This window comes from Schistocerca nitens, chromosome 1 (genome assembly GCF_023898315.1).
Source record: "Schistocerca nitens isolate TAMUIC-IGC-003100 chromosome 1, iqSchNite1.1, whole genome shotgun sequence".
Classification (NCBI taxonomy): Eukaryota; Metazoa; Arthropoda; class Insecta; order Orthoptera; family Acrididae; genus Schistocerca; species Schistocerca nitens.
This window is the reverse complement of record NC_064614.1, coordinates 1,221,118,015-1,221,190,103: the sequence shown is the minus strand read 5'-3', so window position 1 is coordinate 1,221,190,103 and position 72,089 is coordinate 1,221,118,015.

Below are 72,089 nucleotides of genomic sequence, written 5' to 3'. Positions count from 1 at the left end.
CTTACACAGTATTTACACAACACAAAATTAAAAAATACCAAAAATGAAATTACATGAAGAATCAAGAAAGAAGATTTCCAAACATGAAGAGAGAATAAGAACTTCCACAAACAACTACTCTATACAACACAAACAAACTTCCTAATACATTTCAGTACACTTACATAAAACATGCAATGGAGGATATGTGACGGTCACTGAGACCTACAAAGCCATTAGCTGCATCTTGAAATTGATACATATTAGGTGATGACACCTACCACTGAGTGTTCTATAAATGAACGAACTTGAATTTATCTCGTGGGTAATTGACATATGCAATTGCGTACTGTGATGAATACAGAAAATAACTGAAACGGATGAAAGGATATTAACACAAAAACATGACTAATGTAGAGCACAATATGCTAAGCACATGGATGGATTAAAGTATCAGACACCTCAGCATTGAAATGGATTACCATTTATGATGTATACAATTCTGGCATGTATTAGTTGCAAATGAAAAAGGGAAAAAAACCTAATACACCTAACTATTTTAATTTCTATTACATCTGTATACAAGTGTGACAGAAAACTCTCTATGTGTAAAATATACATTGTTACCATGTTTCCAGAAACAAAAGTGCAAGCTGTTAATTATCGACAAAGTTCAATGACAGAATAAATGCAACTCTTAAATCTCCAGATACATATAAAACTATATGTACGATGTAAAAATGGCAGAACCATCTATATCACATATCCTCCATACATACTCGTATATTTCTCTACAGATAACTGTAATACAACACCATTTCAACACTCACACTCTACATATCAAACCATTTACATTAACACTACATGAAGAATGAAGAAAGAAGATTTTGTCTCATGGAGAAATATCTCTCTACAAAACACTATATATGCTACACAACAAACCCACTCACACAAACAGATCACAACACAACATTACATCACTCTACATATGAAACTATAAACCCAATTACACACATTTTACATACTTCTCAGACAAATGACATGAAGAATCAAGAGAGAAGAGAACCGCACATGAAGAAATATGTCTCCGAAATACAACATTAATACTATTCATGAAACACACTTCAATTATCTCAACTGGACACAGGAACAACAACACAATGCATTCATAGAACAGATCTCTCTTACACAGTATTTACACAACACAAAATTAAAAAATACCAAAAATGAAATTACATGAAGAATCAAGAAAGAAGAGTTCCAGACATGAAGAGAGAATAAGAACTTCCACAAACAACTACTCTATACAACACAAACAAACTTCCTAATACATTTCAGTACACTTACATAAAACATGCAATGGAGGATATGTGACGGTCACTGAGACCTACAAAGCCATTAGCTGCATATTGAAATTGATACATATTAGGTGATGACACCTACCACTGAGTGTTCTATAAATGAACAAACTTGAATTTATCTCGAGGGTAATTGACATATGCAATTGCGTACTGTGATGAATACAGAAAATAACTGAAACGGATGAAAGGATATTAACACAAAAACATGACTAATGTAGAGCACAATATGCTAAGCACATGGATGGATTAAAGTACCGGAAACCTCAGCATTGAAATGGATTACCATTTATGATGTATTCATTTCTGGCATGTATTCGTTGCAAATGAAAAAGGGAAAAAAACGTAATAAACCTAAACCTCTGAATTCCTATTACGTCAGCATACAAGTGTGACAGAAAACTCTCTATGTGTAAAAAATACATTGTTACCATGTTTCCAGAAACAAAAGTGCAAGCTGTTAATTATCAACAAAGTTCAATGACAGAATAAATCCAACTCTAAATCTCCAGATACATATAGAACTCTATGTACAATGTAAAAATGGCAGTACCATCTATACCACATATCCTCCATACATACTCGTATATTTCTCTACAGGTAACTGCAATACAACACCATTTCAACACTCACACTCCACATATCAAACCATTTACATTAACACTACATGAAGAATGAAGAAAGAAGATTTTGTCTCATGGAGAAAGATCTCTCTACAAAACACTATATATGCTACACAACAAACCCACTCACACAAACAGATCACAACACAACATTACATCACTCTACATATGAAACTATAAACCCAATTACACTCATTTTACATACTTCTCAGACAAATGACATGAAGAATCAAGAGAGAAGAGAACCGCACATGAAGAACTATGTCTCCGAAATACAACATTAATACTATTCATCAAACACACTTCAATTATCTCAACTGGACACAGGCACAACAACACAATGCATTCATAGAACAGATCTCTCTTACACAGTATTTACACAACACAAAATTAAAAAATACCAAAAATGAAATTACATGAAGAATCAAGAAAGAAGATTTCCAAACATGAAGAGAGAATAAGAACTTCCACAAACAACTACTCTATACAACACAAACAAACTTCCTAATACATTTCAGTACACTTACATAAAACATGCAATGGAGGATATGTGACGGTCACTGAGACCTACAAAGCCATTAGCTGCATCTTGAAATTGATACATAATAGGTGATGACACCTACCACTGAGTGTTCTATAAATGAACGAACTTGAATTTATCTTGAGGGTAATTGACATATGCAATTGCGTACTGTGATGAATACAGAAAATAACTGAAATGGATGAATGGATATTAACACAAAAACATGACTGATGTAGAGCACAATATGCTAAGCACATGGATGGATTAAAGTATCAGACACCTCAGCATTGAAATGGATTACCATTTATGATGTATACAATCCTGGCATGTATTAGTTACAAATGAAAAAGGGAAAAAAACCTAATACACCTAACTATTTTAATTTCTATTACATCTGTATACAAGTGTGACAGAAAACTCTCTATGTGTAAAATATACATTGTTACCATGTTTCCAGAAACAAAAGTGCAAGCTGTTAATTATCGACAAAGTTCAATGACAGAATAAATCCAACTCTTAAATCTCCAGATACATATAAAACTATATGTACGATGTAAAAATGGCAGAACCATCTATACCACATATCCTCCATACATACTCGTATATTTCTCTACAGATAACTGCAATACAACACCATTTCAACACTCACACTCCACATATCAAACCATTTACATTAACACTACATCAAGAATGAAGAAAGAAGATTTTGTCTCATGGAGAAATATCTCTCTACAAAACACTATATATGCTACACAACAAACCCACTCACACAAACAGATCACAACACAACATTACATCACTCTACATATGAAACTATAAACCCAATTACACACATTTTACATACTTCTCAGACAAATGACATGAAGAATCAAGAGAGAAGAGAACCGCACATGAAGAAATATGTCTCCGAAATACAACATTAATACTATTCATCAAACACACTTCAATTATCTCAACTGGACACAGGCACAACAACACAATGCATTCATAGAACAGATCTCTCTTACACAGTATTTACACAACACAAAATTAAAAAATACCAAAAATGAAATTACATGAAGAATCAAGAAAGAAGATTTCCAAACATGAAGAGAGAATAAGAACTTCCACAAACAACTACTCTATACAACACAAACAAACTTCCTAATACATTTCAGTACACTTACATAAAACATGCAATGGAGGATATGTGACGGTCACTGAGACCTACAAAGCCATTAGCTGCATCTTGAAATTGATACATATTAGGTGATGACACCTACCACTGAGTGTTCTATAAATGAACAAACTTGAATTTATCTCGTGGGTAATTGACATATGCAATTGCGTACTGTGATGAATACAGAAAATAACTGAAACGGATGAAAGGATATTAACACAAAAACATGACTAATGTAGAGCACAATATGCTAATCACATGGATGGATTAAAGTATCAGACACCTCAGCATTGAAATGGATTACCATTTATGATGTATACAATTCTGGCATGTATTAGTTGCAAATGAAAAAGGGAAAAAAACCTAATACACCTAACTATTTTAATTTCTATTACATCTGTATACAAGTGTGACAGAAAACTCTCTATGTGTAAAATATACATTGTTACCATGTTTCCAGAAACAAAAGTGCAAGCTGTTAATTATCGACAAAGTTCAATGACAGAATAAATGCAACTCTTAAATCTCCAGATACATATAAAACTATATGTACGATGTAAAAATGGCAGAACCATCTATATCACATATCCTCCATACATACTCGTATATTTCTCTACAGATAACTGTAATACAACACCATTTCAACACTCACACTCTACATATCAAACCATTTACATTAACACTACATGAAGAATGAAGAAAGAAGATTTTGTCTCATGGAGAAATATCTCTCTACAAAACACTATATATGCTACACAACAAACCCACTCACACAAACAGATCACAACACAACATTACATCACTCTACATATGAAACTATAAACCCAATTACACACATTTTACATACTTCTCAGACAAATGACATGAAGAATCAAGAGAGAAGAGAACCGCACATGAAGAAATATGTCTCCGAAATACAACATTAATACTATTCATGAAACACACTTCAATTATCTCAACTGGACACAGGAACAACAACACAATGCATTCATAGAACAGATCTCTCTTACACAGTATTTACACAACACAAAATTAAAAAATACCAAAAATGAAATTACATGAAGAATCAAGAAAGAAGAGTTCCAAACATGAAGAGAGAATAAGAACTTCCACAAACAACTACTCTATACAACACAAACAAACTTCCTAATACATTTCAGTACACTTACATAAAACATGCAATGGAGGATATGTGACGGTCACTGAGACCTACAAAGCCATTAGCTGCATCTTGAAATTGATACATATTAGGTGATGACACCTACCACTGAGTGTTCTATAAATGAACAAACTTGAATTTATCTCGAGGGTAATTGACATATGCAATTGCGTACTGTGATGAATACAGAAAATAACTGAAATGGATGAAAGGATATTAACACAAAAACATGACTAATGTAGAGCACAATATGCTAAGCACATGGATGGATTAAAGTACCGGAAACCTCAGCATTGAAATGGATTACCATTTATGATGTATTCATTTCTGGCATGTATTCGTTGCAAATGAAAAAGGGAAAAAAACGTAATAAACCTAAACCTCTGAATTCCTATTACGTCAGCATACAAGTGTGACAGAAAACTCTATATGTGTAAAAAATACATTGTTACCATGTTTCCAGAATCAAGAGTGCAAGCTGTTAATTATCAACAAAGTTCAATGACAGAATAAATCCAACTCTAAATCTCCAGATACATATAGAACTCTATGTACAATGTAAAAATGGCAGTACCATCTATACCACATATCCTCCATACATACTCGTATATTTCTCTACAGGTAACTGCAATACAACACCATTTCAACACTCACACTCCACATATCAAACCATTTACATTAACACTACATGAAGAATGAAGAAAGAAGATTTTGTCTCATGGAGAAAGATCTCTCTACAAAACACTATATATGCTACACAACAAACCCACTCACACAAACAGATCACAACACAACATTACATCACTCTACATATGAAACTATAAACCCAATTACACTAATTTTACATACTTCTCAGACAAATGACATGAAGAATCAAGAGAGAAGAGAACCGCACATGAAGAAATATGTCTCCGAAATACGACATTAATACTATTCATCAAACACACTTCAATTATCCCAACTGGACACAGGCACAACAACACAATGCATTCATAGAACAGATCTCTCTTACACAGTATTTACACAACACAAAATTAAAAAATACCAAAAATGAAATTACATGAAGAATCAAGAAAGAAGATTTCCAAACATGAAGAGAGAATAAGAACTTCCACAAACAACTACTCTATACAACACAAACAAACTTCCTAATACATTTCAGTACACTTCCATAAAACATGCAATGGAGGATATGTGACGGTCACTGAGACCTACAAAGCCATTAGCTGCATCTTGAAATTGATACATAATAGGTGATGACACCTACCACTGAGTGTTCTATAAATGAACGAACTTGAATTTATCTTGAGGGTAATTGACATATGCAATTGCGTACTGTGATGAATACAGAAAATAACTGAAATGCATGAATGGATATTAACACAAAAACATGACTGATGTAGAGCACAATATGCTAAGCACATGGATGGATTAAAGTATCAGACACCTCAGCATTGAAATGGATTACCATTTATGATGTATACAATTCTGGCATGTATTAGTTACAAATGAAAAAGGGAAAAAAACCTAATACACCTAACTATTTTAATTTCTATTACATCTGTATACAAGTGTGACAGAAAACTCTCTACGTGTAAAATATACATTGTTACCATGTTTCCAGAAACAAAAGTGCAAGCTGTTAATTATCGACAAAGTTCAATGACAGAATAAATCCAACTCTTAAATCTCCAGATACATATAAAACTATATGTACGATGTAAAAATGGCAGAACCATCTATACCACATATCCTCCATACATACTCGTATATTTCTCTACAGATAACTGCAATACAACACCATTTCAACACTCACACTCCACATATCAAACCATTTACATTAACACTACATCAAGAATGAAGAAAGAAGATTTTGTCTCATGGAGAAATATCTCTCTACAAAACACTATATATGCTACACAACAAACCCACTCACACAAACAGATCACAACACAACATTACATCACTCTACATATGAAACTATAAACCCAATTACACTCATTTTACATACTTCTCAGACAAATGACATGAAGAATCAAGAGAGAAGAGAACCGCACATGAAGAACTATGTCTCCGAAATACAACATTAATACTATTCATCAAACACACTTCAATTATCTCAACTGGACACAGGCACAACAACACAATGCATTCATAGAACAGATCTCTCTTACACAGTATTTACACAACACAAAATTAAAAAATACCAAAAATGAAATTACATGAAGAATCAAGAAAGAAGATTTCCAAACATGAAGAGAGAATAAGAACTTCCACAAACAACTACTCTATACAACACAAACAAACTTCCTAATACATTTCAGTACACTTACATAAAACATGCAATGGAGGATATGTGACGGTCACTGAGACCTACAAAGCCATTAGCTGCATCTTGAAATTGATACATATTAGGTGATGACACCTACCACTGAGTGTTCTATAAATGAACGAACTTGAATTTATCTCGTGGGTAATTGACATATGCAATTGCGTACTGTGATGAATACAGAAAAAACTGAAACGGATGAAAGGATATTAACACAAAAACATGACTAATGTAGAGCACAATATGCTAAGCACATGGATGGATTAAAGTATCAGACACCTCAGCATTGAAATGGATTACCATTTATGATGTATACAATTCTGGCATGTATTAGTTGCAAATGAAAAAGGGAAAAAAACCTAATACACCTAACTATTTTAATTTCTATTACATCTGTATACAAGTGTGACAGAAAACTCTCTATGTGTAAAATATACATTGTTACCATGTTTCCAGAAACAAAAGTGCAAGCTGTTAATTATCGACAAAGTTCAATGACAGAATAAATGCAACTCTTAAATCTCCAGATACATATAAAACTATATGTACGATGTAAAAATGGCAGAACCATCTATATCACATATCCTCCATACATACTCGTATATTTCTCTACAGATAACTGTAATACAACACCATTTCAACACTCACACTCTACATATCAAACCATTTACATTAACACTACATGAAGAATGAAGAAAGAAGATTTTGTCTCATGGAGAAATATCTCTCTACAAAACACTATATATGCTACACAACAAACCCACTCACACAAACAGATCACAACACAACATTACATCACTCTACATATGAAACTATAAACCCAATTACACTCATTTTACATACTTCTCAGACAAATGACATGAAGAATCAAGAGAGAAGAGAACCGCACATGAAGAAATATGTCTCCGAAATACAACATTAATACTATTCATCAAACACACTTCAATTATCTCAACTGGACACAGGAACAACAACACAATGCATTCATAGAACAGATCTCTCTTACACAGTATTTACACAACACAAAATTAAAAAATACCAAAAATGAAATTACATGAAGAATCAAGAAAGAAGAGTTCCAAACACGAAGAGAGAATAAGAACTTCCACAAACAACTACTCTATACAACACAAACAAACTTCCTAATACATTTCAGTACACTTACATAAAACATGCAATGGAGGATATGTGACGGTCACTGAGACCTACAAAGCCATTAGCTGCATCTTGAAATTGATACATATTAGGTGATGACACCTACCACTGAGTGTTCTATAAATGAACAAACTTGAATTTATCTCGAGGGTAATTGACATATGCAATTGCGTACTGTGATGAATACAGAAAATAACTGAAACGGATGAAAGGATATTAACACAAAAACATGACTAATGTAGAGCACAATATGCTAAGCACATGGATGGATTAAAGTATCAGACACCTCAGCATTGAAATGGATTACCATTTATGATGTATACAATTCTGGCATGTATTAGTTGCAAATGAAAAAGGGAAAAAAACCTAATACACCTAACTATTTTAATTTCTATTACATCTGTATACAAGTGTGACAGAAAACTCTCTATGTGTAAAATATACATTGTTACCATGTTTCCAGAAACAAAAGTGCAAGCTGTTAATTATCGACAAAGTTCAATGACAGAATAAATCCAACTCTAAATCTCCAGATACATATAGAACTCTATGTACAATGTAAAAATGGCAGTACCATCTATACCACATATCCTCCATACATACTCGTATATTTCTCTACAGGTAACTGCAATACAACACCATTTCAACACTCACACTCCACATATCAAACCATTTACATTAACACTACATGAAGAATGAAGAAAGAAGATTTTGTCTCATGGAGAAAGATCTCTCTACAAAACACTATATATGCTACACAACAAACCCACTCACACAAACAGATCACAACACAACATTACATCACTCTACATATGAAACTATAAACCCAATTACACTCATTTTACATACTTCTCAGACAAATGACATGAAGAATCAAGAGAGAAGAGAACCGCACATGAAGAACTATGTCTCCGAAATACAACATTAATACTATTCATCAAACACACTTCAATTATCTCAACTGGACACAGGCACAACAACACAATGCATTCATAGAACAGATCTCTCTTACACAGTATTTACACAACACAAAATTAAAAAATACCAAAAATGAAATTACATGAAGAATCAAGAAAGAAGATTTCCAAACATGAAGAGAGAATAAGAACTTCCACAAACAACTACTCTATACAACACAAACAAACTTCCTAATACATTTCAGTACACTTACATAAAACATGCAATGGAGGATATGTGACGGTCACTGAGACCTACAAAGCCATTAGCTGCATCTTGAAATTGATACATATTAGGTGATGACACCTACCACTGAGTGTTCTATAAATGAACAAACTTGAATTTATCTCGAGGGTAATTGACATATGCAATTGCGTACTGTGATGAATACAGAAAATAACTGAAACGGATGAAAGGATATTAACACAAAAACATAACTAATGTAGAGCACAATATGCTAAGCACATGGATGGATTAAAGTATCAGACACCTCAGCATTGAAATGGATTACCATTTATGATGTATACAATTCTGGCATGTATTAGTTACAAATGAAAAAGGGAAAAAAACCTAATACACCTAACTATTTTAATTTCTATTACATCTGTATACAAGTGTGACAGAAAACTCTCTATGTGTAAAATATACATTGTTACCATGTTTCCAGAAACAAAAGTGCAAGCTGTTAATTATCGACAAAGTTCAATGACAGAATAAATCCAACTCTTAAATCTCCAGATACATATAAAACTATATGTACGATGTAAAAATGGCAGAACCATCTATACCACATATCCTCCATACATACTCGTATATTTCTCTACAGATAACTGCAATACAACACCATTTCAACACTCACACTCCACATATCAAACCATTTACATTAACACTACATGAAGAATGAAGAAAGAAGATTTTGTCTCATGGAGAAATATCTCTCTACAAAACACTATATATGCTACACAACAAACCCACTCACACAAACAGATCACAACACAACATTACATCACTCTACATATGAAACTATAAACCCAATTACACTCATTTTACATACTTCTCAGACAAATGACATGAAGAATCAAGAGAGAAGAGAACCGCACATGAAGAACTATGTCTCCGAAATACAACATTAATACTATTCATCAAACACACTTCAATTATCTCAACTGGACACAGGCACAACAACACAATGCATTCATAGAACAGATCTCTCTTACACAGTATTTACACAACACAAAATTAAAAAATACCAAAAATGAAATTACATGAAGAATCAAGAAAGAAGATTTCCAAACATGAAGAGAGAATAAGAACTTCCACAAACAACTACTCTATACAACACAAACAAACTTCCTAATACATTTCAGTACACTTACATAAAACATGCAATGGAGGATATGTGACGGTCACTGAGACCTACAAAGCCATTAGCTGCATCTTGAAATTGATACATATTAGGTGATGACACCTACCACTGAGTGTTCTATAAATGAACGAACTTGAATTTATCTCGTGGGTAATTGACATATGCAATTGCGTACTGTGATGAATACAGAAAAAACTGAAACGGATGAAAGGATATTAACACAAAAACATGACTAATGTAGAGCACAATATGCTAAGCACATGGATGGATTAAAGTATCAGACACCTCAGCATTGAAATGGATTACCATTTATGATGTATACAATTCTGGCATGTATTAGTTGCAAATGAAAAAGGGAAAAAAACCTAATACACCTAACTATTTTAATTTCTATTACATCTGTATACAAGTGTGACAGAAAACTCTCTATGTGTAAAATATACATTGTTACCATGTTTCCAGAAACAAAAGTGCAAGCTGTTAATTATCGACAAAGTTCAATGACAGAATAAATACAACTCTTAAATCTCCAGATACATATAAAACTATATGTACGATGTAAAAATGGCAGAACCATCTATATCACATATCCTCCATACATACTCGTATATTTCTCTACAGATAACTGTAATACAACACCATTTCAACACTCACACTCTACATATCAAACCATTTACATTAATTTATTTTATTTTTTTTATTTTTATTTTGATCCAACATCAACTGATTACAAAAAAACTTTTTTTTGTTCCAGTCTTCTGGATAAGTCAGAGCCTTACTTACTAGGGTTACATATTATTGGCTGGCACTTTTATCTACACAACTTTTTCTAAATTTAGTTGAGAGAACAGAGTTACATACTTGGACTATACAGAAAAAAAAGTTGTTATTGCCATACTTAGATTAAGGAGTCTACAGTTTGTAACAGTATTCATATCTCACATTCAAATATTTACAGTTTGTGACACAGTGTAAGACCTGAGATTACATATATTTTTAGATAGATGGTCTTCCATCATACAAGTGTACTAAATCTAGGAATTCATCTATTGAGTATAGAGGATTGTTTAGGAGCCATAATTTTAATTTCATTTTTAGTTTTGTAATGGGCAATTTGGAGATATTAGGATGGAAGCAATTCAGTAGTTTTATGCCTGCATAGTGAGGGCTTTTCTCATAAAGTGTTGTTCTATGAGAGATGATGTGGGGTCTCTCTCTACCTCTAGTGTTGTGATCGTGTATTTCTTTATTGAGTGTTTTGTTACTGTTTACTGCCATAATGATTATCTTCAGCACATACAGGTTATGAACAGTTAGTATTTTAAATTCTTTAAACAAATTTCTGCAGGACTCCCTGGCACATTTCTTTCCCATAATTCTAAGTGCCTTCTTTTGTAAGGTAAGTACACTTTTCATATTACCTTTACTGCTGGATCCCCATACCTCTATCCCATAACTTAGATGGGATTCAAATAGTGCAAAATATATTTGCCTCAGAGTGGTGATGTTGCAAAAAGGTGTCAGTTTTCTTAGGACATATATGGTAGTACATAGCTTTTTACAAATATCATTCACATGATCAGACCAGTTTAACTCTGCATCTAGTGTCAGGCCAAGAAATTTGGTCGAGTATTGTTTTTTAATGTATTCGTCACCCATTAAGATTTGGTTTTCATGAGTTTTTTGCCTCCCAAGATCAAATTCAATATAGACAGATTTATTTGTGTTTAATTTTAGTTTGTTTTCATTAAAATACTGCAGAATTAAGCCTGCTGCAGTATTGGATTCCACTTCGAGTTGTGAATAGCTTGGATTGCTGCATATTAACGTGGTATCATCTGCATATAAGATAGCTGTTGCATGGTTTGTTATGGACTGAATATCATTTACATAGATAATAAAAAGAAGTGGTCCTAATATTGACCCCTGTGGGATACCAAAATTTATGTCAGTGGTGTTTGATTTGTATGTTCCCTCTGTAGTGCTAATAGACACAAACTGCTTCCTATTTGTCAAGTACGACCTCATCAGATTATGGGCTGTGCCTCGAATGCCATAGTTCCACAGTTTGTCCAGCAATATGGTCGTATCAACACAGTCAAATGCTTTTTGTAAGTCTAGAAAGATGCCACATACATGTTCTTTATTATCTATTGCTTGAGTGACACCTTCGATTAAGTTTGATGCTGCTGTAATGGTGGATGACCCCTTGACAAACCCATACTGCCCCTTAGAAATCACTTTTTTGCATACCAGGAAGTTCCAGATTCTTATGTATATTACTTTCTCAAAGATTTTGGATATTATTGGAAGAACAGAAATGGGTCGAAAGTTTTCTACTAAATTCCTGTTTCCTTTTTTGAAAATAGGCACAACTCGGGCATTAATTAACACTACATGAAGAATGAAGAAAGAAGATTTTGTCTCATGGAGAAATATCTCTCTACAAAACACTATATATGCTACACAACAAACCCACTCACACAAACAGATCACAACACAACATTACATCACTCTGCATATGAAACTATAAACCCAATTACACACATTTTACATACTTCTCAGACAAATGACATGAAGAATCAAGAGAGAAGAGAACCGCACATGAAGAAATATGTCTCCGAAATACAACATTAATACTATTCATCAAACACGCTTCAATTATCTCAACTGGACACAGGCACAACAACACAATGCATTCATAGAACAGATCACTCTTACACAGTATTTACACAACACAAAATTAAAAAATACCAAAAATGAAATTACATGAAGAATCAAGAAAGAAGACTTCCAAACATGAAGAGAGAAGATGAACTGCCACAAACAACTACTCTATACAACACAAACAAACTTCGTAATACATTTCAGTACACTTACATAAAACATGCAATGGAGGATATGTGACGGTCACTGAGACCTACAAAGCCATTAGCTGCATCTTGAAATTGATACATATTAGGTGATGACACCTACCACTGAGTGTTCTATAAATGAACAAACTTGAATTTATCTCGAGTGTAATTGACATATGCAATTGCGTACTGTGATGAATACAGAAAATAACTGAAACGGATGAAAGGATATTAACACAAAAACATGACTAATGTAGAGCACAATATGCTAAGCACATGGATGGATTAAAGTATCAGACACCTCAGCATTGAAATGGATTACCATTTATGATGTATACAATTCTGGCATGTATTAGTTACAAATGAAAAATGGAAAAAAACCTAATACACCTAACTATTTTAATTTCTATTATATCTGTATACAAGTGTGACAGAAAACTCTCTATGTGTAAAACATACATTGTTACCATGTTTCCAGAAACAAAAGTGCAAGCTGTTAATTATCGACAAAGTTCAATGACAGAATAAATCCAACTCTTAAATCTCCAGATACATATAAAACTATATGTACGATGTAAAAATGGCAGAACCATCTATACCACATATCCTCCATACATACTCGTATATTTCTCTACAGATAACTGCAATACAACACCATTTCAACACTCAAACTCCACATATCAAACCATTTACATTAACACTACATGAAGAATGAAGAATGAAGATTTTGTCTCATGGAGAAATATCTCTCTACAAAACACTATATATGCTACACAACAAACCCACTCACACAAACAGATCACAACACAACATTACATCACTCTACATATGAAACTATAAACCCAATTACACTCATTTTACATACTTCTCAGACAAATGACATGAAGAATCAAGAGAGAAGAGAACCGCACATGAAGAACTATGTCTCCGAAATACAACATTAATACTATTCATCAAACACACTTCAATTATCTCAACTGGACACAGGCACAACAACACAATGCATTCATAGAACAGATCTCTCTTACACAGTATTTACACAACACAAAATTAAAAAATACCAAAAATGAAATTACATGAAGAATCAAGAAAGAAGATTTCCAAACATGAAGAGAGAATAAGAACTTCCACAAACAACTACTCTATACAACACAAACAAACTTCCTAATACATTTCAGTACACTTACATAAAACATGCAATGGAGGATATGTGATGGTCACTGAGACCTACAAAGCCATTAGCTGCATCTTGAAATTGATACATATTAGGTGATGACACCTACCACTGAGTGTTCTATAAATGAACGAACTTGAATTTATCTCGTGGGTAATTGACATATGCAATTGCGTACTGTGATGAATACAGAAAAAACTGAAACGGATGAAAGGATATTAACACAAAAACATAACTAATGTAGAGCACAATATGCTAAGCACATGGATGGATTAAAGTATCAGACACCTCAGCATTGAAATGGATTACCATTTATGATGTATACAATTCTGGCATGTATTTGTTGCAAATGAAAAAGGGAAAAAAACCAAATACACCTAACTATTTTAATTTCTATTACATCTGTATACAAGTGTGACAGAAAACTCTCTATGTGTAAAATATACATTGTTACCATGTTTCCAGAAACAAAAGTGCAAGCTGTTAATTATCGACAAAGTTCAATGACAGAATAAATACAACTCTTAAATCTCCAGATACATATAAAACTATATGTACGATGTAAAAATGGCAGAACCATCTATATCACATATCCTCCATACATACTCGTATATTTCTCTACAGATAACTGTAATACAACACCATTTCAACACTCACACTCTACATATCAAACCATTTACATTAACACTACATGAAGAATGAAGAAAGAAGATTTTGTCTCATGGAGAAATATCTCTCTACAAAACACTATATATGCTACACAACAAACCCACTCACACAAACAGATCACAACACAACATTACATCACTCTGCATATGAAACTATAAACCCAATTACACACATTTTACATACTTCTCAGACAAATGACATGAAGAATCAAGAGAGAAGAGAACCGCACATGAAGAAATATGTCTCCGAAATACAACATTAATACTATTCATCAAACACACTTCAATTATCTCAACTGGACACAGGCACAACAACACAATGCATTCATAGAACAGATCACTCTTACACAGTATTTACACAACACAAAATTAAAAAATACCAAAAATGAAATTACATGAAGAATCAAGAAAGAAGACTTCCAAACATGAAGAGAGAAGATGAACTGCCACAAACAACTACTCTATACAACACAAACAAACTTCCTAATACATTTCAGTACACTTACATAAAACATGCAATGGAGGATATGTGACGGTCACTGAGACCTACAAAGCCATTAGCTGCATCTTGAAATTGATACATATTAGGTGATGACACCTACCACTGAGTGTTCTATAAATGAACAAACTTGAATTTATCTCGAGTGTAATTGACATATGCAATTGCGTACTGTGATGAATACAGAAAATAACTGAAACGGATGAAAGGATATTAACACAAAAACATGACTAATGTAGAGCACAATATGCTAAGCACATGGATGGATTAATGTATCAGACACCTCAGCATTGAAATGGATTACCATTTATGATGTATACAATTCTGGCATGTATTAGTTACAAATGAAAAAGGGAAAAAAACCTAATACACCTAACTATTTTAATTTCTATTATATCTGTATACAAGTGTGACAGAAAACTCTCTATGTGTAAAACATACATTGTTACCATGTTTCCAGAAACAAAAGTGCCAGCTGTTAATTATCGACAAAGTTCAATGACAGAATAAATCCAACTCTAAATCTCCAGATACATTTAGAACTCTATGTACAATGTAAAAATGGCAGAACCATCTATACCACATATCCTCCATACATACTCATATATTTCTCTACAGATAACTGCAATACAACACCATTTCAACACTCACACTCCACATATCAAACCATTTACATTAACACTACATGAAGAATGAAGAAAGAAGATTTTGTCTCATGGAGAAATATCTCTCTACAAAACACTATATATGCTACACAACAAACCCACTCACACAAACAGATCACAACACAACATTACATCACTCTACATATGAAACTATAAACCCAATTACACTCATTTTACATACTTCTCAGACAAATGACATGAAGAATCAAGAGAGAAGAGAACCGCACATGAAGAACTATGTCTCCGAAATACAACATTAATACTATTCATCAAACACACTTCAATTATCTCAACTGGACACAGGCACAACAACACAATGCATTCATAGAACAGATCTCTCTTACACAGTATTTACACAACACAAAATTAAAAAATACCAAAAATGAAATTACATGAAGAATCAAGAAAGAAGATTTCCAAACATGAAGAGAGAAGATGAACTTCCACAAACAACTACTCTATACAACACAAACAAACTTCCTAATACATTTCAGTACACTTACATAAAACATGCAATGGAGGATATGTGACGGTCACTGAGACCTACAAAGCCATTAGCTGCATCTTGAAATTGATACATATTAGGTGATGACACCTACCACTGAGTGTTCTATAAATGAACAAACTTGAATTTATCTCGAGTGTAATTGACATATGCAATTGCGTACTGTGATGAATACAGAAAATAACTGAAACGGATGAAAGGATATTAACACAAAAACATGACTAATGTAGAGCACAATATGCTAAGCACATGGATGGATTAAAGTATCAGACACCTCAGCATTGAAATGGATTACCATTTATGATGTATACAATTCTGGCATGTATTAGTTACAAATGAAAAATGGAAAAAAACCTAATACACCTAACTATTTTAATTTCTATTATATCTGTATACAAGTGTGACAGAAAACTCTCTATGTGTAAAACATACATTGTTACCATGTTTCCAGAAACAAAAGTGCAAGCTGTTAATTATCGACAAAGTTCAATGACAGAATAAATCCAACTCTTAAATCTCCAGATACATATAAAACTATATGTACGATGTAAAAATGGCAGAACCATCTATACCACATATCCTCCATACATACTCGTATATTTCTCTACAGATAACTGCAATACAACACCATTTCAACACTCAAACTCCACATATCAAACCATTTACATTAACACTACATGAAGAATGAAGAATGAAGATTTTGTCTCATGGAGAAATATCTCTCTACAAAACACTATATATGCTACACAACAAACCCACTCACACAAACAGATCACAACACAACATTACATCACTCTACATATGAAACTATAAACCCAATTACACTCATTTTACATACTTCTCAGACAAATGACATGAAGAATCAAGAGAGAAGAGAACCGCACATGAAGAACTATGTCTCCGAAATACAACATTAATACTATTCATCAAACACACTTCAATTATCTCAACTGGACACAGGCACAACAACACAATGCATTCATAGAACAGATCTCTCTTACACAGTATTTACACAACACAAAATTAAAAAATACCAAAAATGAAATTACATGAAGAATCAAGAAAGAAGATTTCCAAACATGAAGAGAGAATAAGAACTTCCACAAACAACTACTCTATACAACACAAACAAACTTCCTAATACATTTCAGTACACTTACATAAAACATGCAATGGAGGATATGTGATGGTCACTGAGACCTACAAAGCCATTAGCTGCATCTTGAAATTGATACATATTAGGTGATGACACCTACCACTGAGTGTTCTATAAATGAACGAACTTGAATTTATCTCGTGGGTAATTGACATATGCAATTGCGTACTGTGATGAATACAGAAAAAACTGAAACGGATGAAAGGATATTAACACAAAAACATAACTAATGTAGAGCACAATATGCTAAGCACATGGATGGATTAAAGTATCAGACACCTCAGCATTGAAATGGATTACCATTTATGATGTATACAATTCTGGCATGTATTTGTTGCAAATGAAAAAGGGAAAAAAACCAAATACACCTAACTATTTTAATTTCTATTACATCTGTATACAAGTGTGACAGAAAACTCTCTATGTGTAAAATATACATTGTTACCATGTTTCCAGAAACAAAAGTGCAAGCTGTTAATTATCGACAAAGTTCAATGACAGAATAAATACAACTCTTAAATCTCCAGATACATATAAAACTATATGTACGATGTAAAAATGGCAGAACCATCTATATCACATATCCTCCATACATACTCGTATATTTCTCTACAGATAACTGTAATACAACACCATTTCAACACTCACACTCTACATATCAAACCATTTACATTAACACTACATGAAGAATGAAGAAAGAAGATTTTGTCTCATGGAGAAATATCTCTCTACAAAACACTATATATGCTACACAACAAACCCACTCACACAAACAGATCACAACACAACATTACATCACTCTGCATATGAAACTATAAACCCAATTACACACATTTTACATACTTCTCAGACAAATGACATGAAGAATCAAGAGAGAAGAGAACCGCACATGAAGAAATATGTCTCCGAAATACAACATTAATACTATTCATCAAACACACTTCAATTATCTCAACTGGACACAGGCACAACAACACAATGCATTCATAGAACAGATCACTCTTACACAGTATTTACACAACACAAAATTAAAAAATACCAAAAATGAAATTACATGAAGAATCAAGAAAGAAGACTTCCAAACATGAAGAGAGAAGATGAACTGCCACAAACAACTACTCTATACAACACAAACAAACTTCCTAATACATTTCAGTACACTTACATAAAACATGCAATGGAGGATATGTGACGGTCACTGAGACCTACAAAGCCATTAGCTGCATCTTGAAATTGATACATATTAGGTGATGACACCTACCACTGAGTGTTCTATAAATGAACAAACTTGAATTTATCTCGAGTGTAATTGACATATGCAATTGCGTACTGTGATGAATACAGAAAATAACTGAAACGGATGAAAGGATATTAACACAAAAACATGACTAATGTAGAGCACAATATGCTAAGCACATGGATGGATTAATGTATCAGACACCTCAGCATTGAAATGGATTACCATTTATGATGTATACAATTCTGGCATGTATTAGTTACAAATGAAAAAGGGAAAAAAACCTAATACACCTAACTATTTTAATTTCTATTATATCTGTATACAAGTGTGACAGAAAACTCTCTATGTGTAAAACATACATTGTTACCATGTTTCCAGAAACAAAAGTGCCAGCTGTTAATTATCGACAAAGTTCAATGACAGAATAAATCCAACTCTAAATCTCCAGATACATTTAGAACTCTATGTACAATGTAAAAATGGCAGAACCATCTATACCACATATCCTCCATACATACTCATATATTTCTCTACAGATAACTGCAATACAACACCATTTCAACACTCACACTCCACATATCAAACCATTTACATTAACACTACATGAAGAATGAAGAAAGAAGATTTTGTCTCATGGAGAAATATCTCTCTACAAAACACTATATATGCTACACAACAAACCCACTCACACAAACAGATCACAACACAACATTACATCACTCTACATATGAAACTATAAACCCAATTACACTCATTTTACATACTTCTCAGACAAATGACATGAAGAATCAAGAGAGAAGAGAACCGCACATGAAGAACTATGTCTCCGAAATACAACATTAATACTATTCATCAAACACACTTCAATTATCTCAACTGGACACAGGCACAACAACACAATGCATTCATAGAACAGATCTCTCTTACACAGTATTTACACAACACAAAATTAAAAAATACCAAAAATGAAATTACATGAAGAATCAAGAAAGAAGATTTCCAAACATGAAGAGAGAAGATGAACTTCCACAAACAACTACTCTATACAACACAAACAAACTTCCTAATACATTTCAGTACACTTACATAAAACATGCAATGGAGGATATGTGACGGTCACTGAGACCTACAAAGCCATTAGCTGCATCTTGAAATTGATACATATTAGGTGATGACACCTACCACTGAGTGTTCTATAAATGAACAAACTTGAATTTATCTCGAGTGTAATTGACATATGCAATTGCGTACTGTGATGAATACAGAAAATAACTGAAACGGATGAAAGGATATTAACACAAAAACATGACTAATGTAGAGCACAATATGCTAAGCACATGGATGGATTAATGTATCAGACACCTCAGCATTGAAATGGATTACCATTTATGATGTATACAATTCTGGCATGTATTAGTTACAAATGAAAAAGGGAAAAAAACCTAATACACCTAACTATTTTAATTTCTATTATATCTGTATACAAGTGTGACAGAAAACTCTCTATGTGTAAAACATACATTGTTACCATGTTTCCAGAAACAAAAGTGCCAGCTGTTAATTATCGACAAAGTTCAATGACAGAATAAATCCAACTCTAAATCTCCAGATACATTTAGAACTCTATGTACAATGTAAAAATGGCAGAACCATCTATACCACATATCCTCCATACATACTCATATATTTCTCTACAGATAACTGCAATACAACACCATTTCAACACTCACACTCCACATATCAAACCATTTACATTAACACTACATGAAGAATGAAGAAAGAAGATTTTGTCTCATGGAGAAATATCTCTCTACAAAACACTATATATGCTACACAACAAACCCACTCACACAAACAGATCACAACACAACATTACATCACTCTACATATGAAACTATAAACCCAATTACACTCATTTTACATACTTCTCAGACAAATGACATGAAGAATCAAGAGAGAAGAGAACCGCACATGAAGAAATATGTCTCCGAAATACAACATTAATACTATTCATCAAACACACTTCAATTATCTCAACTGGACACAGGCACAACAACACAATGCATTCATAGAACAGATCTCTCTTACACAGTATTTACACAACACAAAATTAAAAAATACCAAAAATGAAATTACATGAAGAATCAAGAAAGAAGATTTCCAAACATGAAGAGAGAATAAGAACTTCCACAAACAACTACTCTATACAACACAAACAAACTTCCTAATACATTTCAGTACACTTACATAAAACATGCAATGGAGGATATGTGACGGTCACTGAGACCTACAAAGCCATTAGCTGCATCTTGAAATTGATGACACCTACCACTGAGTGTTCTATAAATGAACGAACTTGAATTTATCTCGTGGGTAATTGACATATGCAATTGCGTACTGTGATGAATACAGAAAATAACTGAAACGGATGAAAGGATATTAACACAAAAACATGACTAATGTAGAGCACAATATGCTAAGCACATGGATGGATTAAAGTATCAGACACCTCAGCATTGAAATGGATTACCATTTATGATGTATACAATTCTGGCATGTATTAGATGCAAATGAAAAACGGAAAAAAACCTAATACACCTAACTATTTTAATTTCTATTACATCTGTATACAAGTGTGACAGAAAACTCTCTATGTGTAAAATATACATTGTTACCATGTTTCCAGAAACAAAAGTGCAAGCTGTTAATTATCGACAAAGTTCAATGACAGAATAAATGCAACTCTTAAATCTCCAGATACATATAAAACTATATGTACGATGTAAAAATGGCAGAACCATCTATATCACATATCCTCCATACATACTCGTATATTTCTCTACAGATAACTGTAATACAACACCATTTCAACACTCACACTCTACATATCAAACCATTTACATTAACACTACATGAAGAATGAAGAAAGAAGATTTTGTCTCATGGAGAAATATCTCTCTACAAAACACTATATATGCTACACAACAAACCCACTCACACAAACAGATCACAACACAACATTACATCACTCTACATATGAAACTATAAACCCAATTACACACATTTTACATACTTCTCAGACAAATGACATGAAGAATCAAGAGAGAAGAGAACCGCACATGAAGAAATATGTCTCCGAAATACAACATTAATACTATTCATCAAACACACTTCAATTATCTCAACTGGACACAGGCACAACAACACAATGCATTCATAGAACAGATCTCTCTTACACAGTATTTACACAACACAAAATTAAAAAATACCAAAAATGAAATTACATGAAGAATCAAGAAAGAAGATTTCCAAACATGAAGAGAGAATAAGAACTTCCACAAACAACTACTCTATACAACACAAACAAACTTCCTAATACATTTCAGTACACTTACATAAAACATGCAATGGAGGATATGTGACGGTCACTGAGACCTACAAAGCCATTAGCTGCATCTTGAAATTGATACATATTAGGTGATGACACCTACCACTGAGTGTTCTATAAATGAACGAACTTGAATTTATCTCGAGGGTAATTTACATATGCAATTGCGTACTGTGATGAATACAGAAAATAACTGAAACGGATGAATGGATATTAACACAAAAACATGACTGATGTAGAGCACAATATGCTAAGCACATGGATGGATTAAAGTATCAGACACCTCAGCATTGAAATGGATTACCATTTATGATGTATACAATTCTGGCATGTATTAGTTACAAATGAAAAAGGGAAAAAAACCTAATACACCTAACTATTTTAATTTCTATTACATCTGTATACAAGTGTGACAGAAAACTCTCTATGTGTAAAATATACATTGTTACCATGTTTCCAGAAACAAAAGTGCAAGCTGTTAATTATCGACAAAGTTCAATGACAGAATAAATCCAACTCTTAAATCTCCAGATACATATAAAACTATATGTACGATGTAAAAATGGCAGAACCATCTATACCACATATCCTCCATACATACTCGTATATTTCTCTACAGATAACTGCAATACAACACCATTTCAACACTCACACTCCACATATCAAACCATTTACATTAACACTACATGAAGAATGAAGAACGAAGATTTTGTCTCATGGAGAAAGATCTCTCTACAAAACACTATATATGCTACACAACAAACCCACTCACACAAACAGATCACAACACAACATTACATCACTCTACATATGAAACTATAAACCCAATTACACTCATTTTACATACTTCTCAGACAAATGACATGAAGAATCAAGAGAGAAGAGAACCGCACATGAAGAAATATGTCTCCGAAATACAACATTAATACTATTCATCAAACACACTTCAATTATCTCAACTGGACACAGGCACAACAGCACAATGCATTCATAGAACAGATCTCTCTTACACAGTATTTACACAACACAAAATTAAAAAATACCAAAAATGAAATTACATGAAGAATCAAGAAAGAAGATTTCCAAACATGAAGAGAGAATAAGAACTTCCACAAACAACTACTCTATACAACACAAACAAACTTCCTAATACATTTCAGTACACTTACATAAAACATGCAATGGAGGATATGTGACGGTCACTGAGACCTACAAAGCCATTAGCTGCATCTTGAAATTGATACATATTAGGTGATGACACCTACCACTGAGTGTTCTATAAATGAACGAACTTGAATTTATCTCGTGGGTAATTGACATATGCAATTGCGTACTGTGATGAATACAGAAAATAACTGAAACGGATGAAAGGATATTAACACAAAAACATGACTAATGTAGAGCACAATATGCTAATCACATGGATGGATTAAAGTATCAGACACCTCAGCATTGAAATGGATTACCATTTATGATGTATACAATTCTGGCATGTATTAGTTGCAAATGAAAAAGGGAAAAAAACCTAATACACCTAACTATTTTAATTTCTATTACATCTGTATACAAGTGTGACAGAAAACTCTCTATGTGTAAAATATACATTGTTACCATGTTTCCAGAAACAAAAGTGCAAGCTGTTAATTATCGACAAAGTTCAATGACAGAATAAATGCAACTCTTAAATCTCCAGATACATATAAAACTATATGTACGATGTAAAAATGGCAGAACCATCTATATCACATATCCTCCATACATACTCGTATATTTCTCTACAGATAACTGTAATACAACACCATTTCAACACTCACACTCTACATATCAAACCATTTACATTAACACTACATGAAGAATGAAGAAAGAAGATTTTGTCTCATGGAGAAATATCTCTCTACAAAACACTATATATGCTACACAACAAACCCACTCACACAAACAGATCACAACACAACATTACATCACTCTACATATGAAACTATAAACCCAATTACACACATTTTACATACTTCTCAGACAAATGACATGAAGAATCAAGAGAGAAGAGAACCGCACATGAAGAAATATGTCTCCGAAATACAACATTAATACTATTCATGAAACACACTTCAATTATCTCAACTGGACACAGGAACAACAACACAATGCATTCATAGAACAGATCTCTCTTACACAGTATTTACACAACACAAAATTAAAAAATACCAAAAATGAAATTACATGAAGAATCAAGAAAGAAGAGTTCCAAACATGAAGAGAGAATAAGAACTTCCACAAACAACTACTCTATACAACACAAACAAACTTCCTAATACATTTCAGTACACTTACATAAAACATGCAATGGAGGATATGTGACGGTCACTGAGACCTACAAAGCCATTAGCTGCATCTTGAAATTGATACATATTAGGTGATGACACCTACCACTGAGTGTTCTATAAATGAACAAACTTGAATTTATCTCGAGGGTAATTGACATATGCAATTGCGTACTGTGATGAATACAGAAAATAACTGAAATGGATGAAAGGATATTAACACAAAAACATGACTAATGTAGAGCACAATATGCTAAGCACATGGATGGATTAAAGTACCGGAAACCTCAGCATTGAAATGGATTACCATTTATGATGTATTCATTTCTGGCATGTATTCGTTGCAAATGAAAAAGGGAAAAAAACGTAATAAACCTAAACCTCTGAATTCCTATTACGTCAGCATACAAGTGTGACAGAAAACTCTATATGTGTAAAAAATACATTGTTACCATGTTTCCAGAATCAAGAGTGCAAGCTGTTAATTATCAACAAAGTTCAATGACAGAATAAATCCAACTCTAAATCTCCAGATACATATAGAACTCTATGTACAATGTAAAAATGGCAGTACCATCTATACCACATATCCTCCATACATACTCGTATATTTCTCTACAGGTAACTGCAATACAACACCATTTCAACACTCACACTCCACATATCAAACCATTTACATTAACACTACATGAAGAATGAAGAAAGAAGATTTTGTCTCATGGAGAAAGATCTCTCTACAAAACACTATATATGCTACACAACAAACCCACTCACACAAACAGATCACAACACAACATTACATCACTCTACATATGAAACTATAAACCCAATTACACTAATTTTACATACTTCTCAGACAAATGACATGAAGAATCAAGAGAGAAGAGAACCGCACATGAAGAAATATGTCTCCGAAATACGACATTAATACTATTCATCAAACACACTTCAATTATCCCAACTGGACACAGGCACAACAACACAATGCATTCATAGAACAGATCTCTCTTACACAGTATTTACACAACACAAAATTAAAAAATACCAAAAATGAAATTACATGAAGAATCAAGAAAGAAGATTTCCAAACATGAAGAGAGAATAAGAACTTCCACAAACAACTACTCTATACAACACAAACAAACTTCCTAATACATTTCAGTACACTTCCATAAAACATGCAATGGAGGATATGTGACGGTCACTGAGACCTACAAAGCCATTAGCTGCATCTTGAAATTGATACATAATAGGTGATGACACCTACCACTGAGTGTTCTATAAATGAACGAACTTGAATTTATCTTGAGGGTAATTGACATATGCAATTGCGTACTGTGATGAATACAGAAAATAACTGAAATGCATGAATGGATATTAACACAAAAACATGACTGATGTAGAGCACAATATGCTAAGCACATGGATGGATTAAAGTATCAGACACCTCAGCATTGAAATGGATTACCATTTATGATGTATACAATTCTGGCATGTATTAGTTACAAATGAAAAAGGGAAAAAAACCTAATACACCTAACTATTTTAATTTCTATTACATCTGTATACAAGTGTGACAGAAAACTCTCTACGTGTAAAATATACATTGTTACCATGTTTCCAGAAACAAAAGTGCAAGCTGTTAATTATCGACAAAGTTCAATGACAGAATAAATCCAACTCTTAAATCTCCAGATACATATAAAACTATATGTACGATGTAAAAATGGCAGAACCATCTATACCACATATCCTCCATACATACTCGTATATTTCTCTACAGATAACTGCAATACAACACCATTTCAACACTCACACTCCACATATCAAACCATTTACATTAACACTACATCAAGAATGAAGAAAGAAGATTTTGTCTCATGGAGAAATATCTCTCTACAAAACACTATATATGCTACACAACAAACCCACTCACACAAACAGATCACAACACAACATTACATCACTCTACATATGAAACTATAAACCCAATTACACTCATTTTACATACTTCTCAGACAAATGACATGAAGAATCAAGAGAGAAGAGAACCGCACATGAAGAACTATGTCTCCGAAATACAACATTAATACTATTCATCAAACACACTTCAATTATCTCAACTGGACACAGGCACAACAACACAATGCATTCATAGAACAGATCTCTCTTACACAGTATTTACACAACACAAAATTAAAAAATACCAAAAATGAAATTACATGAAGAATCAAGAAAGAAGATTTCCAAACATGAAGAGAGAATAAGAACTTCCACAAACAACTACTCTATACAACACAAACAAACTTCCTAATACATTTCAGTACACTTACATAAAACATGCAATGGAGGATATGTGACGGTCACTGAGACCTACAAAGCCATTAGCTGCATCTTGAAATTGATACATATTAGGTGATGACACCTACCACTGAGTGTTCTATAAATGAACGAACTTGAATTTATCTCGTGGGTAATTGACATATGCAATTGCGTACTGTGATGAATACAGAAAAAACTGAAACGGATGAAAGGATATTAACACAAAAACATGACTAATGTAGAGCACAATATGCTAAGCACATGGATGGATTAAAGTATCAGACACCTCAGCATTGAAATGGATTACCATTTATGATGTATACAATTCTGGCATGTATTAGTTGCAAATGAAAAAGGGAAAAAAACCTAATACACCTAACTATTTTAATTTCTATTACATCTGTATACAAGTGTGACAGAAAACTCTCTATGTGTAAAATATACATTGTTACCATGTTTCCAGAAACAAAAGTGCAAGCTGTTAATTATCGACAAAGTTCAATGACAGAATAAATGCAACTCTTAAATCTCCAGATACATATAAAACTATATGTACGATGTAAAAATGGCAGAACCATCTATATCACATATCCTCCATACATACTCGTATATTTCTCTACAGATAACTGTAATACAACACCATTTCAACACTCACACTCTACATATCAAACCATTTACATTAACACTACATGAAGAATGAAGAAAGAAGATTTTGTCTCATGGAGAAATATCTCTCTACAAAACACTATATATGCTACACAACAAACCCACTCACACAAACAGATCACAACACAACATTACATCACTCTACATATGAAACTATAAACCCAATTACACTCATTTTACATACTTCTCAGACAAATGACATGAAGAATCAAGAGAGAAGAGAACCGCACATGAAGAAATATGTCTCCGAAATACAACATTAATACTATTCATCAAACACACTTCAATTATCTCAACTGGACACAGGAACAACAACACAATGCATTCATAGAACAGATCTCTCTTACACAGTATTTACACAACACAAAATTAAAAAATACCAAAAATGAAATTACATGAAGAATCAAGAAAGAAGAGTTCCAAACACGAAGAGAGAATAAGAACTTCCACAAACAACTACTCTATACAACACAAACAAACTTCCTAATACATTTCAGTACACTTACATAAAACATGCAATGGAGGATATGTGACGGTCACTGAGACCTACAAAGCCATTAGCTGCATCTTGAAATTGATACATATTAGGTGATGACACCTACCACTGAGTGTTCTATAAATGAACAAACTTGAATTTATCTCGAGGGTAATTGACATATGCAATTGCGTACTGTGATGAATACAGAAAATAACTGAAACGGATGAAAGGATATTAACACAAAAACATGACTAATGTAGAGCACAATATGCTAAGCACATGGATGGATTAAAGTATCAGACACCTCAGCATTGAAATGGATTACCATTTATGATGTATACAATTCTGGCATGTATTAGTTGCAAATGAAAAAGGGAAAAAAACCTAATACACCTAACTATTTTAATTTCTATTACATCTGTATACAAGTGTGACAGAAAACTCTCTATGTGTAAAATATACATTGTTACCATGTTTCCAGAAACAAAAGTGCAAGCTGTTAATTATCGACAAAGTTCAATGACAGAATAAATCCAACTCTAAATCTCCAGATACATATAGAACTCTATGTACAATGTAAAAATGGCAGTACCATCTATACCACATATCCTCCATACATACTCGTATATTTCTCTACAGGTAACTGCAATACAACACCATTTCAACACTCACACTCCACATATCAAACCATTTACATTAACACTACATGAAGAATGAAGAAAGAAGATTTTGCCTCATGGAGAAAGATCTCTCTACAAAACACTATATATGCTACACAACAAACCCACTCACACAAACAGATCACAACACAACATTACATCACTCTACATATGAAACTATAAACCCAATTACACTCATTTTACATACTTCTCAGACAAATGACATGAAGAATCAAGAGAGAAGAGAACCGCACATGAAGAACTATGTCTCCGAAATACAACATTAATACTATTCATCAAACACACTTCAATTATCTCAACTGGACACAGGCACAACAACACAATGCATTCATAGAACAGATCTCTCTTACACAGTATTTACACAACACAAAATTAAAAAATACCAAAAATGAAATTACATGAAGAATCAAGAAAGAAGATTTCCAAACATGAAGAGAGAATAAGAACTTCCACAAACAACTACTCTATACAACACAAACAAACTTCCTAATACATTTCAGTACACTTACATAAAACATGCAATGGAGGATATGTGACGGTCACTGAGACCTACAAAGCCATTAGCTGCATCTTGAAATTGATACATATTAGGTGATGACACCTACCACTGAGTGTTCTATAAATGAACAAACTTGAATTTATCTCGAGGGTAATTGACATATGCAATTGCGTACTGTGATGAATACAGAAAATAACTGAAACGGATGAAAGGATATTAACACAAAAACATAACTAATGTAGAGCACAATATGCTAAGCACATGGATGGATTAAAGTATCAGACACCTCAGCATTGAAATGGATTACCATTTATGATGTATACAATTCTGGCATGTATTAGTTACAAATGAAAAAGGGAAAAAAACCTAATACACCTAACTATTTTAATTTCTATTACATCTGTATACAAGTGTGACAGAAAACTCTCTATGTGTAAAATATACATTGTTACCATGTTTCCAGAAACAAAAGTGCAAGCTGTTAATTATCGACAAAGTTCAATGACAGAATAAATCCAACTCTTAAATCTCCAGATACATATAAAACTATATGTACGATGTAAAAATGGCAGAACCATCTATACCACATATCCTCCATACATACTCGTATATTTCTCTACAGATAACTGCAATACAACACCATTTCAACACTCACACTCCACATATCAAACCATTTACATTAACACTACATGAAGAATGAAGAAAGAAGATTTTGTCTCATGGAGAAATATCTCTCTACAAAACACTATATATGCTACACAACAAACCCACTCACACAAACAGATCACAACACAACATTACATCACTCTACATATGAAACTATAAACCCAATTACACTCATTTTACATACTTCTCAGACAAATGACATGAAGAATCAAGAGAGAAGAGAACCGCACATGAAGAACTATGTCTCCGAAATACAACATTAATACTATTCATCAAACACACTTCAATTATCTCAACTGGACACAGGCACAACAACACAATGCATTCATAGAACAGATCTCTCTTACACAGTATTTACACAACACAAAATTAAAAAATACCAAAAATGAAATTACATGAAGAATCAAGAAAGAAGATTTCCAAACATGAAGAGAGAATAAGAACTTCCACAAACAACTACTCTATACAACACAAACAAACTTCCTAATACATTTCAGTACACTTACATAAAACATGCAATGGAGGATATGTGACGGTCACTGAGACCTACAAAGCCATTAGCTGCATCTTGAAATTGATACATATTAGGTGATGACACCTACCACTGAGTGTTCTATAAATGAACGAACTTGAATTTATCTCGTGGGTAATTGACATATGCAATTGCGTACTGTGATGAATACAGAAAAAACTGAAACGGATGAAAGGATATTAACACAAAAACATGACTAATGTAGAGCACAATATGCTAAGCACATGGATGGATTAAAGTATCAGACACCTCAGCATTGAAATGGATTACCATTTATGATGTATACAATTCTGGCATGTATTAGTTGCAAATGAAAAAGGGAAAAAAACCTAATACACCTAACTATTTTAATTTCTATTACATCTGTATACAAGTGTGACAGAAAACTCTCTATGTGTAAAATATACATTGTTACCATGTTTCCAGAAACAAAAGTGCAAGCTGTTAATTATCGACAAAGTTCAATGACAGAATAAATACAACTCTTAAATCTCCAGATACATATAAAACTATATGTACGATGTAAAAATGGCAGAACCATCTATATCACATATCCTCCATACATACTCGTATATTTCTCTACAGATAACTGTAATACAACACCATTTCAACACTCACACTCTACATATCAAACCATTTACATTAATTTATTTTATTTTTTTTATTTTTATTTTGATCCAACATCAACTGATTACAAAAAAACTTTTTTTTGTTCCAGTCTTCTGGATAAGTCAGAGCCTTACTTACTAGGGTTACATATTATTGGCTGGCACTTTTATCTACACAACTTTTTCTAAATTTAGTTGAGAGAACAGAGTTACATACTTGGACTATACAGAAAAAAAAGTTGTTATTGCCATACTTAGATTAAGGAGTCTACAGTTTGTAACAGTATTCATATCTCACATTCAAATATTTACAGTTTGTGACACAGTGTAAGACCTGAGATTACATATATTTTTAGATAGATGGTCTTCCATCATACAAGTGTACTAAATCTAGGAATTCATCTATTGAGTATAGAGGATTGTTTAGGAGCCATAATTTTAATTTCATTTTTAGTTTTGTAATGGGCAATTTGGAGATATTAGGATGGAAGCAATTCAGTAGTTTTATGCCTGCATAGTGAGGGCTTTTCTCATAAAGTGTTGTTCTATGAGAGATGATGTGGGGTCTCTCTCTACCTCTAGTGTTGTGATCGTGTATTTCTTTATTGAGTGTTTTGTTACTGTTTACTGCCATAATGATTATCTTCAGCACATACAGGTTATGAACAGTTAGTATTTTAAATTCTTTAAACAAATTTCTGCAGGACTCCCTGGCACATTTCTTTCCCATAATTCTAAGTGCCTTCTTTTGTAAGGTAAGTACACTTTTCATATTACCTTTACTGCTGGATCCCCATACCTCTATCCCATAACTTAGATGGGATTCAAATAGTGCAAAATATATTTGCCTCAGAGTGGTGATGTTGCAAAAAGGTGTCAGTTTTCTTAGGACATATATGGTAGTACATAGCTTTTTACAAATATCATTCACATGATCAGACCAGTTTAACTCTGCATCTAGTGTCAGGCCAAGAAATTTGGTCGAGTATTGTTTTTTAATGTATTCGTCACCCATTAAGATTTGGTTTTCATGAGTTTTTTGCCTCCCAAGATCAAATTCAATATAGACAGATTTATTTGTGTTTAATTTTAGTTTGTTTTCATTAAAATACTGCAGAATTAAGCCTGCTGCAGTATTGGATTCCACTTCGAGTTGTGAATAGCTTGGATTGCTGCATATTAACGTGGTATCATCTGCATATAAGATAGCTGTTGCATGGTTTGTTATGGACTGAATATCATTTACATAGATAATAAAAAGAAGTGGTCCTAATATTGACCCCTGTGGGATACCAAAATTTATGTCAGTGGTGTTTGATTTGTATGTTCCCTCTGTAGTGCTAATAGACACAAACTGCTTCCTATTTGTCAAGTACGACCTCATCAGATTATGGGCTGTGCCTCGAATGCCATAGTTCCACAGTTTGTCCAGCAATATGGTCGTATCAACACAGTCAAATGCTTTTTGTAAGTCTAGAAAGATGCCACATACATGTTCTTTATTATCTATTGCTTGAGTGACACCTTCGATTAAGTTTGATGCTGCTGTAATGGTGGATGACCCCTTGACAAACCCATACTGCCCCTTAGAAATCACTTTTTTGCATACCAGGAAGTTCCAGATTCTTATGTATATTACTTTCTCAAAGATTTTGGATATTATTGGAAGAACAGAAATGGGTCGAAAGTTTTCTACTAAATTCCTGTTTCCTTTTTTGAAAATAGGCACAACTCGGGCATTAATTAACACTACATGAAGAATGAAGAAAGAAGATTTTGTCTCATGGAGAAATATCTCTCTACAAAACACTATATATGCTACACAACAAACCCACTCACACAAACAGATCACAACACAACATTACATCACTCTGCATATGAAACTATAAACCCAATTACACACATTTTACATACTTCTCAGACAAATGACATGAAGAATCAAGAGAGAAGAGAACCGCACATGAAGAAATATGTCTCCGAAATACAACATTAATACTATTCATCAAACACGCTTCAATTATCTCAACTGGACACAGGCACAACAACACAATGCATTCATAGAACAGATCACTCTTACACAGTATTTACACAACACAAAATTAAAAAATACCAAAAATGAAATTACATGAAGAATCAAGAAAGAAGACTTCCAAACATGAAGAGAGAAGATGAACTGCCACAAACAACTACTCTATACAACACAAACAAACTTCGTAATACATTTCAGTACACTTACATAAAACATGCAATGGAGGATATGTGACGGTCACTGAGACCTACAAAGCCATTAGCTGCATCTTGAAATTGATACATATTAGGTGATGACACCTACCACTGAGTGTTCTATAAATGAACAAACTTGAATTTATCTCGAGTGTAATTGACATATGCAATTGCGTACTGTGATGAATACAGAAAATAACTGAAACGGATGAAAGGATATTAACACAAAAACATGACTAATGTAGAGCACAATATGCTAAGCACATGGATGGATTAAAGTATCAGACACCTCAGCATTGAAATGGATTACCATTTATGATGTATACAATTCTGGCATGTATTAGTTACAAATGAAAAATGGAAAAAAACCTAATACACCTAACTATTTTAATTTCTATTATATCTGTATACAAGTGTGACAGAAAACTCTCTATGTGTAAAACATACATTGTTACCATGTTTCCAGAAACAAAAGTGCAAGCTGTTAATTATCGACAAAGTTCAATGACAGAATAAATCCAACTCTTAAATCTCCAGATACATATAAAACTATATGTACGATGTAAAAATGGCAGAACCATCTATACCACATATCCTCCATACATACTCGTATATTTCTCTACAGATAACTGCAATACAACACCATTTCAACACTCAAACTCCACATATCAAACCATTTACATTAACACTACATGAAGAATGAAGAATGAAGATTTTGTCTCATGGAGAAATATCTCTCTACAAAACACTATATATGCTACACAACAAACCCACTCACACAAACAGATCACAACACAACATTACATCACTCTACATATGAAACTATAAACCCAATTACACTCATTTTACATACTTCTCAGACAAATGACATGAAGAATCAAGAGAGAAGAGAACCGCACATGAAGAACTATGTCTCCGAAATACAACATTAATACTATTCATCAAACACACTTCAATTATCTCAACTGGACACAGGCACAACAACACAATGCATTCATAGAACAGATCTCTCTTACACAGTATTTACACAACACAAAATTAAAAAATACCAAAAATGAAATTACATGAAGAATCAAGAAAGAAGATTTCCAAACATGAAGAGAGAATAAGAACTTCCACAAACAACTACTCTATACAACACAAACAAACTTCCTAATACATTTCAGTACACTTACATAAAACATGCAATGGAGGATATGTGATGGTCACTGAGACCTACAAAGCCATTAGCTGCATCTTGAAATTGATACATATTAGGTGATGACACCTACCACTGAGTGTTCTATAAATGAACGAACTTGAATTTATCTCGTGGGTAATTGACATATGCAATTGCGTACTGTGATGAATACAGAAAAAACTGAAACGGATGAAAGGATATTAACACAAAAACATAACTAATGTAGAGCACAATATGCTAAGCACATGGATGGATTAAAGTATCAGACACCTCAGCATTGAAATGGATTACCATTTATGATGTATACAATTCTGGCATGTATTTGTTGCAAATGAAAAAGGGAAAAAAACCAAATACACCTAACTATTTTAATTTCTATTACATCTGTATACAAGTGTGACAGAAAACTCTCTATGTGTAAAATATACATTGTTACCATGTTTCCAGAAACAAAAGTGCCAGCTGTTAATTATCGACAAAGTTCAATGACAGAATAAATCCAACTCTAAATCTCCAGATACATTTAGAACTCTATGTACAATGTAAAAATGGCAGAACCATCTATACCACATATCCTCCATACATACTCATATATTTCTCTACAGATAACTGCAATACAACACCATTTCAACACTCACACTCCACATATCAAACCATTTACATTAACACTACATGAAGAATGAAGAAAGAAGATTTTGTCTCATGGAGAAATATCTCTCTACAAAACACTATATATGCTACACAACAAACCCACTCACACAAACAGATCACAACACAACATTACATCACTCTACATATGAAACTATAAACCCAATTACACTCATTTTACATACTTCTCAGACAAATGACATGAAGAATCAAGAGAGAAGAGAACCGCACATGAAGAACTATGTCTCCGAAATACAACATTAATACTATTCATCAAACACACTTCAATTATCTCAACTGGACACAGGCACAACAACACAATGCATTCATAGAACAGATCTCTCTTACACAGTATTTACACAACACAAAATTAAAAAATACCAAAAATGAAATTACATGAAGAATCAAGAAAGAAGATTTCCAAACATGAAGAGAGAAGATGAACTTCCACAAACAACTACTCTATACAACACAAACAAACTTCCTAATACATTTCAGTACACTTACATAAAACATGCAATGGAGGATATGTGACGGTCACTGAGACCTACAAAGCCATTAGCTGCATCTTGAAATTGATACATATTAGGTGATGACACCTACCACTGAGTGTTCTATAAATGAACAAACTTGAATTTATCTCGAGTGTAATTGACATATGCAATTGCGTACTGTGATGAATACAGAAAATAACTGAAACGGATGAAAGGATATTAACACAAAAACATGACTAATGTAGAGCACAATATGCTAAGCACATGGATGGATTAATGTATCAGACACCTCAGCATTGAAATGGATTACCATTTATGATGTATACAATTCTGGCATGTATTAGTTACAAATGAAAAAGGGAAAAAAACCTAATACACCTAACTATTTTAATTTCTATTATATCTGTATACAAGTGTGACAGAAAACTCTCTATGTGTAAAACATACATTGTTACCATGTTTCCAGAAACAAAAGTGCCAGCTGTTAATTATCGACAAAGTTCAATGACAGAATAAATCCAACTCTAAATCTCCAGATACATTTAGAACTCTATGTACAATGTAAAAATGGCAGAACCATCTATACCACATATCCTCCATACATACTCATATATTTCTCTACAGATAACTGCAATACAACACCATTTCAACACTCACACTCCACATATCAAACCATTTACATTAACACTACATGAAGAATGAAGAAAGAAGATTTTGTCTCATGGAGAAATATCTCTCTACAAAACACTATATATGCTACACAACAAACCCACTCACACAAACAGATCACAACACAACATTACATCACTCTACATATGAAACTATAAACCCAATTACACTCATTTTACATACTTCTCAGACAAATGACATGAAGAATCAAGAGAGAAGAGAACCGCACATGAAGAAATATGTCTCCGAAATACAACATTAATACTATTCATCAAACACACTTCAATTATCTCAACTGGACACAGGCACAACAACACAATGCATTCATAGAACAGATCTCTCTTACACAGTATTTACACAACACAAAATTAAAAAATACCAAAAATGAAATTACATGAAGAATCAAGAAAGAAGATTTCCAAACATGAAGAGAGAATAAGAACTTCCACAAACAACTACTCTATACAACACAAACAAACTTCCTAATACATTTCAGTACACTTACATAAAACATGCAATGGAGGATATGTGACGGTCACTGAGACCTACAAAGCCATTAGCTGCATCTTGAAATTGATGACACCTACCACTGAGTGTTCTATAAATGAACGAACTTGAATTTATCTCGTGGGTAATTGACATATGCAATTGCGTACTGTGATGAATACAGAAAATAACTGAAACGGATGAAAGGATATTAACACAAAAACATGACTAATGTAGAGCACAATATGCTAAGCACATGGATGGATTAAAGTATCAGACACCTCAGCATTGAAATGGATTACCATTTATGATGTATACAATTCTGGCATGTATTAGATGCAAATGAAAAACGGAAAAAAACCTAATACACCTAACTATTTTAATTTCTATTACATCTGTATACAAGTGTGACAGAAAACTCTCTATGTGTAAAATATACATTGTTACCATGTTTCCAGAAACAAAAGTGCAAGCTGTTAATTATCGACAAAGTTCAATGACAGAATAAATGCAACTCTTAAATCTCCAGATACATATAAAACTATATGTACGATGTAAAAATGGCAGAACCATCTATATCACATATCCTCCATACATACTCGTATATTTCTCTACAGATAACTGTAATACAACACCATTTCAACACTCACACTCTACATATCAAACCATTTACATTAACACTACATGAAGAATGAAGAAAGAAGATTTTGTCTCATGGAGAAATATCTCTCTACAAAACACTATATATGCTACACAACAAACCCACTCACACAAACAGATCACAACACAACATTACATCACTCTACATATGAAACTATAAACCCAATTACACACATTTTACATACTTCTCAGACAAATGACATGAAGAATCAAGAGAGAAGAGAACCGCACATGAAGAAATATGTCTCCGAAATACAACATTAATACTATTCATCAAACACACTTCAATTATCTCAACTGGACACAGGCACAACAACACAATGCATTCATAGAACAGATCTCTCTTACACAGTATTTACACAACACAAAATTAAAAAATACCAAAAATGAAATTACATGAAGAATCAAGAAAGAAGATTTCCAAACATGAAGAGAGAATAAGAACTTCCACAAACAACTACTCTATACAACACAAACAAACTTCCTAATACATTTCAGTACACTTACATAAAACATGCAATGGAGGATATGTGACGGTCACTGAGACCTACAAAGCCATTAGCTGCATCTTGAAATTGATACATATTAGGTGATGACACCTACCACTGAGTGTTCTATAAATGAACGAACTTGAATTTATCTCGAGGGTAATTTACATATGCAATTGCGTACTGTGATGAATACAGAAAATAACTGAAACGGATGAATGGATATTAACACAAAAACATGACTGATGTAGAGCACAATATGCTAAGCACATGGATGGATTAAAGTATCAGACACCTCAGCATTGAAATGGATTACCATTTATGATGTATACAATTCTGGCATGTATTAGTTACAAATGAAAAAGGGAAAAAAACCTAATACACCTAACTATTTTAATTTCTATTACATCTGTATACAAGTGTGACAGAAAACTCTCTATGTGTAAAATATACATTGTTACCATGTTTCCAGAAACAAAAGTGCAAGCTGTTAATTATCGACAAAGTTCAATGACAGAATAAATCCAACTCTTAAATCTCCAGATACATATAAAACTATATGTACGATGTAAAAATGGCAGAACCATCTATACCACATATCCTCCATACATACTCGTATATTTCTCTACAGATAACTGCAATACAACACCATTTCAACACTCACACTCCACATATCAAACCATTTACATTAACACTACATGAAGAATGAAGAACGAAGATTTTGTCTCATGGAGAAAGATCTCTCTACAAAACACTATATATGCTACACAACAAACCCACTCACACAAACAGATCACAACACAACATTACATCACTCTACATATGAAACTATAAACCCAATTACACTCATTTTACATACTTCTCAGACAAATGACATGAAGAATCAAGAGAGAAGAGAACCGCACATGAAGAAATATGTCTCCGAAATACAACATTAATACTATTCATCAAACACACTTCAATTATCTCAACTGGACACAGGCACAACAGCACAATGCATTCATAGAACAGATCTCTCTTACACAGTATTTACACAACACAAAATTAAAAAATACCAAAAATGAAATTACATGAAGAATCAAGAAAGAAGATTTCCAAACATGAAGAGAGAATAAGAACTTCCACAAACAACTACTCTATACAACACAAACAAACTTCCTAATACATTTCAGTACACTTACATAAAACATGCAATGGAGGATATGTGACGGTCACTGAGACCTACAAAGCCATTAGCTGCATCTTGAAATTGATACATATTAGGTGATGACACCTACCACTGAGTGTTCTATAAATGAACGAACTTGAATTTATCTCGTGGGTAATTGACATATGCAATTGCGTACTGTGTTGAATACAGAAAATAACTGAAACGGATGAAAGGATATTAACACAAAAACATGACTAATGTAGAGCACAATATGCTAAGCCCATGGATGGATTAAAGTATCAGACACCTCAGCATTGAAATGGATTACCATTTATGATGTATACAATTCTGGCATGTATTAGTTGCAAATGAAAAAGGGAAAAAAACCAAATACACCTAACTATTTTAATTTCTATTACATCTGTATACAAGTGTGACAGAAAACTCTCTATGTGTAAAATATACATTGTTACCATGTTTCCAGAAACAAAAGTGCAAGCTGTTAATTATCGACAAAGTTCAATGACAGAATAAATGCAACTCTTAAATCTCCAGATACATATAAAACTATATGTACGATGTAAAAATGGCAGAACCATCTATATCACATATCCTCCATACATACTCGTATATTTCTCTACAGATAACTGTAATACAACACCATTTTAACACTCACACTCTACATATCAAACCATTTACATTAACACTACATGAAGAATGAAGAAACAAGATTTTGTCTCATGGAGAAATATCTCTCTACAAAACACTATATATGCTACACAACAAACCCACTCACACAAACAGATCACAACACAACATTACATCACTCTGCATATGAAACTATAAACCCAATTACACTCATTTTACATACTTCTCAGACAAATGACATGAAGAATCAAGAGAGAAGAGAACCGCACATGAAGAAATATGTCTCCGAAATACAACATTAATACTATTCATCAAACACACTTCAATTATCTCAACTGGACACAGGCACATCAACACAATGCATTCATAGAACAGATCTCTCTTACTCAGTATTTACACAACACAAAATTAAAAAATACCAAAAATGAAATTACATGAAGAATCAAGAAAGAAGACTTCCAAACATGAAGAGAGAAGATGAACTGCCACAAACAACTACTCTATACAACACAAACAAACTTCCTAATACATTTCAGTACACTTACATAAAACATGCAATGGAGGATATGTGACGGTCACTGAGACCTACAAAGCCATTAGCTGCCACTTGAAATTGATACATATTAGGTGATGACACCTACCACTGAGTGTTCTATAAATGAACAAACTTGAATTTATCTCGAGGGTAATTGACATATGCAATTGCGTACTGTGATGAATACAGAAAATAACTGAAACGGATGAAAAGATATTTACACAAAAACATGACTGATGTAGAGCACAATATGCTAAGCACATGGATGGATTAAAGTATCAGACACCTCAGCATTGAAATGGATTACCATTTATGATGTATACAATTCTGGCATGTATTAGTTACATATGAAAAAGGGGAAAAAACCTAATACACCTAACTATTTTAATTTCTATTATATCTATACAAGTGTGACAGAAAACTCTCTATTTGTAAAATATACATTGTTACCATGTTTCCAGAAACAAAAGTGCCAGCTGTTAATTATCGACATAGTTCAATGACAGAATAAATCCAACTCTAAATCTCCAGATACATTTAGAACTCTATGTACAATGTGAAAATGGCAGAACCATCTATACCACATATCCTCCATACATACTCGTATATTTCTCTACAGATAACTGTAATACAACACCATTTCAACACTCACACTCCACATATCAAACCATTTACATTAACACTACATGAAGAATGAAGAAAGAAGATTTTGTCTCATGGAGAAATATCTCTCTACAAAACACTATATATGCTACACAACAAACCCACTCACACAAACAGATCACAACGCAACATTACATCACTCTTCATATGAAACAATAAACCCAATTACACTCATTTTACATACTTCTCAGACAAATGACATGAAGAATCAAGAGAGAAGAGAACCGCACACGAAGAAATATGTCTCCGAAATACAATATTAATACTATTCATCAAACTCACTTCAATTATCTCAACTGGACACAGGCACAACAACACAATGCATTCATAGAACAGATCTCTCTTACACAGTATTTACACAACACAAAATTAAAAAATACCAAAAATGAAATTACATGAAGAATCAAGAAAGAAGACTTCCAAACATGAAGAGAGAAGATGAACTGCCACAAACAACTACTCTATACAACACAAACAAACTTCCTAATACATTTCAGTACACTTACATAAAACATGCAATGGAGGATATGTGACGGTCACTGAGACCTACAAAGCCATTAGCCGCCACTTGAAATTGATACATATTAGGTGATGACACCTACCACTGAGTGTTCTATAAATGAACAAACTTGAATTAATCCCGAGGGTAATTTACATATGCAATTGCGTACTGTGATGAATACAGAAAATAACTGAAACGGATGAAAGGATATTAACACAAAAACATGACTGATGTAGAGCACAATATGGTAAGCACATGGATGGATTAAAGTATCAGACACCTCAGCATTGAAATGGATTACCATTTATGATGTATACAATTCTGGCATGTATTAGTTACAAATGAAAAAGGGAAAAAAACCTAATACACCTAACTATTTTAATTTCTATTACATCTGTATACAAGTGTGACAGAAAACTCTCTATGTGTAAAAAATACATTGTTACCATGTTTCCAGAAACAAAAGTGCAAGCTGTTAATTATCAACAAAGTTCAATGACAGAATAAATCCAACTCTAAATCTCCAAATACATATAGAACTCTATGTACAATGTAAAAATGGCAGAACCATCTATACCACATATCCTCCATACATACTCGTATATTTCTCTACAGATAACTGCAATACAACACCATTTCAACACTCACACTCCACATATCAAACCATTTACATTAACACTACATGAAGAATGAAGAATGAAGATTTTGTCTCATGGAGAAATATCTCTCTACAAAACACTATATATGCTACACAACAAACCCACTCACACAAACAGATCACAACACAACATTACATCACTCTACATATGAAACTATAAACCCAATTACACTCATTTTACATACTTCTCAGACAAATGACATGAAGAATCAAGAGAGAAGAGAACCGCACATGAAGAAACATGTCTCCGAAATACAACATTAATACTATTCATCAAACACACTTCAATTATCTCAACTGGACACAGGCACAACAACACAATGCATTCATAGAACAGATCTCTCTTACACAGTATTTACACAACACAAAATTAAAAAATACCAAAAATGAAATTACATGAAGAATCAAGAAAGAAGATTTCCAAACATGAAGAGAGAATAAGAACTTCCACAAACAACTACTCTATACAACACAAACAAACTTCCTAATACATTTCAGTACACTTACATAAAACATGCAATGGAGGATATGTGACAGTCACTGAGACCTACAATGCCATTAGCTGCATCTTGAAATTGATACATATTAGGTGATCACACCTACCACTGAGTGTTCTATAAATGAACGAACTTGAATTTATCTCGAGGGTAATTGACATATGCAATTGCGTACTGTGATGAATACAGAAAATAACTGAAACGGATGAAAGGATATTAACATAAAAACATAACTAATGTAGAGCACAATATGCTAAGCACATGGATGGATTAAAGTATCAGACCCCTCAGCATTGAAATGGATTACCATTTATGATGTATGCAATTCTGGCATGTATTAGTTGCAAATGAAAAAGGGAAAAAAACCTAATACACCTAACTCTTTTAATTTCTATTACATCTGTATACAAGTGTGACAGAAAACTCTCTATGTGTAAAATATACATTGTTACCATGTTTCCAGAAACAAAAGTGCAAGCTGTTAATTATCGACAAAGTTCAATGACAGAATAAATCCATCTCTTAAATCTCCAGATACATATAAAACTATATGTACGATGTAAAAATGGCAGAACATTCTATACCACATATCCTCCATACATACTCGTATATTTCTCTACAGATAACTGCAATACAACACCATTTCAACACTCACACTCCACATATCAAACCATTTACATTAACACTACATGAAGAATGAAGAAAGAAGATTTTGTCTCATGGAGAAATATCTCTCTACAAAACACTATATATGCTACACAACAAACCCACTCACACAAACAGATCACAACACAACATTACATCACTCTACATATGAAACTATAAACCCAATTACACTCATTTTACATACTTCTCAGACAAATGACATGAAGAATCAAGAGAGAAGAGAACCGCACATGAAGAAATATGTCTCCGAAATACAACATTAATACTATTCATCAAACACACTTCAATTATCTCAACTGGACACAGGCACAACAACACAATGCATTCATAGAACAGATCTCTCTTACACAGTATTTACACAACACAAAATTAAAAAATACCAAAAATGAAATTACATGAAGAATCAAGAAAGAAGATTTCCAAACATGAAGAGAGAATAAGAACTTCCACAAACAACTACTCTATACAACACAAACAAACTTCCTAATACATTTCAGTACACTTACATAAAACATGCAATGGAGGATATGTGACGGTCACTGAGACCTACAAAGCCATTAGCTGCATCTTGAAATTGATACATATTAGGTGATGACACCTACCACTGAGTGTTCTATAAATGAACAAACTCGAATTTATCTCGAGGGTAATTGACATATGCAATTGCGTGCTGCGATGAATACAGAAAATAACTGAAACGGATGAAAGGATATTAACACAAAAACATGACTAATGTAGAGCACAATATGCTAAGCACATGGATGGATTAAAGTATCAGACACCTCAGCATTGAAATGGATTACCATTTATGATGTATACAATTCTGGCATGTATTAGTTACAAATGAAAAAGGGAAAAAAACCTAATACACCTAAGTATTTTAATTTCTATTACATCTGTATACAAGTGTGACAGAAAACTCTCTATGTGTAAAATATACATTGTTACCATGTTTCCAGAAACAAAAGTGCAAGCTGTTAATTATCGACAAAGTTCAATGACAGAATAAATCCAACTCTTAAATCTCCAGATACATATAAAACTATATGTACGATGTAAAAATGGCAGAACCATCTATACCACATATCCTCCATACATACTCGTATATTTCTCTACAGATAACTGCAATACAACACCATTTCAACACTCACACTCCACATATCAAACCATTTACATTAACACTACATGAAGAATGAAGAATGAAGATTTTGTCTCATGGAGAAATATCTCTCTACAAAACACTATATATGCTACACAACAAACCCACTCACACAAACAGATCACAACACAACATTACATCATTCTACATATGAAACTATAAACCCAATTACACTCATTTTACATACTTCTCAGACAAATGACATGAAGAATCAAGAGAGAAGAGAACCACACATGAAGATATATGTCTCCGAAATACAACATTAATACTATTCATCAAACACACTTCAATTATCTCAACTGGACACAGGCACAACAACACAATGCATTCATAGAACAGATCTCTCTTACACAGTATTTACACAACACAAAATTAAAAAATACCAAAAATGAAATTACATGAAGAATCAAGAAAGAAGATTTCCAAACATGAAGAGAGAAGATGAACTTCCACAAACAACTACTCTATACAACACAAACAAACTTCCTAATACATTTCAGTACACTTACATAAAACATGCAATGGAGGATATGTGACGGTCACTGAGACCTACAAAGCCATTAGCTGCATCTTGAAATTGATACATATTAGGTGATGACACCTACCACTGAGTGTTCTATAAATGAACGAACTTGAATTAATCTCGAGGGTAATTGACATATGCAATTGCGTACTGTGATGAATACAGAAAATAACTGAAACGGATGAAAGGATATTAACACAAAAACATGACTGATGTAGAGCACAATATGCTAAGCACATGGATGGATTAAAGTATCAGACACCTCAGCATTGAAATGGATTACCATTTATGATGTATACAATTCTGGCATGTATTAGTTACAAATGAAAAAGGGAAAAAAACCTAATACACCTAACTATTTTAATTTCTATTACATCTGTATACAAGTATGACAGAAAACTCTCTATGTGTAAAATACACATTGTTACCATGTTTCCAGAAACAAAAGTGCCAGCTGTTAATTATCGACATAGTTCAATGACAGAATAATTCCAACTCTAAATCTCCAGATACATATAGAACTCTATGTACAATGTAAAAATGGCAGAACCACTATACCACATATCCTCCATACATACTCGTATATTTCTCTACAGATAACTGCAATACAACACCATTTCAACACTCACACTCCACATATCAAACCATTTACATTAACACTACATGAAGAATGAAGAAAGAAGATTTTGTCTCATGGAGAAATATCTCTCTACAAAACACTATATATGCTACACAACAAACCCACTCACACAAACAGATCACAACACAACATTACATCACTCTACATATGAAACTATAAACCCAATTACACTCATTTTACATACTTCTCAGACAAATGACATGAAGAATCAAGAGAGAAGAGAACCGCACATGAAGAAACATGTCTCCGAAATACAACATTAATACTATTCATCAAACACACTTCAATTATCTCAACTGGACACAGGCACAACAACACAATGCATTCATAGAACAGATCTCTCTTACACAGTATTTACACAACACAAAATTAAAAAATACCAAAAATGAAATTACATGAAGAATCAAGAAAGAAGATTTCCAAACATGAAGAGAGAATAAGAACTTCCACAAACAACTACTCTATACAACACAAACAAACTTCCTAATACATTTCAGTACACTTACATAAAACATGCAATGGAGGATATGTGACAGTCACTGAGACCTACAATGCCATTAGCTGCATCTTGAAATTGATACATATTAGGTGATCACACCTACCACTGAGTGTTCTATAAATGAACGAACTTGAATTTATCTCGAGGGTAATTGACATATGCAATTGCGTACTGTGATGAATACAGAAAATAACTGAAACGGATGAAAGGATATTAACATAAAAACATAACTAATGTAGAGCACAATATGCTAAGCACATGGATGGATTAAAGTATCAGACCCCTCAGCATTGAAATGGATTACCATTTATGATGTATGCAATTCTGGCATGTATTAGTTGCAAATGAAAAAGGGAAAAAAACCTAATACACCTAACTCTTTTAATTTCTATTACATCTGTATACAAGTGTGACAGAAAACTCTCTATGTGTAAAATATACATTGTTACCATGTTTCCAGAAACAAAAGTGCAAGCTGTTAATTATCGACAAAGTTCAATGACAGAATAAATCCATCTCTTAAATCTCCAGATACATATAAAACTATATGTACGATGTAAAAATGGCAGAACATTCTATACCACATATCCTCCATACATACTCGTATATTTCTCTACAGATAACTGCAATACAACACCATTTCAACACTCACACTCCACATATCAAACCATTTACATTAACACTACATCAAGAATGAAGAAAGAAGATTTTGTCTCATGGAGAAATATCTCTCTACAAAACACTATATATGCTACACAACAAACCCACTCACACAAACAGATCACAACACAACATTATATCACTCTACATATGAAACTATAAACCCAATTACACTCATTTTACATACTTCTCAGACAAATGACATGAAGAATCAAGAGAGAAGAGAACCGCACATGAAGAAATATGTCTCCGAAATACAACATTAATACTATTCATCAAACACACTTCAATTATCTCAACTGGACCCAGGCACAACAACACAATGCATTCACAGAACAGATCTCTCTTACACAGTATTTACACAACACAAAATTAATAAATACCAAAAATGAAATTACATGAAGAATCAAGAAACAAGACTTCCAAACACGAAGAGAGAAGATGAACTGCCACAAACAACTACTCTATACAACACAAACAAACTTCCTAATACATTTCAGTACACTTACATAAAACATGCAATGGAGGATATGTGACGGTCACTGAGACCTACAAAGCCATTAGCTGCATCTTGAAATTGATACATATTAGGTGATGACACCTACCACTGAGTGTTCTATAAATGAACAAACTTGAATTAATCTCGAGGGTAATTTACATATGCAATTGCGTACTGTGATGAATACAGAAAATAACTGAAACGGATGAAAAGATATTAACACAAAAACATGACTAATGTAGAGCACAATATGCTAAGCACATGGATGGATTAAAGTATCAGACACCTCAGCATTGAAATGGATTACCATTTATGATGTATACAATTCTGGCATGTATTAGTTACAAATGAAAAAGGGAAAAAAACCTAATACACCTAACTATTTTAATTTCTATTACATCTGTATACAAGTGTGACAGAAAACTCTCTATGTGTAAAAAATACATTGTTACCATGTTTCCAGAAACAAAAGTGCAAGCTGTTAATTATCAACAAAGTTCAATGACAGAATAAATCCAACTCTAAATCTCCAGATACATATAGAACTCTATGTACAATGTAAAAATGGCAGAACCATCTATACCACATATCCTCCATACATACTCGTATAGTTCTCTACAGATAACTGCAATACAACACCATTTCAACACTCACACTCCACATATCAAACCATTTACATTAACACTACATGAAGAATGAAGAAAGAAGATTTTGTCTCATGGAGAAATATCTCTCTACAAAACACTATATATGCTACACAACAAACCCACTCACACAAACAGATCACAACACAACATTACATCACTCTACATATGAAACTATAAACCCAATTACACTCATTTTACATACTTCTCAGACAAATGACATGAAGAATCAAGAGAGAAGAGAACCGCACATGAAGAAATATGTCTCCGAAATACAACATTAATACTATTCATCAAACACACTTCAATTATCTCAACTGGACACAGGCACAACAACACAATGCATTCATAGAACAGATCTCTCTTACACAGTATTTACACAACACAAAATTAAAAAATACCAAGAATGAAATTACATGAAGAATCAAGAAACAAGATTTCCAAACATGAAGAGAGAATAAGAACTGCCACAAACAACTACTCTATACAACACAAACAAACTTCCTAATACATTTCAGTACACTTACATAAAACATGCAATGGAGGATATGTGACGGTCACTGAGACCTACAAAGCCATTAGCTGCATCTTGAAATTGATACATATTAGGTGATGACACCTACCACTGAGTGTTCTATAAATGAACAAACTCGAATTTATCTCGAGGGTAATTGACATATGCAATTGCGTGCTGCGATGAATACAGAAAATAACTGAAACGGATGAAAGGATATTAACACAAAAACATGACTAATGTAGAGCACAATATGCTAAGCACATGGATGGATTAAAGTATCAGACACCTCAGCATTGAAATGGATTACCATTTATGATGTATACAATTCTGGCATGTATTAGTTACAAATGAAAAAGGGAAAAAAACCTAATACACCTAACTATTTTAATTTCTATTACATCTGTATACAAGTATGACAGAAAACTCTCTATGTGTAAAATACACATTGTTACCATGTTTCCAGAAACAAAAGTGCCAGCTGTTAATTATCGACATAGTTCAATGACAGAATAATTCCAACTCTAAATCTCCAGATACATATAGAACTCTATGTACAATGTAAAAATGGCAGAACCACTATACCACATATCCTCCATACATACTCGTATATTTCTCTACAGATAACTGCAATACAACACCATTTCAACACTCACACTCCACATATCAAACCATTTACATTAACACTACATGAAGAATGAAGAAAGAAGATTTTGTCTCATGGAGAAATATCTCTCTACAAAACACTATATATGCTACACAACAAACCCACTCACACAAACAGATCACAACACAACATTACATCACTCTACATATGAAACTATAAACCCAATTACACTCATTTTACATACTTCTCAGACAAATGACATGAAGAATCAAGAGAGAAGAGAACCGCACATGAAGAAACATGTCTCCGAAATACAACATTAATACTATTCATCAAACACACTTCAATTATCTCAACTGGACACAGGCACAACAACACAATGCATTCATAGAACAGATCTCTCTTACACAGTATTTACACAACACAAAATTAAAAAATACCAAAAATGAAATTACATGAAGAATCAAGAAAGAAGATTTCCAAACATGAAGAGAGAATAAGAACTTCCACAAACAACTACTCTATACAACACAAACAAACTTCCTAATACATTTCAGTACACTTACATAAAACATGCAATGGAGGATATGTGACAGTCACTGAGACCTACAATGCCATTAGCTGCATCTTGAAATTGATACATATTAGGTGATCACACCTACCACTGAGTGTTCTAAAAATGAACGAACTTGAATTTATCTCGAGGGTAATTGACATATGCAATTGCGTACTGTGATGAATACAGAAAATAACTGAAACGGATGAAAGGATATTAACATAAAAACATAACTAATGTAGAGCACAATATGCTAAGCACATGGATGGATTAAAGTATCAGACCCCTCAGCATTGAAATGGATTACCATTTATGATGTATGCAATTCTGGCATGTATTAGTTGCAAATGAAAAAGGGAAAAAAACCTAATACACCTAACTCTTTTAATTTCTATTACATCTGTATACAAGTGTGACAGAAAACTCTCTATGTGTAAAATATACATTGTTACCATGTTTCCAGAAACAAAAGTGCAAGCTGTTAATTATCGACAAAGTTCAATAACAGAATAAATCCATCTCTTAAATCTCCAGATACATATAAAACTATATGTACGATGTAAAAATGGCAGAACATTCTATACCACATATCCTCCATACATACTCGTATATTTCTCTACAGATAACTGCAATACAACACCATTTCAACACTCACACTCCACATATCAAACCATTTACATTAACACTACATGAAGAATGAAGAAAGAAGATTTTGTCTCATGGAGAAATATCTCTCTACAAAACACTATATATGCTACACAACAAACCCACTCACACAAACAGATCACAACACAACATTATATCACTCTACATATGAAACTATAAACCCAATTACACTCATTTTACATACTTCTCAGACAAATGACATGAAGAATCAAGAGAGAAGAGAACCGCACATGGAGAAATATGTCTCCGAAATACAACATTAATACTATTCATCAAACACACTTCAATTATCTCAACTGGACCCAGGCACAACAACACAATGCATTCACAGAACAGATCTCTCTTACACAGTATTTACACAACACAAAATTAATAAATACCAAAAATGAAATTACATGAAGAATCAAGAAACAAGACTTCCAAACACGAAGAGAGAAGATGAACTGCCACAAACAACTACTCTATACAACACAAACAAACTTCCTAATACATTTCAGTACACTTACATAAAACATGCAATGGAGGATATGTGACGGTCACTGAGACCTACAAAGCCATTAGCTGCATCTTGAAATTGATACATATTAGGTGATGACACCTACCACTGAGTGTTCTATAAATGAACAAACTTGAATTAATCTCGAGGGTAATTTACATATGCAATTGCGTACTGTGATGAATACAGAAAATAACTGAAACGGATGAAAAGATATTAACACAAAAACATGACTAATGTAGAGCACAATATGCTAAGCACATGGATGGATTAAAGTATCAGACACCTCAGCATTGAAATGGATTACCATTTATGATGTATACAATTCTGGCATGTATTAGTTACAAATGAAAAAGGGAAAAAAACCTAATACACCTAACTATTTTAATTTCTATTACATCTGTATACAAGTGTGACAGAAAACTCTCTATGTGTAAAAAATACATTGTTACCATGTTTCCAGAAACAAAAGTGCAAGCTGTTAATTATCAACAAAGTTCAATGACAGAATAAATCCAACTCTAAATCTCCAGATACATATAGAACTCTATGTACAATGTAAAAATGGCAGAACCATCTATACCACATATCCTCCATACATACTCGTATAGTTCTCTACAGATAACTGCAATACAACACCATTTCAACACTCACACTCCACATATCAAACCATTTACATTAACACTACATGAAGAATGAAGAAAGAAGATTTTGTCTCATGGAGAAATATCTCTCTACAAAACACTATATATGCTACACAACAAACCCACTCACACAAACAGATCACAACACAACATTACATCACTCTACATATGAAACTATAAACCCAATTACACTCATTTTACATACTTCTCAGACAAATGACATGAAGAATCAAGAGAGAAGAGAACCGCACATGAAGAAATATGTCTCCGAAATACAACATTAATACTATTCATCAAACACACTTCAATTATCTCAACTGGACACAGGCACAACAACACAATGCATTCATAGAACAGATCTCTCTTACACAGTATTTACACAACACAAAATTAAAAAATACCAAAAATGAAATTACATGAAGAATCAAGAAAGAAGATTTCCAAACATGAAGAGAGAAGATGAACTTCCACAAACAACTACTCTATACAACACAAACAAACTTCCTAATACATTTCAGTACACTTACATAAAACATGCAATGGAGGATATGTGACGGTCACTGAGACCTACAAAGCCATTAGCTGCATCTTGAAATTGATACATATTAGGTGATGACACCTACCACTGAGTGTTCTATAAATGAACAAACTCGAATTTATCTCGAGGGTAATTGACATATGCAATTGCGTGCTGCGATGAATACAGAAAATAACTGAAACGGATGAAAGGATATTAACACAAAAACATGACTAATGTAGAGCACAATATGCTAAGCACATGGATGGATTAAAGTATCAGACACCTCAGCATTGAAATGGATTACCATTTATGATGTATACAATTCTGGCATGTATTAGTTACAAATGAAAAAGGGAAAAAAACCTAATACACCTAACTATTTTAATTTCTATTACATCTGTATACAAGTGTGACAGAAAACTCTCTATGTGTAAAATATACATTGTTACCATGTTTCCAGAAACAAAAGTGCAAGCTGTTAATTATCGACAAAGTTCAATGACAGAATAAATCCAACTCTTAAATCTCCAGATACATATAAAACTATATGTACGATGTAAAAATGGCAGAACCATCTATACCACATATCCTCCATACATACTCGTATATTTCTCTACAGATAACTGCAATACAACACCATTTCAACACTCACACTCCACATATCAAACCATTTACATTAACACTACATGAAGAATGAAGAATGAAGATTTTGTCTCATGGAGAAATATCTCTCTACAAAACACTATATATGCTACACAACAAACCCACTCACACAAACAGATCACAACACAACATTACATCACTCTACATATGAAACTATAAACCCAATTACACTCATTTTACATACTTCTCAGACAAATGACATGAAGAATCAAGAGAGAAGAGAACCACACATGAAGATATATGTCTCCGAAATACAACATTAATACTATTCATCAAACACACTTCAATTATCTCAACTGGACACAGGCACAACAACACAATGCATTCATAGAACAGATCTCTCTTACACAGTATTTACACAACACAAAATTAAAAAATACCAAAAATGAAATTACATGAAGAATCAAGAAAGAAGATTTCCAAACATGAAGAGAGAAGATGAACTTCCACAAACAACTACTCTATACAACACAAACAAACTTCCTAATACATTTCAGTACACTTACATAAAACATGCAATGGAGGATATGTGACGGTCACTGAGACCTACAAAGCCATTAGCTGCATCTTGAAATTGATACATATTACGTGATGACACCTACCACTGAGTGTTCTATAAATGAACGAACTTGAATTAATCTCGAGGGTAATTGACATATGCAATTGCGTACTGTGATGAATACAGAAAATAACTGAAACGGATGAAAGGATATTAACACAAAAACATGACTGATGTAGAGCACAATATGCTAAGCACATGGATGGATTAAAGTATCAGACACCTCAGCATTGAAATGGATTACCATTTATGATGTATACAATTCTGGCATGTATTAGTTACAAATGAAAAAGGGAAAAAAACCTAATACACCTAACTATTTTAATTTCTATTACATCTGTATACAAGTATGACAGAAAACTCTCTATGTGTAAAATACACATTGTTACCATGTTTCCAGAAACAAAAGTGCCAGCTGTTAATTATCGACATAGTTCAATGACAGAATAATTCCAACTCTAAATCTCCAGATACATATAGAACTCTATGTACAATGTAAAAATGGCAGAACCACTATACCACATATCCTCCATACATACTCGTATATTTCTCTACAGATAACTACAATACAACACCATTTCAACACTCACACTCCACATATCAAACCATTTACATTAACACTACATGAAGAATGAAGAAACAAGATTTTGTCTCATGGAGAAATATCTCTCTACAAAACACTATATATGCTACACAACAAACCCACTCACACAAACAGATCACAACACAACATTACATCACTCTTCATATGAAACTATAAACCCAATTACACTCATTTTACATACTTCTCAGACAAATGACATGAAGAATCAAGAGAGAAGAGAACCGCACACGAAGAAATATGTCTCCGAAATACAACATTAATACTATTCATCAAACTCACTTCAATTATCTCAACTGGACACAGGCACAACAACACAATGCATTCATAGAACAGATCTCTCTTACACAGTATTTACACAACACAAAATTAAAAAATACCAAAAATGAAATTACATGAAGAATCAAGAAAGAAGATTTCCAAACATGAAGAGAGAATAAGAACTTCCACAAACAACTACTCTATACAACACAAACAAACTTCCTAATACATTTCAGTACACTTACATAAAACATGCAATGGAGGATATGTGACGGTCACTGAGACCTACAAAGCCATTAGCTGCATCTTGAAATTGATACATATTAGGTGATGACACCTACCACTGAGTGTTCTATAAATGAACAAACTTGAATTTATCTCGAGGGTAATTGACATATGCAATTGCGTACTGTGATGAATACAGAAAATAACTGAAACGGATGAAAGGATATTAACACAAAAACATAACTAATGTAGAGCACAATATGCTAAGCACATGGATGGATTAAAGTATCAGACACCTCAGCATTGAAATGGATTACCATTTATGATGTATACAATTCTGGCATGTATTAGTTACAAATGAAAAAGGGAAAAAAACCTAATACACCTAACTATTTTAATTTCTATTACATCTGTATACAAGTGTGACAGAAAACTCTCTATGTGTAAAATATACATTGTTACCATGTTTCCAGAAACAAAAGTGCAAGCTGTTAATTAACTACAAGGTTCAATGACAGAATAAATCCAACTCTTAAATCTCCATATACATATAAAACTATGTGTACGATGTAAAAATGACAGACCCATCTATACCACATATCCTCCATACATACTCGTATATTTCTCTACAGATAACTGCAATACAACACCATTTCAACACTCACACTCCACATATCAAACCATTTACATTAACACTACATGAAGAATGAAGAAAGAAGATTTGTCTCATGGAGAAATATCTCTCTACAAAACACTATATATGCTACACAACAAACCCACTCACACAAACAGATCACAACACAACATTACATCACTCTACATATGAAACTATAAACCCAATTACACTCATTTTACATACTTCTCAGACAAATGACATGAAGAATCAAGAGAGAAGAGAACCGCACATGAAGAAATATGTCTCCGAAATACAACATTAATACTATTCATCAAACACACTTCAATTATCTCAACTGGACACAGGCACAACAACACAATGCATTCATAGAACAGATCTCTCCTACACAGTATTTACACAACACAAAATTAAAAAATACCAAAAATGAAATTACATGAAGAATCAAGAAAGAAGATTTCCAAACATGAAGAGAGAAGATGAACTTCCACAAACAACTACTCTATACAACACAAACAAACTTCCTAATACATTTCAGTACACTTACATAAAACATGCAATGGAGGATATGTGACGGTCACTGAGACCTACAAAGCCATTAGCTGCATCTTGAAATTGATACATATTAGGTGATGACACCCACCACTGAGTGTTCTATAAATGAACGAACTTGAATTTATCTCGAGGGTAATTGACATATGCAATTGCGTACTGTGATGAATACAGAAAATAACTGAAACGGATGAAAGGATATTAACACAAAAACATGACTGATGTAGAGCACAATATGCTAAGCACATGGATGGATTAAAGTATCAGACACCTCAGCATTGAAATGGATTACCATTTATGATGTATACAATTCTGGCATGTATTAGTTACAAATGAAAAAGGGAAAAAAACCTAATACACCTAACTATTTTAATTTCTATTACATCTGTATACAAGTGTGACAGAAAACTCTCTATGTGTAAAATATACATTGTTACCATGTTTCCAGAAACAAAAGTGCCAGCTTTTAATTATCGACATAGTTCAATGACAGAATAAATCCAACTCTAAATCTCCAGATACATATAGAACTCTATGTACAATGTAAAAATGGCAGAACCATCTATACCACATATCCTCCATACATACTCGTATATTTCTCTACAGATAACTGCAATACAACACCATTTCAACACTCACACTCCACATATCAAACCATTTACATTAACACTACATGAAGAATGAAGAAAGAAGATTTGTCTCATGGAGAAATATCTCTCTACAAAACACTATATATGCTACACAACAAACCCACTCACACAAACAGATCACAACACAATATTACATCACTCTACATATGAAACTATAAACCCAATTACACTCATTTTACATACTTCTCAGACAAATGACATGAAGAATCAAGAGAGAAGAGAACCGCACATGAAGAAATATGTCTCCGAAATAACACATTAATACTATTCATCAAATACACTTCAATTATTTCAACTGGACACAGGCACAACAACACAATGCATTCATAGAACAGATCTCTCTTACACAGTATTTACACAACACAAAATTAAAATATACCAAAAATGAAATTACATGAAGAATCAAGAAAGAAGATTTCCAAACATGAAGAGAGAATAAGAACTTCCACAAACAACTACTCTATACAACACAAACAAACTTCCTAATACATTTCAGTACACTTACATAAAACATGCAATGGAGGATATGTGACGGTCACTGAGACCTACAAAGCCATTAGCTGCATCTTGAAATTGATACATATTAGGTGATGACACCTACCACTGAGTGTTCTATAAATGAACGAACTCGAATTTATCTCGAGGGTAATTTACATATGCAATTGCGTACTGTGATGAATACAGAAAATAACTGAAATGGATGAAAGGATATTAACACAAAAACATGACTGATGTAGAGCACAATATGCTAAGCACATGGATGGATTAAAGTATCAGACACCTCAGCATTGAAATGGATTACCATTTATGATGTATACAATTCTGGCATGTATTAGTTACAAATGAAAAAGGGAAAAAAACCTAATACACCTAACTATTTTAATTTCTATTACATCTGTATACAAGTGTGACAGAAAACTCTCTATGTGTAAAATATACATTGTTACCATGTTTCCAGAAACAAAATTGCAATCTGTTAATTATCGACAAAGTTCAATGACAGAATAAATCCAACTCTTAAATCTCCAGATACATATAAAACTATATGTACGATGTAAAAATGGCAGAACCATCTATACCACATATCCTCCATACATACTCGTATATTTCTCTACAGATAACTGCAATACAACACCATTTCAACACTCACACTCCACATATCAAACCATTTACATTAACACTACATGAAGAATGAAGAAAGAAGATTTTGTCTCATGGAGAAAGATCTCTCTACAAAACACTATATATGCTACACAACAAACCCACTCACACAAACAGATCACAACCCAACATTACATCACTCTACATATGAAACTATAAACCCAATTACACTCATTTTACATACTTCTCAGACAAATGACATGAAGAATCAAGAGAGAAGAGAACCGCACATGAAGAAATATGTCTCCGAAATACAACATTAATACTATTCATCAAACACACTTCAATTATCTCAACTGGACACAGGCACAACAGCACAATGCATTCATAGAACAGATCTCTCTTACACAGTATTTACACAACACAAAATTAAAAAATACCAAAAATGAAATTACATGAAGAATCAAGAAAGAAGATTTCCAAACATGAAGAGAGAATAAGAACTTCCACAAACAACTACTCTATACAACACAAACAAACTTCCTAATACATTTCAGTACACTTACATAAAACATGCAATGGAGGATATGTGACGGTCACTGAGACCTACAAAGCCATTAGCTGCATCTTGAAATTGATACATATTAGGTGATGACACCTACCACTGAGTGTTCTATAAATGAACGAACTTGAATTTATCTCGTGGGTAATTGACATATGCAATTGCGTACTGTGATGAATACAGAAAATAACTGAAACGGATGAAAGGATATTAACACAAAAACATGACTAATGTAGAGCACAATATGCTAAGCCCATGGATGGATTAAAGTATCAGACACCTCAGCATTGAAATGGATTACCATTTATGATGTATACAATTCTGGCATGTATTAGTTGCAAATGAAAAAGGGAAAAAAACCTAATACACCTAACTATTTTAATTTCTATTACATCTGTATACAAGTGTGACAGAAAACTCTCTATGTGTAAAATATACATTGTTACCATGTTTCCAGAAACAAAAGTGCAAGCTGTTAATTATCGACAAAGTTCAATGACAGAATAAATGCAACTCTTAAATCTCCAGATACATATAAAACTATATGTACGATGTAAAAATGGCAGAACCATCTATATCACATATCCTCCATACATACTCGTATATTTCTCTACAGATAACTGTAATACAACACCATTTTAACACTCACACTCTACATATCAAACCATTTACATTAACACTACATGAAGAATGAAGAAAGAAGATTTTGTCTCATGGAGAAATATCTCTCTACAAAACACTATATATGCTACACAACAAACCCACTCACACAAACAGATCACAACACAACATTACATCACTCTGCATATGAAACTATAAACCCAATTACACTCATTTTACATACTTCTCAGACAAATGACATGAAGAATCAAGAGAGAAGAGAACCGCACATGAAGAAATATGTCTCCGAAATACAACATTAATACTATTCATCAAACACACTTCAATTATCTCAACTGGACACAGGCACAACAACACAATGCATTCATAGAACAGATCTCTCTTACTCAGTATTTACACAACACAAAATTAAAAAATACCAAAAATGAAATTACATGAAGAATCAAGAAAGAAGACTTCCAAACATGAAGAGAGAAGATGAACTGCCACAAACAACTACTCTATACAACACAAACAAACTTCCTAATACATTTCAGTACACTTACATAAAACATGCAATGGAGGATATGTGACGGTCACTGAGACCTACAAAGCCATTAGCTGCCACTTGAAATTGATACATATTAGGTGATGACACCTACCACTGAGTGTTCTATAAATGAACAAACTTGAATTTATCTCGAGGGTAATTGACATATGCAATTGCGTACTGTGATGAATACAGAAAATAACTGAAACGGATGAAAAGATATTTACACAAAAACATGACTGATGTAGAGCACAATATGCTAAGCACATGGATGGATTAAAGTATCAGACACCTCAGCATTGAAATGGATTACCATTTATGATGTATACAATTCTGGCATGTATTAGTTACATATGAAAAAGGGGAAAAAACCTAATACACCTAACTATTTTAATTTCTATTATATCTATACAAGTGTGACAGAAAACTCTCTATTTGTAAAATATACATTGTTACCATGTTTCCAGAAACAAAAGTGCCAGCTGTTAATTATCGACATAGTTCAATGACAGAATAAATCCAACTCTAAATCTCCAGATACATTTAGAACTCTATGTACAATGTGAAAATGGCAGAACCATCTATACCACATATCCTCCATACATACTCGTATATTTCTCTACAGATAACTGTAATACAACACCATTTCAACACTCACACTCCACATATCAAACCATTTACATTAACACTACATGAAGAATGAAGAAAGAAGATTTTGTCTCATGGAGAAATATCTCTCTACAAAACACTATATATGCTACACAACAAACCCACTCACACAAACAGATCACAACGCAACATTACATCACTCTTCATATGAAACAATAAACCCAATTACACTCATTTTACATACTTCTCAGACAAATGACATGAAGAATCAAGAGAGAAGAGAACCGCACACGAAGAAATATGTCTCCGAAATACAATATTAATACTATTCATCAAACTCACTTCAATTATCTCAACTGGACACAGGCACAACAACACAATGCATTCATAGAACAGATCTCTCTTACACAGTATTTACACAACACAAAATTAAAAAATACCAAAAATGAAATTACATGAAGAATCAAGAAAGAAGACTTCCAAACATGAAGAGAGAAGATGAACTGCCACAAACAACTACTCTATACAACACAAACAAACTTCCTAATACATTTCAGTACACTTACATAAAACATGCAATGGAGGATATGTGACGGTCACTGAGACCTACAAAGCCATTAGCCGCCACTTGAAATTGATACATATTAGGTGATGACACCTACCACTGAGTGTTCTATAAATGAACAAACTTGAATTAATCCCGAGGGTAATTTACATATGCAATTGCGTACTGTGATGAATACAGAAAATAACTGAAACGGATGAAAGGATATTAACACAAAAACATGACTGATGTAGAGCACAATATGCTAAGCACATGGATGGATTAAAGTATCAGACACCTCAGCATTGAAATGGATTACCATTTATGATGTATACAATTCTGGCATGTATTAGTTACAAATGAAAAAGGGAAAAAAACCTAATACACCTAACTATTTTAATTTCTATTACATCTGTATACAAGTGTGACAGAAAACTCTCTATGTGTAAAAAATACATTGTTACCATGTTTCCAGAAACAAAAGTGCAAGCTGTTAATTATCAACAAAGTTCAATGACAGAATAAATCCAACTCTAAATCTCCAGATACATATAGAACTCTATGTACAATGTAAAAATGGCAGAACCATCTATACCACATATCCTCCATACATACTCGTATATTTCTCTACAGATAACTGCAATACAACACCATTTCAACACTCACACTCCACATATCAAACCATTTACATTAACACTACATGAAGAATGAAGAATGAAGATTTTGTCTCATGGAGAAATATCTCTCTACAAAACACTATATATGCTACACAACAAACCCACTCACACAAACAGATCACAACACAACATTACATCACTCTACATATGAAACTATAAACCCAATTACACTCATTTTACATACTTCTCAGACAAATGACATGAAGAATCAAGAGAGAAGAGAACCGCACATGAAGAAACATGTCTCCGAAATACAACATTAATACTATTCATCAAACACACTTCAATTATCTCAACTGGACACAGGCACAACAACACAATGCATTCATAGAACAGATCTCTCTTACACAGTATTTACACAACACAAAATTAAAAAATACCAAAAATGAAATTACATGAAGAATCAAGAAAGAAGATTTCCAAACATGAAGAGAGAATAAGAACTTCCACAAACAACTACTCTATACAACACAAACAAACTTCCTAATACATTTCAGTACACTTACATAAAACATGCAATGGAGGATATGTGACAGTCACTGAGACCTACAATGCCATTAGCTGCATCTTGAAATTGATACATATTAGGTGATCACACCTACCACTGAGTGTTCTATAAATGAACGAACTTGAATTTATCTCGAGGGTAATTGACATATGCAATTGCGTACTGTGATGAATACAGAAAATAACTGAAACGGATGAAAGGATATTAACATAAAAACATAACTAATGTAGAGCACAATATGCTAAGCACATGGATGGATTAAAGTATCAGACCCCTCAGCATTGAAATGGATTACCATTTATGATGTATGCAATTCTGGCATGTATTAGTTGCAAATGAAAAAGGGAAAAAAACCTAATACACCTAACTCTTTTAATTTCTATTACATCTGTATACAAGTGTGACAGAAAACTCTCTATGTGTAAAATATACATTGTTACCATGTTTCCAGAAACAAAAGTGCAAGCTGTTAATTATCGACAAAGTTCAATGACAGAATAAATCCATCTCTTAAATCTCCAGATACATATAAAACTATATGTACGATGTAAAAATGGCAGAACATTCTATACCACATATCCTCCATACATACTCGTATATTTCTCTACAGATAACTGCAATACAACACCATTTCAACACTCACACTCCACATATCAAACCATTTACATTAACACTACATGAAGAATGAAGATTTTGTCTCATGGAGAAATATCTCTCTACAAAACACTATATATGCTACACAACAAACCCACTCGCACAAACAGAACACAACACAACATTATATCACTCTACATATGAAACTATAAACCCAATTACACTCATTTTACATACTTCTCAGACAAATGACATGAAGAATCAAGAGAGAAGAGAACCGCACATGAAGAAATATGTCTCCGAAATACAACTTTAATACTATTCATCAAACACACTTCAATTATCTCAACTGGACCCAGGCACAACAACACAATGCATTCATAGAACAGATCTCTCTTACACAGTATTTACACAACACAAAATTAATAAATACCAAAAATGAAATTACATGAAGAATCAAGAAACAAGACTTCCAAACACGAAGAGAGAAGATGAACTGCCACAAACAACTACTCTATACAACACAAACAAACTTCCTAATACATTTCAGTACACTTACATAAAACATGCAATGGAGGATATGTGACGGTCACTGAGACCTACAAAGCCATTAGCTGCATCTTGAAATTGATACATATTAGGTGATGACACCTACCACTGAGTGTTCTATAAATGAACAAACTTGAATTAATCTCGAGGGTAATTTACATATGCAATTGCGTACTGTGATGAATACAGAAAATAACTGAAACGGATGAAAAGATATTAACACAAAAACATGACTAATGTAGAGCACAATATGCTAAGCACATGGATGGATTAAAGTATCAGACACCTCAGCATTGAAATGGATTACCATTTATGATGTATACAATTCTGGCATGTATTAGTTACAAATGAAAAAGGGAAAAAAACATAATACACCTAACTATTTTAATTTCTATTACATCTGTATACAAGTGTGACAGAAAACTCTCTATGTGTGAAAAATACATTGTTACCATGTTTCCAGAAACAAAAGTGCAAGCTGTTAATTATCAACAAAGTTCAATGACAGAATAAATCCAACTCTAAATCTCCAGATACATTTAGAACTCTATGTACAATGTAAAAATGGCAGAACCATCTATACCACATATCCTCCATACATACTCGTATATTTCTCTACAGATAACTGCAATACAACACCATTTCAACACTCACACTCCACATATCAAACCATTTACATTAACACTACATGAAGAATGAAGAATGAAGATTTTGTCTCATGGAGAAATATCTCTCTACAAAACACTATATATGCTACACAACAAACCCACTCACACAAACAGATCACAACACAACATTACATCACTCTACATATGAAACTATAAACCCAATTACACTCATTTTACATACTTCTCAGACAAATGACATGAAGAATCAAGAGAGAAGAGAACCGCACATGAAGAAATATGTCTCCGAAATGCAACATTAATACTATTCATCAAACACACTTCAATTATCTCAACTGGACACAGGCACAACAACACAATGCATTCATAGAACAGATCTCTCTTACACAGTATTTACACAACACAAAATTAAAAAATACCAAAAATGAAATTACATGAAGAATCAAGAAAGAAGATTTCCAAACATGAAGAGAGAATAAGAACTTCCACAAACAACTACTCTATACAACACAAACAAACTTCCTAATACATTTCAGTACACTTACATAAAACATGCAATGGAGGATATGTGACGGTCACTGAGACCTACAAAGCCATTAGCTGCATCTTGAAATTGATACATATTAGGTGATGACACCTACCACTGAGTGTTCTATAAATGAACAAACTCGAATTTATCTCGAGGGTAATTGACATATGCAATTGCGTGCTGCGATGAATACAGAAAATAACTGAAACGGATGAAAGGATATTAACACAAAAACATGACTAATGTAGAGCACAATATGCTAAGCACATGGATGGATTAAAGTATCAGACACCTCAGCATTGAAATGGATTACCATTTATGATGTATACAATTCTGGCATGTATTAGTTACAAATGAAAAAGGGAAAAAAACCTAATACACCTAAGTATTTTAATTTCTATTACATCTGTATACAAGTGTGACAGAAAACTCTCTATGTGTAAAATATACATTGTTACCATGTTTCCAGAAACAAAAGTGCAAGCTGTTAATTATCGACAAAGTTCAATGACAGAATAAATCCAACTCTTAAATCTCCAGATACATATAAAACTATATGTACGATGTAAAAATGGCAGAACCACCTATACCACATATCCTCCATACATACTCGTATATTTCTCTACAGATAACTGCAATACAACACCATTTCAACACTCACACTCCACATATCAAACCATTTACATTAACACTACATGAAGAATGAAGAAAGAAGATTTTGTCTCATGGAGAAATATCTCTCTACAAAACACTATATATGCTACACAACAAACCCACTCACACAAACAGATCACAACACAACATTACATCACTCTTCATATGAAACTATAAACCCAATTACACTCATTTTACATACTTCTCAGACAAATGACATGAAGAATCAAGAGAGAAGAGAACTGCACACGAAGAAATATGTCTCCGAAATACAACATTAATACTATTCATCAAACTCACTTCAATTATGTCAACTGGACACAGGCACAACAACACAATGCATTCATAGAACAGATCTCTCTTACACAGTATTTACACAACACAAAATTAAAAAATACCAAAAATGAAATTACATGAAGAATCAAGAAAGAAGATTTCCAAACATGAAGAGAGAATAAGAACTTCCACAACCAACTACTCTATACAACACAAACAAACTTCCTAATACATTTCAGTACACTTACATAAAACATGCAATGGAGGATATGTGACGGTCACTGAGACCTACAAAGCCATTACCTGCATCTTGAAATTGATACATATTAGGTGATGACACCTACCACTGAGTGTTCTATAAATGAACGAACTTGAATTTATCTCGAGGGTAATTGACATATGCAATTGCGTACTGTGATGAATACAGAAACTAACTGAAACGGATGAAAGGATATTAACACAAAACATAACTAATGTAGAGCACAATATGCTAAGCACATGGATGGATTAAAGTATCAGACACCTCAGCATTGAAATGGATTACCATTTATGATGTATACAATTCTGGCATGTATTAGTTACAAATGAAAAAGGGAAAAAAACCTAATACACCTAACTATTTTAATTTCTATTACATCTGTATACAAGTGTGACAGAAAACTCTCTATGTGTAAAATATACATTGTTACCATGTTTCCAGAAACAAAAGTGCAAGCTCTTAATTAACGACAAGTTCAATGACCGAATAAATCCAACTCTTAAATCTCCATATACATATAAAACTATGTGTACGATGTAAAAATGGCAGAACCATCTATACCACATATCCTCCATACATACTCGTATATTTCTCTACAGATAACTGCAATACAACACCATTTCAACACTCACACTCCACATATCAAACAATTTACATTAACACTACATGAAGAATGAAGAAAGAAGATTTGTCTCATGGAGAAATATCTCTCTACAAAACACTATATATGCTACACAACAAACCCACTCACACAAACAGATCACAACACAATATTACATCACTCTACATATGAAACTATAAACCCAATTACACTCATTTTACATACTTCTCAGACAAATGACATGAAGAATCAAGAGAGAAGAGAACCGCACATGAAGAAATATGTCTCCGAAATAACACATTAATACTATTCATCAAATACACTTCAATTATTTCAACTGGACACAGGCACAACAACACAATGCATTCATAGAACAGATCTCTCTTACGCAGTATTTACACAACACAAAATTAAAATATACCAAAAATGAAATTACATGAAGAATCAAGAAAGAAGATTTCCAAACATGAAGAGAGAATAAGAACTTCCACAAACAACTACTCTATACAACACAAACAAACTTCCTAATACATTTCAGTACACTTACATAAAACATGCAATGGAGGATATGTGACGGTCACTGAGACCTACAAAGCCATTAGCTGCATCTTGAAATTGATACATATTAGGTGATGACACCTACCACTGAGTGTTCTATAAATGAACGAACTCGAATTTATCTCGAGGGTAATTTACATATGCAATTGCGTACTGTGATGAATACAGAAAATAACTGAAATGGATGAAAGGATATTAACACAAAAACATGACTGATGTAGAGCACAATATGCTAAGCACATGGATGGATTAAAGTATCAGACACCTCAGCATTGAAATGGATTACCATTTATGATGTATACAATTCTGGCATGTATTAGTTACAAATGAAAAAGGGAAAAAAACCTAATACACCTAACTATTTTAATTTCTATTACATCTGTATACAAGTGTGACAGAAAACTCTCTATGTGTAAAATATACATTGTTACCATGTTTCCAGAAACAAAATTGCAATCTGTTAATTATCGACAAAGTTCAATGACAGAATAAATCCAACTCTTAAATCTCCAGATACATATAAAACTATGTGTACGATGTAAAAATGGCAGAACCATCTATACCACATATCCTCCATACATACTCGTATATTTCTCTACAGATAACTGTAATACAACACCATTTCAACACTCACACTCCACATATCAAACCATTTACATTAACACTACATGAAGAATGAAGAAAGATGATTTTGTCTCATGAAGAAAAATCTCTCTACAAAACACTATATATGCTACACAACAAACCCACTCACACAAACAGATCACAACACAACATTACATCACTCTACATATGAAACTATAAACCCAATTACATTCATTTTACATACTTCTCAGACAAATGACATGAAGAATCAAGAGAGAAGAGAACCGCACATGAAGAAATATGTCTCCGAAATACAACATTAATACTATTCATCAAACACACTTCAATTATCTCAACTGGACACAGGCACAACAACACAATGCATTCATAGAACAGATCTCTCTTACACAGTATTTACACAACACAAAATTAAAAAATACCAAAAATGAAATTACATGAAGAATCAAGAAAGAAGACTTCCAAACATGAAGAGAGAAGATGAACTGCCACAAACAACTACTCTATACAACACAAACAAACTTCCTAATACATTTCAGTACACTTACATAAAACATGCAATGGAGGATATGTGACGGTCACTGAGACCTACAAAGCCATTAGCTGCATCTTGAAATTGATACATATTAGGTGATGACACCTACACTGAGTCTTCTATAAATGAACGAACTTGAATTTATCTCGTGGATAATTTACATATGCAATTGCGTACTGTGATGAATACAGAAAATAACTGAAATGGATGAAAGGATATTAACACAAAAACATGACTAATGTAGAGCACAATATGCTAAGCACATGGATGGATTAAAGTATCAGACACCTCAGCATTGAAATGGATTACCATTTATGATGTATACAATTCTGGCATGTATTAGTTACAAATGAAAAAGGGAAAAAAACCTAATACACCTAACTATTTTAATTTCTATTACATCTGTATACAAGTGTGACAGAAAACTCTCTATGTGTAAAATATACATTGTTACCATGTTTCCAGAAACAAAAGTGCAAGCTGTTAATTATCGACAAAGTTCAATGGCAGAATAAATCCAACTCTTAAATCTCCAGATACATATAAAACTATATGTACGATGTAAAAATGGCAGAACCATCTATACCACATATCCTCCATACATACATGTATATTTCTCTACAGATAACTGCAATACAACACCATTTCAACACTCACACTCCACATATCAAACCATTTACATTAACACTACATGAAGAATGAAGAAAGAAGATTTTGTCTCATGGTGAAATATCTCTCTACAAAACACTATATATGCTACACAACAAACCCACTCACACAAACAGATCACAACACAATATTACATCACTCTACATATGAAACTATAAACCCAATTACACTCTTTTTACATACTTCTCAGACAAATGACATGAAGAATCAAGAGAGAAGAGAACCGCACATGAAGAAATATGTCTCCGAAATAACACATTAATACTATTCATCAAACACACTTCAATTATCTCAACTGGACACAGGCACAACAACACAATGCATTCATAGAACAGATCTCTCTTACACAGTATTTACACAACACAAAATTAAAAAATACCAAAAATGAAATTACATGAAGAATCAAGAAAGAAGATTTCCAAACATGAAGAGAGAATAAGAACTTCCACAAACAACTACTCTATACAACACAAACAAACTTCCTAATACATTTCAGTACACTTACATAAAACATGCAATGGAGGATATGTGACGGTCACTGAGACCTACAAAGCCATTAGCTGCATCTTGAAATTGATACATATTAGGTGATGACACCTACCACTGAGTGTTCTATAAATGAACGAACTTGAATTTATCTCGAGGGTAATTTACATATGCAATTGCGTACTGTGATGAATACAGAAAATAACTGAAACGGATGAAAGGATATTAACACAAAAACATGACTGATGTAGAGCACAATATGCTAAGCACATGGATGGATTAAAGTATCAGACACCTCAGCATTGAAATGGATTACCATTTATGATGTATACAATTCTGGCATGTATTAGTTACAAATGAAAAAGGGAAAAAAACCTAATACACCTAACTATTTTAATTTCTATTACATCTGTATACAAGTGTGACAGAAAACTCTCTATGTGTAAAATATACATTGTTACCATGTTTCCAGAAACAAAAGTGAAAGCTGTTAATTAACGACAAGGTTCAATGACACAATAAATCCAACTCTTAAATCTCCATATACATAAAAAACTATGTGTACGATGTAAAAATGGCAGAACCATCTATACCACATATCCTCCATACATACTCGTATATTTCTCTACAGATAACTGCAATACAACACCATTTCAACACTCACACTCCACATATCAAACCATTTACATTAACACTACATGAAGAATGAAGATTTTGTCTCATGGAGAAATATCTCTCTACAAAACACTATATATGCTACACAACAAACCCACTCACACAAACAGATCACAACACAACATGACATCACTCTACATATGAAACTATAAACCCAATTACACTCATTTTACATACTTCTCAGACAAATGACATGAAGAATCAAGAGAGAAGAGAACCGCACATGAAGATATATGTGTCCGAAATACAACATTAATACTATTCATCAAACACACTTCAATTATCTCAAATGGACCCAGGCACAACAACACAATGCATTCATAGAGCAGATCTCTCTTACACAGTATTTACACAACACAAAATTAAAAAATACCAAAAATGAAATTACATGAAGAATCAAGAAAGAAGATTTCCAAACATGAAGAGAGAAGATGAACTTCCACAAACAACGACTCTATACAACACAAACAAGCTTCCTAATTCATTTCAGTACACTGACATAAAACATGCAATGGAGGATAGGTAACGGTCACTGAGACCTACAAAGCCATTAGCTGCATCTCAAAATTGATACATATTAGGTGATGACACCCACCACTGAGTGTTCTCTAAATGAATGAACTTGTAATTAACTCGAGAGTAATTGACATATGCAAATGCGTACTGTGATGAATACAGTAAATAACTGAAACAGATTAAAAGATATTAATAAAAAAACATGACTAATGTAGCGCACTATATGCTAAGTTCATGGATGGATTAAAGTATCGGACACCTCAGCATTGAAACGGATTACCATTTATGATGTATACAATTCTGGCATGTATTAGTTGCAAATGAAAAAGGGAAAAAAACCTAATAAACCTAAACATCTGAATTCCTATTACGTCAGTATACAAGTGTGACAGAAAACTCTCTATGTGTAAAAAATACATTGTTACCATGTTTCCAGAATCAAAAGTGCAAGCTGTTAATTATCAACAAAGTTCAATGACAGAATAAATCCAACTCCAAATCTCCAGATACATATAGAACTCTATGTACAACGTAAAAATGGAAGAACCATCTATACCACATATCCTCCATACATACTCGTATATTTCTCTACAGATAACTGCAATACAACACCATTTCAACACTCACACTCCACATATCAAACCATTTACATTAACACTACATGAAGAATGAAGAAAGAAGATTTTGTCTCATGGAGAAATATCTCTCTACAAAACACTATATATGCTACACAACAAACCCACTCACACAAACAGATCACAACACAACATTACATCACTCTACATATGAAACTATAAACCCAATTACACTCATTTTACATACTTCTCAGACAAATGACATGAAGAATCAAGAGAGAAGAGAACCGCACACGAAGAAATATGTCTCCGAAATACAACATTAATACTATTCATCAAACACACTTCAATTATCTCAACTGGACACAGGCACAGCAACACAATGCATTCATAGAACAGATCTCTCTTACACAGTATTTACACAACACAAAATTGAAAAATACCAAAAATGAAATTACATGAAGAATCAAGAAAGAAGATTTCCAAACATGAAGAGAGAATAAGAACTTCCACAAACAACTACTCTATACAACACAAACAAACTTCCTAATACATTTCAGTACACTTACATAAAACATGCAATGGAGGATATGTGACGGTCACTGAGACCTACAAAGCCATTAGCTGCATCTTGAAATTGATACATATTAGGTGATGACACCTACCACTGAGTGTTCTATAAATGAACGAACTTGAATTTATCTCGAGGGTAATTTACATATGCAATTGCGTACTGTGATGAATACAGAAAATAACTGAAACGGATGAAATGATATTAACACAAAAACATGACTAATGTAGAGCACAATATGCTAAACACATGGATGGATTAAAGTATCAGACACCTCAGCATTGAAATGGATTACCATTTATGATGTATACAATTCTGGCATGTATTAGTTACAAATGAAAAAGGGAAAAAAACATAATACACCTAACTATTTTAATTTCTATTACATCTGTATACAAGTGTGACAGAAAACTCTCTATGTGTAAAATATACATTGTTACCATGTTTCCAGAAACAAAAGTGCAAGCTGTTAATTATCGACAAAGTTCAATGGCAGAATAAATCCAACTCTTAAATCTCCAGATACATATAAAACTATATGTACGATGTAAAAATGGCAGAACCATCTATACCACATATCCTCCATACATACTCGTATATTTCTCTACAGATAACTGCAATACAACACCATTTCAACACTCACACTCCACATATCAAACCATTTACATTAACACTACATGAAGAATGAAGAAAGAAGATTTTGTCTCATGGTGAAATATCTCTCTACAAAACACTATATATGCTACACAACAAACCCACTCACACAAACAGATCACAACACAATATTACATCACTCTACATATGAAACTATAAACCCAATTACACTCATTTTACATACTTCTCAGACAAATGACATGAAGAATCAAGAGAGAAGAGAACCGCACATGAAGAAATATGTCTCCGAAATGCAACATTAATACTATTCATCAAACACACTTCAATTATCTCAACTGGACACAGGCACAACAACACAATGCATTCATAGAACAGATCTCTCTTACACAGTATTTACACAACACAAAATTAAAAAATACCAAAAATGAAATTACATGAAGAATCAAGAAAGAAGATTTCCAAACATGAAGAGAGAATAAGAACTTCCACAAATAACGACTCTATACAACACAAACAAGCTTCCTTTTTCATTTCAGTACACAGACATAAAACATGCAATGGAGGATATCTGACGGTCA